The 72,089-nt window shown below is 39.7% G+C and overlaps 2 protein-coding genes across 2 annotated transcripts; both read right to left on the bottom strand.

Annotated features, from left to right (window-relative positions):
* Positions 1-932: 932 nt before the first annotated feature.
* Positions 933-9,470, bottom strand: MMP3 (matrix metallopeptidase 3). Its single transcript, NM_001082280.1, is given in 10 exon segments — positions 933-1,339; positions 2,314-2,417; positions 3,888-4,047; positions 4,796-4,929; positions 5,734-5,878; positions 6,066-6,230; positions 7,784-7,909; positions 8,050-8,198; positions 8,290-8,534; positions 9,312-9,470. Coding segments are annotated over 10 exon segments (1,437 nt in total). The 5' UTR covers positions 9,420-9,470; the 3' UTR covers positions 933-1,238.
* Positions 9,471-23,680: 14,210 nt separating this feature from the next.
* Positions 23,681-35,362, bottom strand: MMP12 (matrix metallopeptidase 12). The gene is given in 10 exon segments (NM_001082771.1): positions 23,681-24,133; positions 24,892-24,995; positions 26,795-26,954; positions 27,304-27,437; positions 28,601-28,724; positions 29,558-29,719; positions 32,725-32,850; positions 32,936-33,084; positions 34,023-34,270; positions 35,246-35,362. Coding segments are annotated over 10 exon segments (1,395 nt in total). The 5' UTR covers positions 35,333-35,362; the 3' UTR covers positions 23,681-24,032.
* Between the last annotated feature and the right edge of the window lie 36,727 nt (positions 35,363-72,089).

Consider the following 72,089-nt stretch of genomic DNA (forward strand, 5'->3'; position numbering starts at 1 on the left):
TCTCCCTAGTTCACTCTGCCTTTCAAATAAATAAATCTTAAGAAAACTCCTTCTCTGATATCATTCCCTCAAAATTTCTTCTAAAACCGTGTAGCTCAAAGTAGATCCTCCAATTAGTCCATCAAAGTATACTTTTTCAATTCTTATCATATTTACAATTGCATATTCATATTTGTGATTATTTGCATATATTATTTTTTGCTGGATTATAATCTCAATGAGGGCAGGAACTATTCCATTTTTTTTAAAGCAAACTCCTCTTCCTATAGCCTAGCAGAGGGCCTGGCAATAGAAGGTGATTAATAAGTTGCCTCAAATGAATGGTTGAGTTGAAGAGTGAGTGGACTCTTACCATGTACCAGGCATTGTGCAATAGAAGTGTTGCTTATGGACAACAGACCTGTTTTAGAACTGTCATTGGTAATGATCCTTTACAAGTGAGCATGGACAGGTACACAGTGCATACTAGAGGTATTTCTGTGGGGACAAGGGGACATTTGTTTGCTAAGGCATGGAAGAGGGTCCTACTGGAGGAATATGTAAGCAAAGGGGAAAGATGAAGAACAAGTTTTATTCCCCACTCTGTAAACTGAGCTGTAGGAGTTAGGTGCTTTTCTGATTGTAGGGTTCACTTCATGATTGTTCCTAGGGCCTGCCCATCAACAGGACAAGCCCCTCCCATCTTTGTCTTAGGTATGTCAGAACACACACGTCTGGGTGGTAGAAACAAGCAGCCTATCTGTGCACAGAGAGGGCAGGTGGCATTCTCTTTTTTTCTAGATGAGTCCAGTGTGAGGTCCCAGCCATGGAGATCATGACCCCGGGCCTCCACTGCCAAGCACCTCAGGCTTCCTATTGCTCAGTCCCTGGTGTGCCGAGCTTGTGAGAATGTCTTGTTCCTGAAACAACCACACCAAACACTAACATAAAATAATTGACAAATCCTCTTTATTAAATAATGGGCAAATAATCCACATAGACACAATCACTCGTCTGTCACACATGAGTACTTCCCCCGTCTCGTGGAAGCTCCCTCCATGTGATCAAGTGCAAGCTAAGCAGCAGCCTGTTTGAACACCCGTAACGATGTGCAAAGTCCAGTTAGATACACAGTTCATGCTCGAGATTCCCATCACAGCATATGCAGGAGAAAATGAGCCACTTCAACTCACAAAGTCCTAAGTGTTGAACAATTAGGTTCATTTAAAACATTCATGTGTGCCTTCTATACACCCCTCCTAACACTGAAACCAGCTGTTGCTCTTCAAAACATGTGTCACTTTCTTTGCATTTGGGTCAAACTCCGACTGTGAAGATCCACTGAAGAAATAGAAAAACCCTGCAAGGGTGTACAAAGGAAATAGTGAGTTTTATTTTTTTTTTTCAAATAAAGAAATCTGGCAACATACAAAGCTCAGAAAAATAGGTAACTAAAATTAAAAACAAAATGTTTATAGAGTTTTACATTGTGCTAAGGGACAATGCTTAGCATTTTGTAAGTTTTTTTCATTTATTTATATAACTACATTGTGAACTAAGTATATCTAGTTCCATTATAGAGATGAGCAAATTGAGATTTAGACAGATTCAGATACTTGCCCAAAGTTTCTCAACAAAAAAGGACAGAGACATCACTCTATCTCAGCACTACCTCACAGCAAAGGCAGGGTTATTAGGTTATTCTACTTCCAGTCAAAAAAAATTCTATGCTTGAAAACTATCATCTGTTAATTCCTTTCTCCCTAATTTCCCCCCTCCTCCTCCTCTTCTTTCTCCAGTGTAACCTGAGGCGCACTTCTGGCCCTGGAGAAGCACAACTGCCATTTAATAAATCAAGAGAAGTTTGAGTTGTTCTGCAAACACAGTGCCCGGTGCTCTTTCAGTAAAGATCACCACCTCCCATCACCTATCCTTGAGTAGAGGGCAAAATTATTGTTAAAACTTTAGGCAAGCACTGACTACTCAAGACAGACAGACAATCTTCTTGGGAATTCATAGTAGCGACAGAACGGGATAGAGGAGAAAGCCAGGCAGCCAGTACTAACCCTGGCCACACCACTGGATGGGATTTTTATGCTAACACAGTAATCTGAAAGGTCACCAGATGTGAGGGAGGGATACTTGAGTACTTTGGTTTTATACACGGGTATAAAATAGACATATTAATTATCTTGATGATGCAAAACAACTTATTATATGAAGTACCCATATAATTGGTACAAAAATAGATGAACTGAGATTTTGGGTAAGGAACTAGTGACATGATAGAATTTTTCAAGTGACCCATTTCCAACAAAATAAATATCATCTTACCAAATGCTTCAAAAACAGCATCGATCTTTGGATTAATTCCTGGAAAGTCTTCTGCTATATGTCTGGGAAAGCCTGGCTCCAGGGACTGTCTCTTCTCATCAAACCTGTACCAAGTGCAAGAAACACAGCTCAGCAGTACACAGAGGCCACCACGACCAAAATTCGTAAATCACAGTTAGATTCAGAGTGGGATTCTAGTAAATTTTCCAAGTACTGCAAATAAGTGTCAAGCATATTCAGCACTACAGAAATATGTTATTTTATTTGTATGGCATCCTTGGCTATTTAAAAACCTTTTCTCCATTAGGAACAGGGGTAACATCTTGAGGTGGCAGGATCAATTAATCAATTCTGTTTTTAAAACTAATTTTTTTTTTGAAAGCAAAGCTACAGAGAGGAGGAGACAGAGGGAGAGGAAGGAGGAGGGAGAGGGAGAGGGAAAGAGAGAGAATCTTCCCTCTGCTCGTTCACTCCCTAGATGGTCGCAACAGCCAGAACTAAGCCAGGAGCCAGGAGCCAGGAGCTTTGCTCAGGTCTCCCACATGGATAGCAGGGACCTAAACAGGCCATTAGCAGGGAGCTGGATTGAAGTGGAGCAGCTGGGACAAGAAACAGAGCCTATATATTATGACAGAATTATAGGTGGCGGCTTTTCCTGTTATGCCAGAAGTGCCAGCCCCTAATTAATTAACTCTTAAGCCTGACCAGGAAGAGTGTTAATCATCTTTCTGTCACAAAGGCATGAAGGTGTGAAAGCAACATACAGAAAGTGAATTGAATCATTCATCTGAAACACATTTTCAAGTTCTCTACCATAATTATCCCATCTATACCTCCCCTCCACAACTCACACAAATTTCTATGGCAACCTCCTAGGAAAAGGGATTGGAAAGAGAAGCAAAGCACAATAACTGTGTTTTGACCCATTGACCGATGGTCTACCCTGATATCTCAAAGCCTGGGCAGATGGCCTAGGAATCAGCCTGCCTGTCAATCCTGAATCATGTCCATAAAATTGAACATCTATTGTTTATCCCCTTTTAAATGGGCAGAGGTAATGAAAGAGTGACAGTAATGGGAATCTTTGAAAGTCCCATATAGCAATGTTAGGAAGACCAAACGCCATGAGATAATGAGCAGAGCTAGGAGAACTTGCATGAGACAGTGGGAAAGAAATACTAAAGTGTGACCTGGATTCTTGCAGTGTCTACCTTCAGAGGAAGAAAAGCTCAGTTGGGCTTGAAGTTCATTAAGAAAGATTTCATAGGACTTGAGCCAGGACTTGAAGGATGGGCAGGGTTTGAGCAGGTGGATGGGAAGAAGGGGGATCCAGGCAGGTGAGGCAACAATGCAGAAGGAAGAGCCAACCTGCATATGGGCCCCAGATCAGGAGAACTCATCAGGGAATGCCTGTTGTAATTAGCTGCAGTCTTTCACACTAAACTTCCCCACGGTTATCTCAAGCCCCACCTTTCCTACTGAGAGGCCAGAGGGGTAAGAGTAGAGGGTTTATTAGGTAAGGAACATAGTTTTCCTAATTAACTCCATACAAAGTCATTCCTATTGTATCTCACCTCCAGTATTTGTCTTCCACAAAGAAGTATGTTTTCTTCCTTTCCTTATCAGAAATGGCAGCATCAATTTTTCTTATGGTTGAAGGGAAACCCAGGGTGTGGATGCTTCTTGGGTAACCAGCTTGTACCTCATTTCCTCTAATGGCCCAGAACTGAGTTCCTGTATAAAAAATAATCTAGAGTCATATTGAATTTATAGCAATTAAAATTTAGCCTTTTGGCTTCAGAAATATATTTTTGGCACCTTTAATTTTTGGTAAAGAGAAAGCCCACGTTTTTGATTTACTTACCAGCTCATAGTGTGTAGGTAACAAAAGTTTGCAGATTGAATGAATTAACAAAGATCAAATGAGATTATTTAAAACTCCGGGCAGAGGTGGGTGTTTAGCACAGCAGTTAAAAAGTCACTTGGGAGGCTTGCATCCTATATCAGAGCGTGTGGGTTTGTGTCTCAGCTCCACTCTGGATTCTAGCTTCCTGCTATTGTGCACCCCGCTAGGTAGTATGTGATGGCTCAAATACTGGCGCCTGTGCCACCCGTGTGGGATACCCAGATATGTTCCCTGCTCCTGGCTTCAGCCTGACCTGGCCCCAGGTGTTGTGGGCATGTGGGGAGGCAACCAGTGGATGGAGCTGTCTTTCTCTTTGTCTCTCTGTCTTTTAAATAAGTATAAAATTAATATAGAATTTTCAAAATTAATAAAATTCTGGACAATGTATAGTCCTGTGGGGTTCTTCCCATATGTAAAATATGAATAAAACAATTAAGCCTGGCCTGGTTATCTTTTCACTATCTTTGTTTACAAAGGTAACTGAAATTTGACTTACTGGTTAAAAGCAAAGTCCTGTTCAATTTTCTTGCTAGAGGGTTTATTTCAGCAAAATGAAGAGATTTACATGATAATCACCTTTAAAAATGAAAACAGTATCCCTGCTAATAACTTCATATGCAGCATCCACTGCTGAAGGAAGAGATGGCCAGAATGAAGAGATCAAATGAAACTCAGGTTCGAGAATCCTGAGGGACTTGCGCCAGAAATACCTGAAATATGTACAAAAAAGGTGTGGGTTGAAAAACTCCTCCACTTTTAGTACATTTTCTTCACTGTCCCACTTCACCCATCTTCAACTTCCTCATCTTTCAGGCTGCATGACAACAGACATTGCACTTCAGAAAATATCGTTCCTTTCCTTCAGATGCCACAGTGGACCTCTTGTCTTAGAGTTCCAAAGTAATGTCTTCAGTGGAGGAAAGTTATCCTACCGTGCAAATTAATCCACCCATTGTAAGCTGCTTGCAATGCACAGAAACCATGCCATCATTTATATTTTCCAAAAAGATGTACATGCATGTGATGTGTTAGACAAATATTCCTAGGACAGTTTTGGAAAGCTATTTAAGATGCCTTGATGGTAGATGCATATAGGGATAATGGGAACCAAAATTGCTAACTTTTTTCCTATTTGTATAGTTTGAACGTTTATCATATAAACATTTATTCAGAAGCCAGTAAATTAATTGATTACCTATTACACTTGTCCTGGTGTAATTTTTAAGAGGTAAAGATACAATTCTGATTCTAAAGCTCTGCTTGTGTCTTTTGAACAGTAACCATGACTTAGGACATTTGGTGACAACCACGAGACCACAAGAATAAAAGCAAATCATCCTGAATCTTCAAAAATGAACATGACCATTTTAGGAAAATGTAGAAGGGCAGTAGCAGATCTGAATGACTTCAAGCTCAGAGGACATGTTTTTGTTTTAAATGCTTAATAATATCTGTCGAGTTTCCAAGCACTGTACATCAAAACAGACATGAAAAATATAATTTTCTGGTCTGACCTGTCTTTAAAGAACAGAATTTCTCCCCTCAGAGTGCTGATTGCATCGAAGGACAGATCTGGATCACACATGACTGGGGTCCCAGATCCTGGAGGGACAGGTTCCATAGGCACTCCAGAGTTATCAGGAGAGGCAGGGGCCGGTCCTAAAGAAGACAGGTTCAGGTGTGCAAATATTAAGAGATATGTGCCACATATGTCAATTTATAAACTTTTTTTAACTTTCTCAAGGTGTTTCTGAGCTAAATCACAAAAGATTCATGTATCATTTTAAAGTTCCCTGAAGACCAACTTTGCAAAGCCACAATGCCCAATTTTTGCAGCATCACCCACCATAGAGGGATTGGATGCCATCCACATCATCTTGAGAAAGGCGGAACCGGGCCAGGTCTGTGAAGGCGTTGTAGACTGGGTACATCAGCGCTTCAGGGTTGGCCGAGTGAAACAGACCCAGGGAGTGGCCAAGCTCATGAGCAGCAACAAGGAATAAATTGGTTCCTATTTAAGAAATTATAAGTAATAATTTATTATGTCTTAAACACATATACATTACATAGATCAGTATGCATTGTGTTTGTTGATGTCCTGGTACCACACAGGGCTTTTTTTATGTGTCTTATTTGTTGATTTATTGAGCAATTGGTTGATTACACAGTTAATGGGAAGCCAATTATATTCATGACTCAGCTTGAAATCTATGCTTGAGATAAAGTATCCAGTTACATCCAACTGCATCTCTCTCTAATCTGAGGAACTCTACTCCAAGAGAACTGACTCCCTTTTCTTGTACTTAAGAAGGAAATGAACCCACTTGTTTATTAATAATTTTTTTTGTTTTTCAATGAAAATCTAAACAATGTTTCAATGTACTAACATTTGCCAGTTGTAGTCTCAGTGAAGAATTACAGTATGTTCATTTCAGTTCTGAAATCAGTAAACAATCACATTCTGGTTATTTTCCATTGGAATATTACCTGCATAATTTTCCAGCCTCATCATCAATATTACATACATATTGAATCTAAAAAGATGACTAATGATAGATGTCATTGGATTTACAAAATTGATTGGTTACATACATGCCCATTCATGCCTAATATTGGTCACAAAAGATATTTTGTAAATATAAAAACACTGGCTATATTCAGTTTCCTTCAAATATATATTGAAAAACCCATACTGCTGAAATTTGACACCATTGGGAATTATGATTGATATAACAAATAAATCTACTTTACTTTTGGAAGCATTGCTTATGTTATTTGTGATCCTTGGAACATTCTCATTTGAGATTTTTAGAAGGGTCCCTTTGCAAGGAGCTGTTAAATCAATCAAGCCAACAATTTTAACCAGCAGTAAACCCACATTTGTACTTCCTCCAGAGATGGTGTTGACCTTTTCACTGCAAATCACGATTAAACCTCAAGAAGTAGTATTACTTGATTCAGGAAATTTTTGAGAATTTTGGAAATCATTCCCCAAAGTACACAGTGATGAACTGAAAAATATTCTTCTACATTAACAATTTGGACATTGTACTTGGAGGTCATTCCTTTCCTACAGAACAAGTCAACAAAATTTATTCTTAACCTATGGGTGATAAAATATTGTATTAGCCAGAAAATACAAGGGAATCTCAGTTTCTTTAATTCAATTCTGATTTCTGTTTTAAAAAGTTAAGTAGAGGGAGAAATTGTATAAGCAATATCCAGGGCACACTTTAGTGAATACACAATGCAAACACTACCCCTTTGTATCTGCATATGATATCAGATCCTTTATAATTATGGTCCTTAGATCACACAAGATCCACCATCATTAAAGCAATACTTACTGAAGTTTCTTCTGTTGTGTATACCAAGACAGAGGATAAACTTTTTAGACTTATAAAAATATTTTATGATGATTAAAACAAAAAATATATTATCCTGATTCCTGACTCATTGAAAAACCCAGAACATTGTATTTTTTAAACATTTTTGGTTATTAAGAACTTTCTAAATTTAAAAGGAGATTAACATCAGAATCATTCTGAGAGATAAATGACTAACCTGTTGTATCCTTTGTCCATTGTTCATCATCATCAAAGTGGGCATCTCCATTAATTCCTGGCCCAGGTGCATAAGCATGAGCCAAAACATTTCCAGGTCCATCAAAAGGAATAAAATCTCCATGTTCTAATAGAAAAACAAATTTTTATTGGAAATACAGGTAGTTAAGATTTCTTGAGACTTTCGCAATAAAGCAATGCTAAATAAATGAATGAATTTCAAGTGTTGTTTTTTGTTTGTTTGTTTGTTTGTTGTTTTGCTTTTACCTCGGACTCCAAAAGAGATCATTATGTCAGCCTCTCCTTCATACTTCCTGGAGAACGTGAGTGGAGTCACCTCCTCCCAGACCTTCAGAGCTTTCTCAATGGCAGCATCAACAGCATCTCTTGGCAGATCCGGTGTGTAATTCACAATCCTGCAGGAGAAAAATTGAAGGTACCATTTGCACCTGCCATTGTAATGCCCAAAGTTTCAGGATTATGTGAAAACCTCTTTGGACCCATTACCTGTAAGTTAGGTGAGTTTTTGTCCACTTTGGGGTGCCAGGGAAGGTACTGAAGTGACCAACATCAGGAACGCCACACCTGGGCTTGCGTATCACCTCCAGGGTGTTGGAGTCCAGCTTGCCTGTCACCTCCAAGCCAAGGAACTTCTGCATTTCTTGGATTTTTTTAACAACAGGACTACTGTCCTTTCTTTTAACAAACTGTTTCACATCTTTTTCAAGGTTGTAGTAGTTTTCCAGATATTGCTAATGAGATAGGTACAGCCTTTAGATCATTGTTAAGATTCTTAGCTATTGCTTATTCATAGTAAATTTTTTGCACTTTCTCAGTTTTCTTAATTTATTTCAAGTATTTCTCTAGTTTGCTGAAATAATTAATGACTTAAACATTTCATTTAATTCTTCAGTTACAATCTCTCCCTCACCTTCACTTTAGCTTTGTGACTAAATATCTCTCCTAGTAGTATGTTACCAAAGCTGGAAAAGTAAAGCAAAAAATTGAGATATTTATCCTGTGTACTTAAAGGAGAAAAACAAACAAACAAACCTCTTTGGACATAATTGTATATTTCAAGTAAAAATGTTTAAATTTTCTCAATTTTCTACTTTGTATTTTTTTGCAAGGACCTTGCTAAGAACAAGTTAGACAAATTCCTTGGTCTAAACATGACCGTAGCACTATAAATATGTAAATAAAATTACACTGGACTAACATACCTAAAGAAGTTCCAAAGCAAGAAATAGCTCCTAGATTCTTTGATTTGTTATTCATGGGCCTCAAGTCCCAGTACTGCTTCTGCAGTGAAGTTTTTTTTAATATGAAAAGACATTTAATATTGTTGGACTTTCACATACAAGACCAGGCAACACTTTATAATTCTCTGTCCTTGAAATATTCTTGTACAGTAAGCTCAACACTTTTTGTGTGTTTGTTTTAAGACACACAGAATAGTTTGACCTTAAGGTGAGATGGCTTCCCACTTGGCCCTGTCCATGGTTGCGATGGCTATTTCCATGAATTACCTGAAGAAGGTCCATGTTGGTGGTGTCTGCATCCCTTGAGGCTCCATCCAGTGGATAGGCTGAGCAAAGCGCCACGCACAGCAGTAGCAGGGTTGGAAGAGTTTTCATTTCCATTGGCTTTACTCAGCTCTATGCTGTCTTGATGCCTTGCTCTCGGTCTATCTCCGTCTACATCTACTCTCCAGAGCTCAACTTTTATAGGGTAGGAATGTTTGTTTAGATCATCTGCAGCTTGACTCATTGCCTTCATCCATACGACACCAGGACCATTTCCAAAGATTTTTAAACTCAAAGTAGGATGATACAATCTACTTTAGTAATTTCTCTCAACCTTCCCAATTTTGTAAGGCAACACAGTGATTAATCTCCAGGAAATGCTTCCTGTGTTGGCAAAAGAGAAAACTGGGGCTTTTTTTTTTTTTTTACCTCTGGAAAATTTGACTAGAATTTACTAGAAAACTTATGTTCATGTGTTTGGGAGAAGAAGGTTGACCTGGTAAAAAGTCAGAATTGTGCAGAACTTTTAAGAGTGGCTTTATTTTAGGAAGAACATGTTTAAGAATTAAATGCAGGAAAATATAAGCAAATGAAAAACTGCACTGAATAGCTAGAGCCTGCATTATTATACTCTAAAATACAGGAAATGGTATCTAAAGAAAATTTGGAAGGAGAGTTCGTTTTCTAAGTCTGTGATCTGATATATTTATTAGTGATTTCTGTGGGATTTGTTAGTCCTTGAGGAGGAACGTCTCATGGACAGAACAGATCGAGGGTCTGTAGAAAGGAGAAATCGTGTGTTCTTGGTTGCTTAATATTTTGTTGATAGACTCCAAATATCTTCTCCATAAGTACTTGTGGGATTGAAATGAAGCACATTGCTCCCTAGAAGGAAAGTCTCCTTTATCTCCTACACCTCTTTTACTCTCTTTCAATTATTTCCCCACTTCCTTAAGTCCAAATTAGTACCTGCTTTGACGTTGCGGGGAAAAGCTTTCTTAAGCACTTTTCTCATGCTCTTCATTTTCCCCTTCCTTTCCTTTCCTTCTTCTTCCCTTTCTTTGTTGAGTGTAGCTCACATCATTGGCTGAGAGTGAATGTGTGTAGGGAAGATGGTTAACATTCTCAGAGCATACGATTTTGTCAGACTTTTTAACGCATACCACCTGCCACCACGTGTCTGCCCTCCCCTTCCCAGATCACCATGCTCTGATTGATCTTTCCTTCTTTGCTTGCTTGTTTGATTATTTGTTGGCTAGAAGGCAGAGCACTATGAATGTGAGAATTAAGTAAAATGATAAATAAAAATGGTAGGCCCTTGGGTGCTTAATAAACCTAAATTTTGCTCCTCTTTCTTTGCATCTCTTTTGTGTTTCCCTTTTGGAGTTATTTCTTGTTTATTTCTTAATGAACACTGTAGTGATTTCATCCAGTATGTATAAAAGATGAAGCAGGACTCCTTAGTGGTAAGAAGAGTCCTATAATGGGAGGTACCTAGTAGATGCCTGATGGCCACTTGGCAGGTGGCTAAACACCAAAGGTAAGCACCTGTTTTAATGAATTTTCTCCAGTACAGTAACTTATAAAACATGTAAAATTTAGATGAAATCTTGACAGATATCATGGTTATTTTCCCTATTATTCAAATATAATTAGCAGAGTTGACTATGTTGTTCTTGAGATAAATATAAAAACTTGTGGAGTAGAACTTTGTTCTCTTTTAAAACAGTTTCAGAGACTTTCATGAGACATCTTTGCTAAATCTCAAGAGACATCATTGCTTATTCCTCAATGGTACCTTGTACCTGCCTCTGATACTGTATTTTCCCTCAGAACTGTACTCTAAGAGTCTACTTATTTTTCTACCCTATTTTACTATAAATTACTCAAGGGGACAGATCAGAAATCATTTAATTCTGTATTCCTACTACTTAGCATAGAAATTGGCATACAGTAGGTACCTTAAACTTGCTTAGAGAAGTAATTAATACATTAAATTATGAATGAAAGTTTCTAGCTCTTCACAAAATCAAACAGGTAAATTAAAACTCAGAAAATTCAGAAATCATGCACATGGGCAAAGATTCAATCTATTGTTTCTAGTTTTTCTAATAAAAATAATAAATTGAAGGCACATACTTAAAATGGTCATTCCTATGCCTTCAGAATACCCAAACTAGAATTGTAGAACCAAGGGGTTTTCTGACCGTGTAAGAGATAGTTAACTGCATTTTGCTGATTAAATTTTAAAAGACAATGCCTTAATGAAAAGGAATAGGTAACTCAAAGAGCAAGTGGGTAGAAGAAAGGGAAGAATGTAAGGAGGGATGGAGATAAGGAAGACAATAATACACATGTAGAGGGGAATATGAAATATTTATGAAAAATGGGCACAAAAATGAAAATTACTTTTCATGAAACAATCACTTGTTATATAGCTACATATATGCATGGGTGAGATATGGCTGGTTTTATATATCTGATTTTCCAGGGATCAGAAGCCTAAAATTAAGTTTCTGTTCAATCTGGTCCAAACTTACAATCAAATGCTGGCAGCTAGTCTAGGTAACATTCTACATGACAACTTCCCACATTTGTTTTCCTGTTTATTAAGCTTCTCCATGAGTAATAAGACATGATAATGTACAATTCTTACTCCATCCAGCTGATAGAATCACTCTTTAAGCAATTTTTCAAGTGTCTGATTCTTAAATGCTTCAGAATGTCCAAACTAAGAATGTAGATTTGGGGGTTGGCACTGTGGAATAGTGGGCTAAGCGTCCACTTGCAGCACCAGCATCCCATATGAGCACTGGTTCTAGTTCTGGTGCTCCTCTTCCTATCCAGCTCTCTCCTATGGCCTTGCAAAATGGCAGAAGATGATCCAAGCCCTTGGGCCCCTGCACCCCTGTAGGAGACCTGGAAGAAGCTCCTGGCTCCTGGCTCCTGGCTCCTGGCTCTGGATCAGCTCAGCTCCAGCCATTGTGGCCATTTGGGGAGTGAACCAACAGATGGAAGACCTGTAGAGTTGGAAATAAAATTTAAAAAGAGAAATTTAGAAAAATAAGTGACAAACTTAGCTATTTCAAAATAAAGAAGGAAGGGAGAAAAAAAAAGAATGATAGAAGGTTATAAGAAATTGCACAGGAATTAAACAGAAGGTGTTTACTTTGGAAAACCACAGATAAAGCAATGGATGAGGTGAGCTTTTGATAATTTTGACACAGAGGAAAATGCAAGGACAGAATGAAAAACTGAAAAGTTGAGAAAGTTAGGGTCTATATGGAAAATGCTAAAGAGTTACTTTTAAAAAAAAGTTTTATTTGTTTATTTTTATTTATTTGAACCACAATGATAAGGGGAAGGCAGGGAGACATATATAGATCTTCCATCCCCTAGTTCACTCCACAAATCCCCACAATAGCCAGGGCTAGGCCAGGAAGAAGCCAGGAGCCCAGAACTTCATTCAGGTCTCTCACATGAGTGGCAGTGACTTAACTATTTGAATCATCTTCTGCTGATGCCCGAACCACACATTAGCAGGAAGGTGGATCAGAAGTAGAGCAGTTACTCAAATCTAGGCACTCTGGGATGGAATGCAGTGTTCCAAGTGGCATCTTAACCACTGTACCAAACACCTGTCCCAAAGGCTTACTTTTTTATCAGAGTAAAAATTGTGCATGGATTAATAATGAAATAGAGTTGTGAGCAGATAGGTTAGAACCTGATTGTGGATGACTATTAATCTGCAGCTAAAATGTTCAGCGTTCATTCTACATTGGTGGAATGTCATGTTTCTATAGAACATAATAAATAAAGTATTAAATGATTATTATAGAAAATAAAGAATACAGGAGGGGAGAACTTCCACTTTGACTATGACCTTGTCTAAATAAGATCGGAGTTGGCGAACTCAAGAGGCAGCTGGCAGCTCATGACAAGAGCCTTGGGTGATTACTGACATCATAAATATGAGTGTCAATTTGTTAAGTCAACAACAGGAGTCACTGTGCACTTACTCCCCATGTAGGATCTCTATCCTTAATGTGTTGTACTATGAGAATTAACAGTATTACTAGTACTCAAACAGTACTTTACACTTTGTGTTTCTGTGTAGGTGCAAACTGTTGAAATCTTTACTTAGTATTATCTAAATTGATCTTCTGTATGTAAAGATAATTGAAAAGGAATCTTGATGTGAATGGGATGGGAGAGGGAGCAGAGATGTGATGGTTGCAGGTGGGAGGGAGGTTATGGGGGGAAAAAGCCGCTATAATCCAAATGTTGTACTTTGGAAATTTATATTTATTAAATAAAAGTTAAAAAAGAAAATAAAGAATACACAAAAAGAAAGAAGAAAATAAATCATTTACAATCATGTTACAAGAAAAATATCAATATGATTAACTATGCACTGTCTTCTAACCTATTCTATTTATATATTAGGTTCTATATCATGCTGATCATGGAAATTTATACCCTTATTCTTTTTTCCAAAATTGTCAATCACATTAGTCAGAAAGAAACCCTTGTTTATAATAAAGGCAATCTATTCTATCTGAAAGATAGGGTAAAACCATTGCTTACAGGTTTTTCACTAATTTTTTCATCTTTGAAGTCAGACCACAAGGGCTAATTTGTATGCCTATTTGCCACTTTCAAAAACTTTCAAACATTCTAATAGGAAGGTGAACTAGAAAAGAAAAGAGGATTAGAGACAGGTAAATCTGCACACAGATAAGCTGTCTTATTTTCATTTATACAAGAATAAGGATTCAGGTCACTCAACACGAGTGATAAGAATGTTGAAACTCATCATTCAAATTCCTTGGCCATGAGAATGGCTTTTATGTGGTTCCGGGCAATTGATTAGTTGAGTAAAGAGGAGCATTTTGTAATATTCTTAGCAAATTTTAGTTGTGCAAAGCGGAATAACATAAATTCTAATTTTCAGCAGTACTCCAAAAGACAGTGTATTTCGTCTGATTATAGGGTAAAAAATGTTGCTTCAGAAACACATTTTCTCACATGAGGATTAAAACAGAAGCAGAAGGAAAACAAATGTAGAAACAGGACGGAGCAACCTCAACTTCAGCTGCAAAACTCACATGACAAGCCATCTTTGATTCATAAAGCTGTCAAACTGAGTAAAGACAGCTCCAGTAAGCTTTCTATACCCTGATGTTCATATGCTGGAATTGTCCCTATTTACTCAGTTGGCATTGTGTCTTTATGAAATTTTTTCCCCAAGGGTGGTTTATGAATGAAACTTACTGATTCTAACATGTCTCTGTGTGTCTTTTGTTAATACGTCCTGTGGAAGATATCTTGGGTGGGTGTGAAATGAAACTCTAGGGTCACAATTTTCATCTCTCGTTTAGAATGAACATCCGTTCAGTAGAGACACACTTTCAAAGTTTTCTTGTTGCTAGAAAAATACTTTCTGGCTCCTGTGAAGAACAAAATGTCTTTCAGCTGATTGGTGTTTCCTGAGGCTTCATGACGAACGCGGACAAATTTCTGAAAATATTTTCTAATATATTTTCACCATTCCTATACAAAATGGAAAAACTCATTCTAAAACAAGCAACCTTATTTGTGTTCCTTTAACCTTTTTCCTCCTTTCATTCTTTGTGTTCTTGTGCAAGTTTGGGACAGGCTGTTTCAGTGAACACAGGAAGTTTCTGTTTTTGACTGAAAACTTTCCCACTTAGTGCTCTGGGTCAGACAAATGACAACACCAGCAGTGTGCCTCAGTGAGGTGGATAAGAATGTAAAGAAAGCCCAATGGGCTGTTTTCAGTGCTATTACAATCATTCAAGGGAGCTATCAAGGCGGAATGGAGGACGGCACGTAAAGAGAAAGGAGAAAGGGAAGAGTTGGTACAGTCATAATCAGCACAAGCAGGATGAAACAAGTGTGACAGGGGCCTGAGTCCTGCGCAGTTGGAAGAATTGAAATCATCGAGTCTGCAGTCAGGGTTGGGTTCCTTTCTTGTGACTTGGCAGAGCTTTGCCTGCTATGGAAATAAACAAAGGCTATTCAAACGAGAAAAAACAAAGGCTGCTTATTCAGAGCCCGTCATAGCAAAGGAGTCAACCGTTGTCACTGAAGCTCTGGCAGAAAGTCAAAGGCAAGCAGAGAAGTGGGAACACTCTACAGTGGGGAAAAATGTGAGGCTCCAGGGATGCCCCAGCCGGAGGCTGTTGGCAGAGGAACCATAGGCAAGTGGACTCAATGTGGGGCATCCCTGGGATTGGTCTGAGGTGCATATTTTGTTTTCTCCACTTGGTCCTAAGTTGGAAACAGGAACAAAAATTAAAAACACAATCAGTTTTAATCAAATCCCGGTCATTTGGAGCCAGTTGTGACAGAAGTTATTGTATAGCTCCCTGGATTGTCATTAGAGATAACGAAAGTGTTAACTTGTAAGCCCGACTTTCAGCAGACTAGCTTCCTGGGCTAATGTTGTTTTAATAGATAAGGACTGGTTTCCTGTAAGATTGCTGCAGATCTTGAGTCAAAGTTCAGCTTTTATATAACGTTGGCCATCTTCCATCAATACATTCAGTCTCACTGGAAATGCCTCTTCACTTCATGGCTTAGGTACCTCTGTAATGGATAAAGTCTTGGGTTTTCCCCTTGCTTGGATAACATCTATTTTTCTCCCTGCTAACCACATAGTTTTTGTTTAAACTTCATAATGTATAAGTGCTATATTTTAGTGGTTGTATTTCTTCATATTTTTCTCAAATACTGTAACCAGAAGTGCTCATTGCCCTGACAAATGTGTGGTGATGGTTCCAGGGCACCGTGTCGCCACTGCTCTGAGAGACCTCATCCTCTTTTGAGTCATGACTTTCTTCATGCTGACACATCCTCTGGATGGGTCACATTATGTAAGAAAGACAAAATGAAAGTTGGTGTCAGGCCAGCTCTCTGCTGTGGCCCGGGAAGGCAGTGGAGGATGGTCCAAGTGCTTGGGCCCTGCACCCCATGGGAGACCAGGAGAAGCACCTGGCTCCTGGCTCCTGCCATCGGATCAGCGCGGTGCGCCGGCCACAGCGCACCGGCCACGGCAGCCATTGGAGGGTGAACCAACGGCAAAGGAAGACCTTTCTCTCTGTCTCTCTCTCTCACTGTCCACTCTGTCTGTCAAAAAAAGAAAGAAAGAAAGAAAGAAAGAAAGAAAGAAAGAAAGAAAGAAAGAAAGAAAGAAAGAAAGAAAGAAAGTTGGTGTCGTAGTAACAGCTAACATCGGGATGGATGTACACCAAAGCAGACCTAAGTCACACAAGGCACAGAGCTGGAGCTGCTGGGCGAGCCCATTCTCCACTCAAGTCGCACGGCAGCAAGAGAGGAGCCAGGCTCCCAGGCTTTCATTTTTGTATAGTTTTAGGTAATTACTGATGCTGAATTCTCAGAGTGTATAATGTGTTAAAAACATGTATGTGTACATACACCCAAATAATATATAATATAATATGTAATCATATATAATACATAAGAGGGGAGAAAAATCACCCTGTATTATCTACTTTGTGCCCAATATGTCACAAACATTATCTATAATCTTTCAACATGTGGTAAAGAAGAGAAACTCCATTTCACAGATGAGGAAATTGAAGTTCAGGAAAAGTTAAAATGTTTGTTCAAATCCACAGAGACAGAGAATAACAGAGACAGTGCAAACAATGACCAATCAAAACCAGAATGAACAAAAATAAGGCTTTGTAGTAACTTTACAAAACCAGAATGAACAAAAATAAGGCTTTGTAGTAACTTTACATGAATCACAGTTCCTGCGTCTTATCTGTTTATAATATCCTCATAGCCTGGACTTCCCCCTCCCCACAAGTTCTATATGAGTCTTCACGTTCTTAAAACCTGCACCCTGCATGTTTCCCTGAACCCAGCATCAGTCTGACAGTTGGTGATCAGGCTCTTGGGCACCCTTCTTCCCCTGATCTTCTGATTTCCCAGTCTCTCCTGCCTGTCATCCTCCACTCAGCTGCCCAGATGTGACACTGTCAGGACACAAGTCTAGGAGCAGTCACTAAATGTCCCTGAGACTAGAAAACACGGAGCCTCCCTAACTCGCAGAAGCTCCTCCTATTCCAAATCCTATAAACACGTGCTGACACTTGCTGGCCACGAAGCCCTAAGCACTCGGGAACAAAATCCAACTCTAGGGAACAGAGTATACGCCCTCAGTCCAGTACTTAAGGGGACTGCTACACAGTGCACAATCCTTCTTTATTTTCAAAAGCCATAATTTATTAAATTAAAAGATGGGAACATGCTGTTCAAAGTCATGAACTTACAGTGTAAGTGGAAAAACATCTCCTCAAGCCTAATTTATGTACATAATCTCCCTTAAGGTATTTTTATGGTAACTCCACTGCTCCAAGAGATACCAATGATGAGCAGAACTTTTGATATTGATAGTTAATTAATAATTTTATTTTGTTCCTAACAATTGAGCCAAAAAGTATCAGATCCTACTTCTTGTAAGTTAAAAGACTATCAGCCAGGGGCCGGTGCTGTGGCCACAGGGGGTTAATGCCTTGGCCTGAAGCGCCAGCATCCCATATAGGCGCCAGTTCTATCTAGTCCTGGCTGCTCCACTTCTGATCCTGCTCTCTGCTATAGCGTGGGAAAGCAGTAGAATATGGCTCAAGTCCTTGGGCCCCTGCACCCATGGGGAGACCCAGAAGAAGCTCCTGGCTCCTGGCTTCAGATCGGCACAGCTCTGGCTGTTGCGGCTAATTGGGGAGTGAACCAGCGGATGGAATACCTCTCTCTCTGCATAACTCTGACTTTCAAATAAATAATAAATAAATCTTTTTTTTTTTAAGAAAAAGACTATCAGCCAAATGAATCAAGTGGTTAGTAGAAAAAGCATGCATTTTGGGCTTAAACCACCCTCAAAATCCTAATCTCTATGTTTTAGCTCTATGACACCAAACAAAATACCTATGTTCTCTACGTCCATAAACTTCTAGAAGCATGATAAGTATTGTTAATTATAACAATTAAATACCTATAATGATGGCAAAAACTAGATGACAGAATTTTGAACTTTAGATGGTCCTTATTAGTTGGGAACAAAAGAAAAATAGGAAAAACAGAAGAGGAATTCTTCTTACCTGCCCCACTATTTGGTGTAGTCATTGGGGTATAAATGTACCTGCTGAGGAGGCCAGCAGCAAAACCGGGGAATTCTGGGTCAAGAGGAAGTTTGAATAGGAAGAAAGCAAGCTTCAGTAGTGTGTATGCTAAGTGCCAGAAGCTTCACCTTTTTGGCTCAATTGTTAAGTACAAAATAAAGTTATTAATTAACTATCAATATCAAAAGTTCTGCTCATCCTCTGTGTCTTTTGGAGCAGTGGAGTTACCATGAAAATATCTTAAGGGAGATTATGTACATAAGATAGGCTTGAGAGATGTTTTTCCACTTACACTGTAAGGTCTGTGTTAATTCTCAGGCCAAATGTAAGAGGTAGATATTATCTCCCCTCACATTCAAAGAGGTCAACTAAATTGGCTACCATCACACAGTGAGTCACAGAGATTTTCTAACTCATCAGTATATAGACTTTGTAAAACAAATCACTACCCAGCACTCTGCCTTTCAGGATATTTGGAACAGGCCAAGAGCCAAGCCTCACCTTCACTTTCTGCAGTGTAGCAGGTGATATACTCTGAAGAGCCCTTCTACCATAAAACACCTGCAGCCTTAATAAATTTAGTTAATAAAACCTACTTTTCAATCCATTGCTGGGCTGGTAGGGAATAGGAGAAATTTCCAGACTTCTCCAGTTCCTTGAAGTGTGTGTGCACAGACACAGAATGAACTGAAACCAGATTAAGAACTAAGCAGCTAGGTAAGGACAAATGACGGAAAAGAAGAAATTCCCCAAGAGTAGCTACTTATATCAGAAGGAGCCTGGCATACAAAATCTTGATTCATCTTCAAGGTGGGAGAAATTGAGTCCAAGCCTCCTACCGCAAACCCTGGAAAGAGACAAAAGGGAGTCCTCGGTGAGAAAACTCCCTTGCTCCCTAACAGAAGAAATTATCTGTATTATTAAAGAAAAAGGAATGCCCCTGAGATTGCTGCTGCTTAAAATTTAACCCGAAACTCTGAGTTCACAATCAAAGCTTATCTAATGCACAAGGAAACAAAACTCCAAGAATGAAAGTCAATAGAAACAGCAAGTAACATATCTAGACTCACAAAGTCCTTGAATATTTAAATAATCCAGTCCAGACAATATCTATCCCCTATTCAAGATCACTTCTTTTTTTCTATTGAGTTTTTAAAAAATTTTTACTTATATAAGGTAAACAAATTTTGTGTATTTCTTTTTAACTTTTTATTTCTATAAAGTGAACAAATTTGATATATTTCATGTACACAAATTTAACAGCACAGTGATACTTCCCACCCTATCCTCTCTCCTGCCCATGCTCCCACCCTTCCTCCACCTTCCTTTCTTATTTTTTCTCTTAATTTTTACAATGACATCTTTTTAGTTTATTTTATAATGACAAGCTTAAGCCTGCACCAAATAAAGAAATCAATAAGTAGTAAGCAGAAAAAGCACTATTCCTCAAGAGTATAGATAAGGGTTATAAATAATAATCAAATCTCAAAATGTCAATTTTTCTCATATACATTAAATATTTTGTGCTCTGTATATTAGCTACCACAAATCAGGGAAAATATATATTTGTCATTTGGGGACTGGCTTATTTCACTAAGCATAACCAAATCAAGTATATCAAGTTGCATCCATTTTGTTGCAAAAGACATAATTTCAGTCTTTTTTATGGATGAGTAGTATTCCATAGTTATATATAGCACATTTTCTTTATCCAATCATCAGTTGATGGCCATCTGGGTTGATTCCATATCTTAACTATTTTGAAGGTCGCTTCTTAAGCTAGATGGTGAAAGGTCATCTCATACTTTTTATTTTCAGTTATCCTCCATATACAAAGCAGTCACCAACTTCTATTAATTCCTCCTTCCAGCTATTGTCACATTTCCACTCTGTGACTATAATTTAGCTTTTTAGTACTTCTTACATGAACTAATACAGTAATAAGTTATTCTCCCCTGCATATAGCCGTAAGTCCTTCTGAAATATCTAATCATATTTCCACCAAAAATATCTTCTAATATTCAATTTGGTCATTTCTCCCTATTGAAATCCCCTCAACACAGCCCTATCACTAGATAAAAGTCAAATGTGTGACACAAAAGTTTCCTCATGACTTCACATCTCATCTTCTGCTATTCCTTCCTTCATATCTTATGTTTTGATTTTTATAAAACTTTGTATTTAATGTATCTTTGAAGATGTTTCTTCTTCCATTTGGAATCTACATCTCAAATATTTACTACAGTAAGCAACTTAGGGTTCCCACATCCTTTTGCAGAGACTGAATGACTCTTCTGTCTTCAATGTGCTCTTACTAGTCTACCTGCCACATCACATGACAGTTTGTTGTTTACATATATTTCTTGTTTATATTCTTTCCATATTGTGTCTCTGCAGGCAGAGACTCTCAGTCTTATTTTTGTTTCCCAGAGTCTAGAGTCTAGTATATTATCAACAAGTATTTTGAGTGAATGATAAAAGCCCAAAAAGTAGACTTGGAAAATTCTATGTAACCCAGATGTGGCATATATTTTTCTTTATTTTATACAAGGACAGTGTCTCCACTGTATTATTATTGATAAGGAGATAGGCAGAATTAGCAAGCTAGATTTCAGTTCTGGAGGGTAAGGTCTTATCCACCAGGCAGTCCAAAAGATGGACAGGTGTGTTGTGTTCCCTGTTGCCTTATATCATAAAGTATAATTTTCAAAAGAGTAAATATGTATGACTACATGGATATAAAATGAATCTGTTAAAGACATTATTTAACCCACTAATTCATAAGGGAGTCAGCTCAGACAAGGATCTGAACAGATATAACAGTAAGGAATGCTGAAATAAATTTCTATTAATGTAAGTGGGGTAAAAAATGTAAGTGGGTTAATATAAGTCAATAAAATGTAATGTTGAGGTTATCTCTTGAAGGTACAAATCAATCATATCTCTAATAGATACGATTTACTTGTGTTACTATAGAAAAATATATTTATATTACTATCAGTTTTTTTAGCATTATTTTATAACTTAAAGAGGTATAAAATAGCCTGATAGAAATTCAAAGACCCTCATAACATCAGTTACTCTCCAGATGCTCCGTAGATAATTTCAAGCACTCCATTGTAAAGACACCCATAACTTCCAAGTGTTGGGCTTTACTTTTTCCAACACTAGCAAGGTAATACTGCTCCTTTTCCCAGGGAAAAAATTTTATTTCCCAGATTGGACACACATAGAATTCTTGAGACATTTTGAAGAACTTTAACTTAAAAGTCAAGTAAAAATGAAAAGTTTTAAAAAGGGAAGTGCCAGGACTTTTCACTTTGGTTGGTTTTTTCCACTTTATCAATGCCAGAGGTATAATTTTGTTGTAGTTAATAACAGATTCTAGGCTCAGACTGCCTTCTGTTGAATTGCAGCTCCAAGGTTAGGCAATTTTTGGCAAGTTAATTAAACTTTCAATGTCTTAATCTCCTCATCTAAAAAGTGAGACAGTTTTTACCTCATGTTTGCAATGAGCATTAAATGAGGTAGGTTTTTTTTTAATTTTATTTTTTAGGAGGTAGCACTTATAATAGTGCCTTTGATTAACATTTCCAGGATTTAATAAAATTTGAAAATATAGCAAAGATTGATATAAGTAAATGGAGGAAGGTTTACATTTTAAATCTTTGAAAGTGTTTCTGATGAGGACTCATGATAGTGAGAGAGATGTATTCAGGGATTTTTTCTAACATTTAAGAGAAAATGCAACCATTAGATTACCTAGAGGCAAATACAATTCAACCTGGATACCATTCCATTTGATTTAGATGCTGATCCTGTAGTGAAGATTCTTCTTCTGTAATAAAATTAGCATCTCGATTCATGTGGATTGACTAGCCTTCCTCTTGGGGTGACAACCCTACTCCATTACACTGAAGGGGTGCATACTTGAGTCGAGGGCAGATCTCAGACATAAAGAGGAAGAGCTCCTTCCCCAAGTAGATTCCTTCAGATCCTCATATTTTATCTGATTACAGTTTCCCCTACTGGTCAAAAACAATCATCTGACCTGAAATGGCTTAACCATTTCTTGGAATTTTTAAGTATATCAGCAATGGACTGCCAATACATTGAAAACTAGAAGCCTTCTACAAACCCTATGAGTGAGAGTTCTACAGCATGCACAATCCAGAAGATAGGAAGAATATGTGTCAGGTTAGAAAGGAAAATTAACATAAGACAGGCCAAGTTACCAGAGGCATAGGCTAGTATTTACTGACTGAGGATGGACTGAAGCCTGCCAGCAACACCTGCAGCCACTGCTTCACACTGCTCAAATCCCATTGCCTCCTTGCAGATGCAGCTGCCTGGGTTGTACCAGCTAGAAATACCAAGGATGGTCACAGGCTTGGCACAGCCATGGCCCATCATGCACCATACACAATCTGAGATTTCCAAAGCCGAGGCATGGAAATGAGTTGGGCTCAAGCCTTGTCCTAAACGCCACCTCCTTTGAATACACAATGAAGTGCTGCCTTGGGCAACTCCCCCTATCCTTTGAAAGGACGAACCTGAACTTTGTTCAATGCAGTTCATTTTATCCAGAGCTCCTCCACATTCCTGAGTGTCTAATTCCCCACTGTCTTGCTTTTCTGTTCATCTTTACCTACATCTCCACCTCTAATTCTTTCACATGTGGAGACAGGAACCTGGAGGAAGCCTAGCCAGGGACTTCCTCTCCCCCTCCCCCTTAACACTAGCCCCATATGCTCATCAAATATTATGGTTTTTTTTTTTCCCCACAATAAATCTATCAAGTGAGCACCACTAATATTTCCTTCTAAATGTATGGAGGCTTAGATTTATCATACGACAATTACATGTCTAACCTTACAATGTGAGACTTGAGCTAGAACTGCAAATTTTATCAGAATGGAGATTTCTCATTTCCTCCCTTCTCTCCAGCATAGTGGTCATACACGGAGGTACCCCTTGGGGTCATGTAAAGTCTAAAGAATGCTTTCGTATCTTGAGATCAAGGACACAGGTGATCTTACACAAACAGCCAAAAGAAGCCTAAGCTTTTAGTTTTCTTAGTTGCCCTATTCCTATTCACTCCTTTGTACAGTCACAGGGATGCTTATTTTATTTATGACTAGGTTCAGAATTATTTTCAGAATACACATTTTGTTTATCAGAAAAATATTAAAAACGAAAGAGTTTTCTTCAAAGTTTTTATTTGAATAATATATAATTTATTTGAATTTTTTATTTGAATAATATATAATTGTAACTTCTCAAACAATGGTAGAAACCAACTCACAAAGCATTCTACAAAAGATACTCTCTTGGCCTCTGAAAGCATCTATTTCCAAATTTAATAGTAGAGTTAAGCAAAAATGTACAATAAGGGTTTTCAAAATTGAAAAACTTATATATTTGGTACAATCACTTCTCTATGATCTATATATTTTACTTTATTTTATGATACACATCACCATGTAGTGTTACATTGATCACATAGTATGTATGCAATAAATACTTATTAAGTGGAAGTCAACTGGCACCATTACTAGCAATCAAACCAGCTATTGCTTTTCAGCTTCTTGGTGACACGACTGGAAAATGTGTCATATTCAAGTTGGTTAGGTCCCTGGAAGAAATAGTAGTATCCTGAAAATGAAAACAAATGAAATCATTTAGTGCTCTCTTGGCATGTTTGTTTTAAAAAAAATAAAACAGATTTATTTCTATAGATTATCTAGATGAGATGTGACTTGAGAATATAAATACTGGGAGCCTTTGGGTGTGTATTCTTCCCCCAGATATCCACCTAGACCCAGTCACACTCAGATCCAAAGAGAAATGATCTTAAGCCCTAGAAGGATAGTCAAGGGATCTGATGCCAAAAAAGACAGTGGGAGAAAAATGAAAAAACAGAACATCTTGGTCAAGTAGTAAACAATTTTGTTTAAACTGTCCTTACTTGAATATTTACAATACAAATGCAGGTTTCTCTTATCCTACTCTCAGCCCTAATCCTTAGGGCCATTGAGAGTAGAAGAGGCTGAATAAAGAATGTAAGATAGCAGAAAAGTAGGGCACTGCAGGCTTGCCTGACTCTTGCATGTACTGTGCAGCTGATGTGGTCAGATGAAATTCAAGAGAATCAAACACCTAGGAAGTATCAACAATCCTCTTGCCTGCAAGACCACCCTAGGAATTCACCATTGGTGGCACCAACCCCTACCACATTCTCGCAGTCTGCCTACTCTGAGCCAAGAACAGAGTGGGTTTTCCCTCTGTGACACTGTGGAGAACTGTAGGGCCCTGTCCTTTCCAACTTGGAACAGCAATACTGGATCCCTGAGACTTTTTAGTGTTTCTAAAAGGAGGTTTCCAATACCTTCACGCTTTCTTAATACACTTACTTTGGAAATAGAAGACTGCGTCAATTTTCGGCCCAATTCCTGGGAAGTGCTTGGTGATCAGCTTGGGATAACCAGCATCCATGACCTCTCTCCTTTCATCGTATCTGAGGAAAGAAGTAACCAGCAGGCACTCAATCAGAAAGTGGATTTCATGACATGAGCCATAAACTCATCGTCTATCCTGAGCTAAGAACAGTTCACTTGATTTGTTCTGTGTCCATGTGAGACTCCAAAGCCAGGCTTCCTGACTCTGGATCAGTGTTTGCCCACCACCCCATAGTTCCCCAGTGCTCACTTCTGCTTTACAGAACCTGGTGTTGAAGGTGACTTGGATACAGCATGGGTACCACTGACCAGTTATTTCACTGCCTTTCATTGCCTTTTCCCCCAAAGTTTTCCACTGAGGCAAAAATCAACAATTTCCTTCCAGGAAATAATAGAAGGGGCAAAGGTTTAGGAGCCACAGAATCACACACATTAGGCAGAGATGTAAAATAAACGCTTTTATCATGTCCAGGTTTTACATTCACAGCTTAGCTGCTGCCCAGATTCCCTTTTACCACCAAGGGAAGAGTTATGGTTCTCTTTAGACTTGCAGATGGCAGTTGAATCTACCTATTATTTTAATTCAGGTTCATTATTTAAGTATTTATTTCCTCTTCAGCATTGCCTGCTCAGCACTGTCACACTAACCTTTAAGGAAAAGAAAAGTTCTGGCCCAAGTATAAGCAGAAAAGTAAACTGAGGCCGGCGCCGTGGCTCAATAGGCTAATCCTCCACCTTGCGGCGCCGGCACACCGGGTTCTAGTCCCGGTCGGGGCGCCGGATTCTGTCCCGGTTGCCCCTCTTCCAGGCCAGCTCTCTGCTGTGGCCAGGGAGTGCAGTGGAGGATGGCCCAGGTGCTTGGGCCCTGCACCCCATGGGAGACCAGGAAAAGCACCTGGCTCCTGGCTCCTGCCATCGGATCAGCGCGGTGCGCCGGCTGCAGCGGCGGCCATTGGAGGGTGAACCAACGGCAAAGGAAGACCTTTCTCTCTCTGTCTCTCTCTTTCACTGTCCACTCTGCCTGTCAAAAAAAAAAAAAAAAAAAAAAAAAAAAGAAAAGTAAACTGAGTCACTAGCCAGAGTTGAAATGTGAATGTTCATAATGACTATGTCATTTTGTTAGCTCTTCAGGAAGTTTTATTTGCAAAAATACAAGGTTTTGTTTCTCAAACAAGACTGTGGGTTGGTGGACAAGCTTGAGTCATGAGCATGTGGTATTCAATCGGAATTTGTTTGAGAAAAAAATAGTGGTTATAATGCAACCTTCTTAACAATATTCTATTATGCCTCAGTTAAACCATGCAAGCAATCCTAGAAATGACTAGTTTCTGCAAAAGACTGTATAGAAGAAACTTTCCTCCAAAATTTAGTTACTCCAGAAAATAGACAGACACTCAGATGAGCTTCTATCCCCACCTGACTACCTGATTTCCTGTTGGGGAAGACCTTGCAGGGACTCCTGTCACTCGGAGGATGGCTCCCTCATTTTATCTTTTGTGTCCAGTGATTATGGAAAAGAAACTGGAAACCCATACAGCAGCAGTACTGACTATACACTAAATACCAGGTCTTAGACATCTATAACACTGGGTTCACCAGTGTTTCCATTATGATTATTCATATAACATTTTATTTAAACTGTTCCTTTTAAACAGCACATTACAAATGTATCATCTTCTATCAGAAACCCAAAGCATAGACAAAAATGTTAAGTTGACAATCACTGTTTCAGTTCCATGTTCTTTTGTTCCCTTCTCCTAGGAAGGTCAATGATCTTCTGGAAATTACCTTCTGGAAATCCCTTTCTGTGAATATTTCACAAACCTTAGGGGTCAAGTTACCAACCACTGAAGCTCACCTCCAGTACAGATTATCCACAAAGAAGTAGGTCTTCCGGAGACTGGGGTTAAAGACAGCTGCATCAATTTTTTTCACAAAGTCAGGGAAGCCCAGGGAATGTATGCTCTTGGGATAGTTTGGTTGTAGTCTTAGATGGCTAATTAACCAGAACTTGTCACCTGGGGAGACAGATAAAGTGTGTATAGTGGGATTATGCAGAAAGAGTAATAGAAACGCAAACTTACAACATGCAACATCGTTCTTTCCCTATAGTTCTAACATATATCGCATGTTGTTCTTAAGGATGATTTATCTGCTATGTAGCTGTGTGTATTGTCACAAGTATTACCATCTTCTATTTTTTACAAAGTTCTCTCCAAACTGTCCATGCTATCCATTTATTTAAGATACTTTAGCTTATAGTTCAAAGCAGCCATTAATAAAATATCATTTTTTTTGGTCTATATTTCCTTAATTTGTTATTTTCTTCAAGATAGACTTAAGGACAAAAGTAGGCACTGAAATTACCTTTAAAAAGGAATACTTGATGTCTGTCTCCAATTTCATAAGCAGCCTCAATGCCTGAAGGCAAGGTTGGCCATAAGGAAGAAATTAAACGGACACTGGTCGTTGAACTCTTAGGAATCTTCCACCAGAAAAAGCTGACATGGAAGACATTTAACACATGTTAAAGATGGTTGCAGAATTAAGAACCCCGAAACATGCATGGGAAGACTTCATGAAGCCCTGCAATGTTTCTTTCCATTATATTCACATTTGATTCCACAATGTCTGTGTAGGAGTACCACAAGGAGACAATATTCAAGAACTCTCTGATAATCACAACTTCAACAGATGGCCTGGAACATGGGAATATGCTGGATCTAGGGTTCTAGTCTGGCTTCCAATTCATTCACCAGTTTTGTAAGCTAAAAGATGTATCCTAGTCAGGTTTCTCAGTTTTACAACCTCAAAACTGGGGAATATTTGTTTTACCCACAAAGTACTCATCTTCTTCACTGCCCCTGCCCCATATCAGCTGTAATTTATATTTCAAGACAGAAACCATAAATCTCCCCACAAGTCTCTATGATCAGGAAATCAAGTCGTTTACACTGGTACTCTTTACCACCCTTGGTTCCAGATGGCACCATTGTTATCCATGATTAACATGGATTAACATGATTAACAGTCTGGCTTGGGGACCAACATTGTGATACAGTGGGTTAAGCCACTGCCTGCAATGCCAGCATCAAACATGGGAGCACCAGTTTGAGTCCCAGCTGCTTCACTTCTGATCCAGCTCCCTGCTGATGAACTTGGGAAAGCAGTGGGAGTTGATCCAATTGCTTGTGCCCAGCCACCTCTGTGGGAAACCCAGACGGAGTTCTAGGCTCTTGGCTTCAGCATTGCTCAGCCCTGGCCATTGTAGCCATTTGAGGAGTGAATCAGCAGATGGAAGATCTCTCTTTCTGTCCCTGACTCTCTCTCTCTCTGTAACTCTATCTTTCAAATAAATAAAATAAATATTTAAAAATAACTAATTAACTAACTAACTAAATCAAGTAGTCTGGCTTCTCTGCTTTCTGTCTTCTAATTCCCCAAGACATATTTCCAGAACTAATCTGTTTTTCACACACAAGCTTTCTAGTTAAAGCACAAATGAAATAACACTGCTGTCTTGTTTCAGTCTTGCAAAATCTTTCTTGCTTATGGAATCAAGTCAAATCCCTGCTTACAAATGTCATCTACATCATTTTCCACTATTTTCTGATAAAATGAGGACAGAGTACTTACTATGATTTAAATATGAAAATGATCCTACCTGTCTTTAAAGAAAAATATTTTATTTCCCACTGTAGTAACTGCATCAAATTTCAAATTGTGGTCACAGGCAGTTGGTTCCGGATTGTCAGGTTTTGGCATGGGTTGATGCTGCTCTGGGCCTCCTGAAAATACATCCCAAAGAGCATTGGGGGGAAAAAAGTCAGCATTTAATTATAAGGGGAAGAATCATTCTTTTGAAAACATTCAATTTTCTTGATAAAAATGCATAAAAATATATTTACATTCTATGAAATTTACAATAAGAGATTTTCCTCCCCCTTAAGTTTGCAATATCATGGAGAGGAAAAATCTGATAATTTTGTTTTTTCTTTTCCAATTAGATTTTTTTCTCTATATGCCTTCAGTAGAACAATGGCATGTTGGATAGAAAAAAATACCAGACTAGAGGTGGATGCCAGGGTACACTAAGTTAGACTGCTGCTTGTGATGCAGCATCCCACATCAGACCACAGATTTGAGTCCCATATACCTTGCTTCTGATCCAGCTACTGGCTAATGCACCTGGGAAAGCAGCAGATAATGGCTTCTGTCAGCCAAGTAGGAGACTCAGATCAAATTCCTGGCTGCAGGTTTGACCCTGGTCTAGGCCTGGCTGCTGTGGCCAATTGGAAAATGAGCTAGTAAGTGGAAAATTCCCCCATATGTCTTAATACTCCACCTTTCAAATCAATCAATCAATAAATATTAAGAAAGGGACAATGAAAGAGAACACCAGACTTGAAATCACAGATTCTGCCTCTGCTTTGACATCAACAGAAGGATCCCTTGTCCTCATCTGTGAAAGAGAAAAGCTATCTGTGCTACCTGCTTTCAGGAGCCTCACAGTGATCAAAAGAAAAGATGAGTAGTTTTTTAAGTCTTATCAAAATGTGGGTATTATTTGACTATTCATAAGGGTGAGTCTTCATATGGCAAAATAATAAACTCAACTCACCATAAAGGGACTGAATGCCACGTATGTCATCAGCAGAGAGGTGAAATGTGTTGAGATCAATATAACCATAGGTGGGAAACATTATGGCCTTTGGATCATTTGAATGATCAAGTCCCAAGGCATGGCCAAGCTCATGGACAGCAACAAGGAACAAGTTTGTGCCTGCAAGAAAGTCAACCAAAAGAGAGAAAGCCATGAAATACATAGTTACCTTGTTATTAATGCATCTGGTGTGTGAAAGGGAAACATGTGGGAATCCTTTACTTATTTCTCCACCCTGTTGAATAGGGTTTCCCAACCTTAGTACTTTTAACATTATAGGTCTCATGGTTCTTCATTGGCAGGGATGTCGGTTGCATTATAGATGTTCATAAATCTCTGGTTGTACCACTAAATGCAGGTAGAAAGTCCCTTTCCAATTTTGACAGTGAAAAAATGCCTCTAGATGTTGTCAATGTCCCCATGGAGGTTCACTAGCAGACGAATGAAACATACTCTGTTGTAAAAATTCTTAGAATAACTCCCAGGTGTTCAACAGTGCTCCTTCCTTCTAAATCATTCTCTGCTCCCATGACTCCCTTTTGCTTTTATGGTTGACCAGGCTTCAGCAGATATAGAAAAGTCTTTAGCAACCACATTTATTAAGCTCATATCTAAAGCTACCATTTAATCCCAGGCACTGTGAGTAGCAAAGAAATACAGCACATCATGTCCAATCCTTATACAAATTCAAGAAAGCCTTCAATGCTTTGATTATGGGATAAAACAACACTGCATTACTCTCTATTTATTTACAGATGAGGAAGCAGCATCAGTAAGGTTAACTGACCAATAAAATGGTTGATCCCAGGTTGAAATCACAATTTCTTAGCTCCAGAGTTTGTGTTTTTGCTACACAAATGATTCTATTACATTTATAATATAGACATATTTAGACTATTAAGCTGTAATCTTGCTTGTTCATTTTTATGCATGTTCTAGAGAATGTAACATTGTAGAGAAAAATGGTTCCTTCTCTCAAATTTCTTACTTCTTAGATTTGAATGACTCCTGACATTTTTGTTTTCTAGCTCAATATCTTCATTTTTTTCTATAGCAAAGATGTAGCTTAAGTAAATTACTTATCCAGAGTCACATGTCAGTTAGCTCCTGAACCTGACCTTAACATAGTCTCTGGTACCCTAGAATGAACAGAGTCTACATGTCTCTCTTGGGGAATGTCAAAGAACACAGACCCTCCCAGCATGCCCTGTAACAGGGATCCAGCAATCAACTCAGATCTGTTTCCATTTCTTCCCTCAAGTAGATAATTGAAATCAGGACTCTGCTGTTCTCTCCACTCAGCATAAGACTGGAAAGAGCAAACAAAACTTTCACAATTTGGCCTCAGCCTGAATTTGCCTTATTCCCAGTTCTCCTAAGTTTATACAAACCAGCACCATTAGTCCTATTCCAAAGTATTAAACTTACTTTTGCGTTCTCTTTCCTATTAGATTGTTTGCTCAAAGGTAGGATTGTGAGTCTTTTTTTTTATTTCTGTATTCAAACACTCTGTCAACCAACATTAATGGGAATTCAGTTAAGCATTGTATATTTCGTTTAGTGGCTCCAAAAATTGCTGAAAATGAGGATTCTCAGAATTTTCATAAATAAAGTAAATTTTTGCAAGCATAGGTCAAACTAACCAAAAAAAACAAGACAACATGGACTGGTGGAAACTAGATGTTGGGCAAAATGCCAAGAAATGTCCATTCTGGCCCCAGCTTTCCTCAAAACTAACTACTAACCCCTGGTTCTGTTTCCTGTATCTGTGGAGATTATTTGTTGAATTACTTTTCATGTTTCCCTAGAAGAATATAAAATTATCTAATCAGCATGCATTTACCCTTTCCGACGAAGAGATTACAATAATACAAAGTTACAGAGTAACTTTGTATTAAGTTTAGGCACATTTAACATGTCTGACCGGGGACTTGCAGTTCAGCAAGTGTCTAATCCTACATGACTAGTCTTCTGACAAAATAGAAGTCCTCTTCTCTTCAAAAGCTTGATAAGCCTTAGGCTATGTGTCATACCAAAATACATAGCCTTTTTTTTTTTTTTTGACAGAGTGGACAGTGAGAGAGAGAGACAGAGAGAAAGGTCTTCCTTTTGCCATTGGTTCACCCTCCAATGGCCGATCCCAAGGCAGGAGCCAGGTGCTTCTCCTGGTCTCCCATGGGTGCAGGGCCCAAGCACCTGGACCATCCTCCACTGCACTTCCTGGCCACAGCAGAGAGATAGCCTGGAAGAGGGGCAACCGGGACAGAATCCGGCACCCCGACTGGGACTAGAACCCGGTGTGCCGGCGCCACAAAGCGGAGGATTAGCCTATTGAGCTGCGGCACCGGCCAACACATAGCCTTTTTAGTAGACATGGTGTCTATTTTAATATTGCCATCAAACGTGCAAAGCACCCAGACAGAGGAAGAGGATGAGTAGAACATTCACTTGATGACTGTCTCCCTATTTGCTTTCCACATGTGTGAATCATAGACTCCAGAATTTCCAGTAGAGAAAGTAGGAAGGCTTCTGTTGCATTGGTTTACATTTTCCCATACCAGTATTTCCCCCAAATAACAGAGAACGTAGTTATTTCATCCACCAACTATCCAGAAATGATGGCGAGTTATAGTCTCTCTACAAATGCACACAAGGTGGTGTTAAATGAGCTGTTGGATATTCTGACATTTCCATTCCAGGACTGCAAAGACAGCATGACCATATAATCTCATGTTTCTCCATAGGGACTTCTAAGTTCTTTATGACTTTATCTTTCTGTGTCATCATGAGTTTTAAGAAACCGTCTGCATATTAAGAATCAAATAGCTGACCATGTTACCCATAGGTGGCACACACAGAATCAATATTAGCATTTGCTTTTGAATTGATAATTTTATCATCAAAAACTTATCACATCTAAGTAGCAGCTTTTACCTTTCCACCCTAAAAAATTCTTCTGAATTTATTCTAAAAAAAGTAACTCACAACTCAGAATCTTCATACACTCTGAGCTGACCCAAAACCCTCAATTTACAGAAGGTGAAACTGAGACCCAAGCAAGGTATAAAATTTGATTTAGAGGCAAGATTATTAATGCATGAGGAGGTGTTTCCTTTTTTGCCTACCTTTATAACTTTTACTCCAGATTTCATCCTCATCAAAATGTGTATCTCCTCCAATACCAGGTCCAGGCCCAAAAGCATGGGCTATGACACCACCTCTGCCATCAAAAGCACCATAGTCTCCATGAGCTTTGAAAAAAAAGGGGAAAAAGTTGTCTTTCTGTACATGTTATGCATCATGCCAGTTTACACAGATAAAGTCCAAGTTGCGTACCTCCACTAGCAAAAAGTATCATGATGTCAGCCTCGCCTGTCGTAATCTTTCTGAATTTCAGGGGGGTCACATCGCTCCATACTTGAAAAGCTTTCTGAATGGCATACTCAACATCCTCACGCTTCATGTCTGGAGTGTAATTTTTGATTCTTTATCAGAAAAAGAGAGGGTAAAACATATGGAAAGAATGTCAATTTTGTCTTATCACAATACTTCATTTTTTTGCTAGCAGCATTGAAGGATGAATCAAACCAAGAGTCCAAAGAGAAAAAGTTGCTTAGTTAAGTACAGAAATATTTTTTCTTGGAAATCTTCCTCCTTCATCAAAATATAGCTCAGTTTCTTCTTATGTGTGATGTACAGATCATTGTTGTGAAGGACTGACTCTCAAAGAGGTTTACACTTTTTGCTCTTGCTCTAAACTATTCTAAAAATTTTGTCTTATCTCTTTTTTTTAAAGATTTATCTATCTATGTATTTGAAAGTCAGAATTACACAGAGAGGAGAGGCAGAGAGAGAAAGAGAAAGAGACAGAGAAAAGAGAAGGAAGTCTTCCATCCGATGGTTCACTCCCCAATTGGCTGCAACAGCCGAAGCTGCACCGATCCGAGGCCAGGAGCCAGGAGCTTCTTTCCAGGTCTCCCACATGGGTGCAGGGGCCCAAGCACTTGGGTCATCTTCCACTGCTATCCCAAGCCACAGCAGAGAGCTGGATTGGAAGTGGAGCAGCTGGGTCTTGAAACGGCACCCATATGGAATGCCGGCACTGCAGGCCAGGGCATTAACCTGCTGTGCCACAACGCCGGCCCCTGTCTTATCTCTTACTTACGGTAGATACAACTTCATTCTCATTTTATTTGTAACTTTTCTACTCTGCTCTGGACTGATCAGCAAGCCAAATTCTCTTCCTTGGGTCAGCAATCTTCTTTTGTAGAGATAATAAATTGTTACATGGAGATAGCGTGAACTGTGGAGGGAAGCTACTTATCAGCTCCCAGATTTAGAGCTATAGTTAAATTGTGGATATTTCTAGAAGTCAGTCCTATGGGAGAGCAGAAAATTGCATGGCTACCTTCACCTCCATTACCTGTAGGTGATGTAATGTTTCCTCCATACTGGTCTCCCTGGCATGGTTTTGAAATGATAAACATCAGGCACTCCACATCGAGGCTTGTGCATCATTTCCAAAGTAGATGTGTCCAGTTGCCCAGTCACATTTAGCCCCAAGAATTGCTGCATTTCCTGGACTTTTTCCTCTATGAAGTTCCTGTTAGTTTTCATTTTTGTCATTGGAATTCTCTCCACCTTAAGGCCATAAAAGTTTTCCAAGTAGTTCTGCAAGAAATACATTCAGTAACACATTGAGTTTCTATTGGGAACTATGTGAATGCTTCAACTGCAAATTGATGTTTTTAAACCAAGTTTTTTGGATATCTTAATTACAGGGTAGAACACTGGATAAAATGAGAAAAAAAATCTTAATTTTCTGCGCTATTAAAGACATGTCACATTGTTAGCAAGATTTATTCCTGGAAGACCAGGGGAAACTTTTATGCTTCTATTTCTTCAAACTTGTTTCTACTCTTTAAAAGCTATTTCAGGTATTTGCATATAATGGTTTTCAGTAAGCAGCCATCTTTATTAATATGATACATAATTATTAATTTAAATTGTGATTTAAAAGTTTCTTGTATCACAGACAATGCTGTGATGTAATAGGTGGAGCTACCACCTGCCTGACACTGCTGAATTGATTAAGTAATTATTGAATTCTAAGATTATTAACTGAATGTAAATGATTGCTGTAAAGCACAAGGATACCTCAGAAAGATCAGGAAAAATAATTGAAGGTTAAATTTCTTTTAACATAAAAAAATTTTGAAATTCATATGTACTTTTGTCATAATATAACTTTTCCAAGAGCATTTTGAAGATCCCACAATTGCAGGGATTTCAAAAAATGTTTTACACCAAAATAAACCTATCTTTTAATTCCATCTTCCATGAACTTTTTGAGTACCTTCATCCCATAACAGAAGACAACTCTAATTGCATTGAACTGACATTCCTTGGTCAAAATGTTTGAGTAGAAGGAACACATTGACTCACCAATTTCGTAACAGTTCTTCAAAGCCAATATCTTTGTTTTGTATTACTCTTCGACAAAGAGTCATGCTCTTTGTCAATGTTGAAAGCATGCAATGCCCAAGACTAGTTTTCAACTAGCAACTTTCAAAAATAAAACTGACTAACGCAAAGAATCCTAAATATAATTATCAAACTACTCAAATACTAGAGTGTCATACTTACTTCAGCAAATAGCATATCGTTTTCCTTCAGAGGATCAGCTCCAGAAGAAGTGACCCACAGGGTCAGTATCAATAGAAGAAACTTCATTGCGAACTTCTCCTGAATGGTTCAATTCAGTTTGCGCTCTTCCCTTTTAATACTAGTTCCTTAAATGTCACTCTTTATATAGTCCTTAGGCCAGGATCTGTGAATGTGAAATCCTTCCAGTGACTCACAGTTGATATCATCCTTTGATTTATGTCAAAACCTGCAAGGAAACATGATTTTTTCAACCAACACTGGGTCAATTAGCATCTAACCTATCACATACTCAATCAACTCAATATGTTTCTTCAAAATGACAAATAAGCCCCTATTTCCACCCACCCTATAAAATAAGCCATTGTAAAAGAAATGTGAAGCACCTCAAATATAAAGACAACTTTAGATATGTTTTTAGAATTTTTCACTACAATAATTTCCTTATGTTTATCTTAGATAAAATTAGTTTTTAAAATGTTGAAGATTACATAAATAAAATCCTTTTGCCAGAATAGATGGGTTCTCTCAGAGCTGAATCTAATTCCATAAAGAACTGTGATACATAGGTTTCATATTTAGCAAAGAAAAGTTGATAGCATCTTGACACTATGATGCTTGGTCTATGTATTATAGTGGCTGAGATACTGATTCTATAATTTGAGACCTCCAGCCATCTAAACTGAAACTCAGTCCCAACTGTGCATCTGGAGATACAGCTTCCTAGTCTCTAAATTGTCTAGATTTGTCAGCACAAGGTTTAACACTTTTCAATTTTAAGAGGTAGGAACTCTCTGTCTTCTATCAATCCAGCTTCCTCTCCTCTAGACCAAACTGTCCTGTGTCACAGAATCTGCCTTTCCATCAGTAAGATACAAAGAAGTGAAAGAATGTCCTCAATGGAAATAAAATAGAATACTATACACAAATTCGAATTTTCTTTAGGTCTTGACTAACCAAGTCTCAGATGGGTCACATACAAGGGGATAAAGGCTACCTGGGCAATGATAGGATATTGCAATGGTTATAAACTGAGATCCCGGAGCTCAGACAGGCTGACCTGCGTTAGAATCTTAGGTGAATCATTTATCATCCCAGGCAATCACTTTGGTTTATTTAAAATTTAATTTCTCCATTTGTAAAATTGGAATAGTATTAGATATATCAAGTGTTGTTAAAAGTGATTGCATTTCATAACAGGGAAAATTTTTTAGCCCACAACACACATCTCAATTGTCCAATGACTGCTATCTTCCTTCCACTTCCTTCACTGCATTCTAATATAAGACATTTTCAAAAGGTTGGCAATGAGGACAAGAAAAATCAACTACAAACCTAGACCTCTTTCCTGTGGTAGAAGGAGTGACAACAAGATTCTAACTCAGTCCCTGAATGGAAACAGAAGTTCCCTTCAGAGACTTGGATTCCAGGGGATTTTGAGGGATGCAGGAATCAAGAGGTCAACAATGATGCTCTATGTAAAGAAGAGAATGTTTCTGAAAGTGCAGGAAGTAGCCAAGATCAGAGTTTCTCTTGAAAGCAGTGATTTGAGGTGATTAAGAGATACTTTATCAGAAAGTAGATTGTATGAGTATGGCCAAAACTTTTGGAAGCATCCCAAGCTCTGCGACATGGTTTCTTTCCTGCATCAGACACCAGGACATTCCAGGGTATATTCATGATACCTGATGCTATTTGCAGTGTCATCCCCTGGAATTCAGAGTCAAACTGAATGGAGACCACCACCAAGGATCAGGAAGGAGTCACGTTCCCATGTCACCCAAGGAACCTCCCCCCACTTGCTGACCCTTTCACACGCCAGTAACTGGTAAGCAGGAAGAGGACATCAATTAGTAAATCTTCTCCTTTTATGGATAAAAAAATGGAAGTCTGGAAAAGGGAAGTGAATTGCTTAAGGAGACATCTGGGAAGTCTCCTGACTCTGTCCTGACTTGTTACCACAACACACTTCATTTTGTCATCTTTATTTTTTCTTCAGATTTCTGGTTTCCTATGAATATTATCCTACTGCAAACATTGCAAAACAGTAGCATGGTACACTCAAGCTTCAGTTAAAGCCAGGATATTCCTTTGTTCTTGTGGGTGTCAGGAGAAAGTGACAGTTCCGGGAATGTTGTAGGTGAATCTAGATCCCTCAGAGAGGTGGCAGTAATATCCATTCTTTGGAGGATGGTTTGTGCACGCATGCACACATACACAGACACACACATACACACACCCCTCTGGATGGTACATTGGCCCCAACAGTGCTTTGGTGCTAAGGTGCCCAGAAATTGACCCAGAGCACTCAGAGAAGGATAAGGTTTGGATTCACCCAAGCCAGTTGTGTGAACTTAGACAACTTAGTTTTCTTTCATTTTCTCTGATTTTCTTTTGTTTATTTGAAAGTGCTGAGGTGGAGGGGGGGAGAAAGAGACAGAGAAAGAAAAATCTTCCATCTATTGGTTCACTCCCCAAATAGCCTCAGTTGCAGAGCTGGACCAAATCAAAGCCAGGAACATGGAACTCCATCCAGATCACCCATGTTGGTGCAGGGGCCCAAGCATTTGGGCCATCTTCCACTGCTTTCCCAGGTACACTAGCAGGGAGCTATATCAGAAATGGAACAGCCAGGATTTGAAGCAGCAACCAAGTGGGATGTCAGCATTGTAAGTGGCAGCTTAATCCGCTATGTCACAACACTGGCCGACAAGTTAATTTTCTATGCTTCATTTTCTCCATATATAAAATAGGGATAATATTAGAATCATAAAAAATAAACAACACAATGCATTAAAAGCATCTAGTGGAATGTCTTTGCATGATCAGGCCTCAGTGATGTTCATCCTTTGCCTTCTCCCTGTGCCTGTGCATGTTGGCCACACCCTGTTTAGGTTAGGCCAGCTAACTGCTTCTGAGTGGGAGGAAAATTAACTTAAACAACAAGTAAAACTTAATTGTTTAAAAATCTTCTCCAAAAAAGGAGATCTTGAGAATGTGTAGGAAACCAGAGCTTTTCATGGTTCCTCTGTGGTCTTAGTGTTTTCAGCCACAAGTTCACCTACACCCAACAAACAAACATCCTGGAAACAGCTGGCATTGATGATGGAGTTGACACCCAGAGATCCTCCCACTTTCTTAACCAGATAGCTGGGTGTCAATCCTACATGGAGTTGCTTGCTACTCAGCTCATCTTTGTAAGACAGAGAAGGTCGGAGTGACTGGTTAGAAACCTACTGCCTTCTGAAATAATGCTCAGACCAAAAACTGGGTGAGAGAGAGCTCCCAAATCCCAAGACATTCTTCTCAAAGTGGAAGTTGTAGAATGCAGGTGAAAACCCTGGCATGTGTAGGATTTGGAAGTAAGGACTGTGGCTGGGTGCAGCCCAGGGAACAGAAGTCAAAGGAGGAAAGAGGAAAGCAAAGCACATTCTTGACTTTTCTCCAGCCCTTCCCCATACATGGTTCCCTTTCAAACAACTGTAAACTAAGACATAAAATGTCACAGAAGCAGTGAGACCATATATTTCATCATAAATTAGAGACAATGTGATGACATCTACATATGTTGATACACACATATGGTTCTCTTTCTCTCTCTCTCTCTCTCTCTCTCTCTGTCATTGTTGTTCTTGTTCAAATATCTAAGGGTAGATTTAATGATTCAGAGCCTCTGAACTGCCTCTAACTTTGCAGGCTGATTTAATGGAAACAGCAAGATTTGGGGAACAGACTTGGCCTCAAACCTTGGCTGGGCTACCTATAAAGTGTGTTGTTTTGGACAAGTTATTGAAGTTCAGTTTCCTCATCCAAAAATGACTATTGAAAGAATTACATAAGATATGAAACTGCTCAGCACTGTGCCTGGCATGTAACATCCTTTCCATAATTGCTGGTTCTCTTTTCTTTGTAACATCCAGGCTTGTGTTTCTTAATATTTATTCTATTATTTCTCCCCAGAAAGAGGCATTTGAAACATTTTAGTCATTACCCCCTATAAAATTGAAGTTCCAGGGATACACTATCTTCTAATGTGCTGTGTGCATGTCTATCCTTTATACATACAAAAGTAAGTTGTATTTTTTTTACCCTGATGACCAATTTTCACCCACTTGGGTGAGAAGGACCTAAAGCGAATGTATGTGACAAGACAGCTTGTATCCTACATGACTGGGATAGTAAATGCCATCGTTTCCACCGGATCTGATGTGCATCTCATTGGGGCATTGATGAAAGATTTCTGGAAGACATCCATGAAGCCAAGAAATCTGGATTTGCATCATTAAAGGGAAGTAGAATAATCAAAAAGGGTTGGCCAGCTGTAACAGTCAGTTAGATAGACTCAGAAAGGAAACAAATCACTGGCTAGAGAAGAGAACAAATGAAAAAGAATCCAAACAGGTTTTTTTTTTTTTAAGTTTTTTTTTTTTTATTTGAAAGTCAGAGTTACACAGAGAAAGAGAAGCAAAGAGAGAGAAAGAGATCTTCCATTCACTCCCAATTGGCCGCAAAGGCTGGAGCTGTGCCGATCTAAAGCCAGGAGCCAGGAGCTCCTTCCAGGTCTCCCACATGGGTTCAGGGGCCCAAGGACTTGGGCCATCTTCCACTGCTTTCCCAGGCCACAGCAGAGAGCTGGATCAGAAGAGGAGCAACTGGGTCTCAAACCAGCACTTATATGGGATGCCAGCACTGCAGGCGGTGACTTTACCCACCATGCCACAGCACTGCCCCCTCCACCAACAGTTCTTTTGAAGAGAAAAGCAAGATAATTTTTGTTACTAATTTTTCTCTGTATTTCTCTTCTTTCCTTTAAATGTCACTCAAGCAGCCAGCAGAATCTGTTTCTTGCCTCAGCATTCGTGACATTGAGCACATTCTGACTTCTTTCCAAGAGCTTAAACCCACTAAACCAGGTATGGTTTAAGACAAAGGTGATTTCTCCTAAACTGAAACGATTCTGGGAGTGGCAGGAGAGTCTCTATGTTTTGGGTGCCGTGAAGATGTGGGTCACATTCCACAAGTGCACCACAGGATGCTGTAGCACTACAGAAGGAACTTTCCAGGGTGCAGCAGGCAGGTGAGATCCTGGTACTTACACTTCTAACTTTCTTGAAGCAAGCAGGCTGTAGAAGCAGCAGTGAACAGAACCAGGGAGATGTGCAGACTAGATGGGTTAATAAGGGGGGACATGGACCTAAATAGCACTCTGGCCTCAGAATCAGCCCTAAAGGCACTCGGATCTGGCTGAAAAGCCCATGAGAGTATTTCAGGCATGGAAAGCCAAGACACTCTGGCAAAAAGATCTCTGTGAGTGAGATCCCAGTGGAAAGAACAGGTCTTCAAAGAGGGAGGTGCCTTTCTCTGAAGGGAGGAGAGAACCTCCACTTTGACTATGACCGTGTCTAAACAAGATAAGAGTCGGAGAACTCAAGGGGCTTCCATAGCCTTGGAAACTCATAACTGGTGCATAGGGAGATTACTGATGCCATAAACAGGAGTGTCAATTGGTAAAGTCAACAACAGGAGTCACTGTGCACTTACTCCTCATGTAGGATCTCTGTCCTTAACGTGCTGTACACTGAGGCTTAATGCTATAACGAGTACTCAAACAGTATATTTCACTTTGTGTTTCTATGGGGGTGCAAACGACTGAAATCTTTACTTAATGTACACTAAACTGATCTTCTGTAAAAAAAAAAAAAAAAAAAAAAAGAAATTATCAATTCCCAACTTGACTCTCACTGGGATTAAACATGACAATAGGTCAGATCTGATTTCATCATCATTTAAAAAAAATCATCTATTATTTTTCACTTTATGTTTCTGTGTGGGAGCAAACTGTTGAAATACTTACTTAAGGTATACTAAGCTGATCTTCTGTATATTAAGATAATTGAAAATGAATCTTGATGTGAATGGAAGGGGAGAGGGAGTGGGAAAGGGGAGGGTTGTGGGTGGGAGGGACGGTATGGGGGGGGAAGCCATTGTAACACATGAGTCGTACTTTGGAAATTTATATTCATTAAATAAAAGATAAAAAAAAAAAAGGGGGGGGACATGGAACTCCCAAATGAGTGAGGTTGGATTTCCTGCCAGCCCAAGGGGTGCAGGCTTGGAAATAAAGGTAAATTTGAGCAAGGAAAATGCAATATACCTGGCACAGCTGAACTGAGGTTCAAACATGCTACATGTACAGGATATTTAACATGATACTTTCTGATTCCTGATGGTGATATATAACCATTATTATTATTATTATTGTCACTATTAATATAACTTAGGTATTGGTTTCCAAGTGTTTTAATTTTCAAGAAAGTAAATTTCATGATTAGCAATGTGCATATTTCATGAATTTTAATGGCTGTGGATCCTCTTTTAGCCTTCAAAGACTGCAAATAAATAGTATTACTAGACAACAGATAGGTGAAAGTAAATGAATTGAAATAAAAACATGCAGATGACATTGCTAGATCTAGCACAGGCATATGGTCGCATTTCTGTGGCAGGAAATCCCTTTCCAAACATGTACTCAAACTAGGGGTGATCCAAGGAAAAACTATAAAGTGTTTAAATGTACTCCTATCCCAAGTCCTTTCCAAACAAAGTGGGACTCTCAGAATTCCCTTTCCTTCACGGCTCCTGCTCAACAAATTTTCCTGCAATGTATGACTGCTTAAAGAGCCTTGGGCATTTGCATTTCCATAGAAAACTCTGAAAAATGCAAAGAACTTCAAAGTATTAAAATGAGACCCTATAATGGAAAAATATGGACAGTCATGGACTTTCTACTCAAAGACTCCAGGGACTGGCTAGTCTGTGAGGGAGATAGTTTTTTGAGCAGCTGATCTTCCTCTGGGAGCCCCATACTACCTGTGGATGCCTTTCTTTGCCAGTATCTTAACAAGAAGTAAACCATGTGGGTTTTGTGGGAGAATCATATAGGAAGAAGGAAGTTGTGGGGGATGATCCAGGGAAAGGATGGAGACAAGGACACACACACACACATGGAACAGAATGAAGCCATTTGGGTCCAGCTTTCCTAAATCATAAGTGGAATTCCCTCTACCCACAATGGTTATATAACGTACCTCAACAAACATGGATAACAAAGAGAGATCCTTCCTCAGAACTGTGGTGCTTCGTGGGCTCCAGTTTCACATCTTAGTTTCATTATGAACAATAATCTCTTAGGATTTTCCAACCCAAATTAGCCCTGGGAAGGTCCACCCTGTGAAAAGAGCAAGGAACTTCCTTCTAACACAAAACCCATTAGATGATTAATAAGCCTGGCAAAGGAGGGTGAATCATACTTAGAATTAATTGCATAAGTGCAAAATATCTCACAGTGAAAGACAGTAATATCTAAACTGTTGTGGGTTAGCTATAATTGAGGTTCAAGGAAGTCCTTCATGTCTTTTCTCATGTTCTTGTCTGCTTCTGGAAAATTCTGATTCTATTTTTTCTTAATCAAGTGCAGCCTGTGTTCCGGGACCTGGTTCTGGTAAGGTAACTCCCAGGAAGCCTTACCTCATGGTGCCCTCCTTTCCTTCAAGCCTATTCAAGCAGGTAGCAGACTCTGTACCAGCTGCCTTGGCGTTTGTGACCAGGACCAGAGTATTCACATTCTGACTTCTTCCCAGAGTCAGAGCCAACTTTAGTGGGTCTCTTTAACTTGTAAACCACTCCATGGGGGCCACTCACACTGGCAGCTACCCTCATGCTACATCCATGCCAAATCTGCCCAACGAGGGTGTGTGGTACAGAAATCATGACATCCAAAGGGATCACATAAACAAGACTAGTGTATGCAAATAATAACTGATAGAATAAAAAAGGGAGAGAATGATCCAACATGGGAAGCAGGGTACACAGCAGACTCATAGAATGGCAGATGTCCTAAATAGCACTCTGGCTTCAGAATCAGCCCTTAATGCATTCAGATCTAGCTGAAGAGCCCATGAGAGTATTTTAGGCATGGAAAGCCAAGACACCCTGGCAAAAAACAAACAAACAAAAAACAAAACAAAACAAAACAAAAAAACAACAAAAAAACCACAACCCTATATGAAAGATCTGTGCGAGTGAGATCCCAGTAGAAAGAACGGGGCCATCAAAGAAGGAGATACCTTTTTCTGAAGGGAGGAGAGAACTACCACTTTGACCATGGCCTTGTCTGAGTAAGTTCGAAGTCGGCGAACTCAAAAGGCTTCCATAGCCTTGGCAACTCTTGACAAGAGCCTAGGGTGATTACTGATGCCATAAACAAGAGTGTCAATTTGTTAAGTCAACAACAGGAGTCACTGTGCACTTACTCCTCATGTAGGATCTCTGCCCTAAATGTGCTGTACATTGTGATTTAATGCTATAATTAGTACTCAAACAGTATTTTACACTTTGTGTTTCTGTGTGGGTGCAAATTGTTGAAATCTTAATATATACTAAATTGATCTTCTGTATATAAAGATAATTGAAAATGAATCTTGATGTGAATGGAAGGGGAGAGAGAGCAGAAGAGGGGAGGGTTGCGGGTGAGAGAGAAGTTATGGGAGGGGAAAGCCATTGTAATCCATAAGCTGTACTTTGGAAATTTATATTCATTAAATAAAAGTTTAAAAAAATGAAATCATGACATCTCTTTCTGAGCCTCATTTCTGAGGATAAATAATTTAATAACTATGAGAACTACACATGGAGAATGGGAGATGCCACCTGAAATAAAAGTAACAGGTGCTTTTCTTTCTAATAACAGTAACATTTTGAATTTTCTCTAACTACATAAATAACACGCCAGGCATAAAATATTTCAGCTCCAAAAAGTGATATATATATAACATATATATATGTTAAAAAAGTGATATATATATAACATATGAGGGATAGAAAAAACTATCAGTTGATACTGTTCATGAAACACCCACCATCACAGTCACCATCTTTCATGCTGCGCTTTCCACATTGTGCACACACAGTTACTTTTATATAAATGATCATAGCAGATACGCAGTTCTTGTTATGGACACCTTCCTTTTGAATAGAATGGGTCTTTTGTAACTGTTTGCTTGTTAATTGTTTTCCATATGCTCCCTTCTCCTCTCTCTCTTCAATGAATAACTCACCCCATCCTGCTCTCTGGTTCCTCTTCATTAACAACCTGATGCCATCTTGTTCTTCGTGCTCACCTTGTATGTATGCTCACACATGTGCATGTACATGTATACACATAGACCAATATGTGGTGGGAAAGATTTGTTGACTTGTTCTATAAAAATAGAATTATATTACATATATTTCTTTTACTTGGTTTTTTCATCTTATGATCAACTCCAAATCAATTGGAAATGATTTTTTTCAAACTAATAAAATGCCTCTATTATATTCCACACTTTGAATGTGCTGCAATTTTCAAGGCTTTCTTTATTGATGTGTATATAGCCTGTTTTCAATTTTTTCTCAATAATACAGCAGTCAAAAGGGAATCTTGAGTCTTCTCTCACCCTTGCAGATTTGTTAGAGTAATTTTCTGTTAATTCTTCTCTAGCAGTGTTCATGTTTCTGCAATCACTTCAATGGGGAAGAAACAGCAGTTGTATCAAGTGCTCAACATGATGGATACAAGAGTGGCAGCCTCTGTTTCTGTAATAACTAGAAGGACTGGAGTACAAAAAGAAAAAATAAGTAAGTGGAATGTAAATTCTGAGGTTAAGGAATCTAACTCAATGTCATTTCTCCTGCATCTGTCTCCCAGTTCCCAGGGTCCCCTAAAAGTTAGAGGCCAGTCCAAGATCATGAAACGTCAGAGACAAAGATCAGGTGTATACTGATTCAAGGCTGGAAACTTAGTACCCAGTGACACTTATGTTGTATACCATTTGAAGGAAGAATATTTTGAGTTTAAGCAATATATATTTTACACAATAAATGTCCTCTTATTTAAGTCACAGGTGGATAGGATTGCTATTTTGCACATAAGATTTCCAAAAAGAAGAAAATACAACCTTCGAGAGTACATGGTGGTAATGGAAACCTCAGCCTCCCCATTCCCAAAAGATGAGGCTTCTGTTTGTTTTGTTTTTGTTTTTTCTTTTGATGACAAATATTTAATCACCTCTTAAAATCAAAACTAAAAATATTAAAAAAGGGGTAACTATAAATAACCAAGCTGACATAGAGTACACAAAAGCAATGGAAAAATTGAAGTATCAAAGAACAATGAATTTGACTGCATAAAATTTTAAAACTTGTACATGTTAATCTATATATAAAGTGAAAATTAGAAAAATTTATGTTTGATTTGAATTCAATCCACTTAGTAAATAAAGAGGAGGTAAAAACTGATAATACTCTTACATTCCAATGAAAAGTTAGGCCGATAAAAACAAACAACTCTCAGGAGGAATTAAAAGAATCAGCAGGGGCTGGCGCCATGGCACAGTAGGTTAATCCTCTGCCTGCGGCACCAGCATCATGTGGGTGCTGGTTCTAGTCCTGGCTGCTCCTCTTCCGATCTCTGCCATGGCCTGGGAAAGCAGTAGAAGATGGCCCGAGTCCTTGGGCCGCTGCACCCAAGTGAGAGACCTGGAAGAAGCTCCTGGCTCCTGGCTTCGGATCAGATCAGCTCAGCTCCAACTGTTGCAGCCATTTGGGGGGTGAAACAGCGGATGGAAGACCTCTCTCTCTCTGTCCCTCTCACTGTCTGTAACTCTACCTCTCAAAAAAAAAAAAAAAAAATCAAGCAGTGTACTTATCAAAGGAATTAAAAAGAATATTGAAATACCTTTTCCCACATATCAAATTGTCATGACTTATAGAAGTAGTAATAATACCCATAGACTCAGAGTAGGGCTTTAAATTAGTAAGATGTTTCTTGCATTAAGAGCATAAAGAAGAAAAGCTGAGGAACTGCAGGGGGAACACTGAACCAATTAAGCGTGACTAGGATGGGAATCCTAAGGTTGCCAAGGAGCCATCCCGGAGGGCAACCCCAGGCTAGGGCTGTGAGTGAAACAAAGAAGGCATCAGAGGAAAGATGGGCAAAGCCCAGACTCCTCCGGAATCAAAGAGGGAGTAACCGAGCGGAAGCTTTAGCGCTAACAACCATGCAAATTCTCCTTCTGGATGAACACTGGCCAGATCACCTTAGGCACCGAACTAGGGAGAATGAAACAAGTGGAGAAAATGATTTTAATACGAATAAGTTAGTGGCACATTCTGCTGACAGAAGAATATTTCAGTTTCCCGAAATCCTGTGTCAGAAGATGGCGCACGGGAAAATAGCCCCTGATCGAATTTTAATGAGTCAACCAATTTCCTGGAAGGTGGGTACCAAAAAATACATACAAATCCCCTGCTATGCTCATGGTGTGGGGAATCCCATTTCCCACTGTTTTGATAGTTCGTATTTCTGCCAGTTTGACTTAACCCTCTATTTTTCTGTGGGAAAAAACTGTGCAGTGAGCAAATACCATAATTTCTGCTGCAAGTCCTTTTATTATTGTTGGCACCTCTGCAGCAGTGTTTGGCTGTGTCAGTTATGACCAGGTTCCCTTCACATTTTCCATGTTACCCAAGAGCACCAGGGCCTGGCTGGCTTGGATTCTTCCTGGAAGCAAAAGTGTCCTCAGGGGCCAGCGCTGTGACACAGTGGGTTAACACCCAGGCCTGAAGCGCTGGCATCCCATATGGGCGCCAGTTCGAGACCCAGCTGCTCCACTTTCAATACAGCTCTCTGTTATAGCCTGGAAAGCAGGGGAGGATGGCCCAAGTGCTTGGGCCCCTGCACCCACGTGGGAGACCTGGAATAAGCTCCTGGCTCCAGGCTTCAGATCAGCGCAGCTCCTGCCATTGTGGCATATGGGCGAGTGAACCATCAGATGGAAGATCTCTCTCTCTCTCTCTCTCTCTCTCTCTCTCCCTCTCTCTCTGCCTCTCCTCTCTCTGTGAAACTCTGACTTTCAAATAAATAAATAAATCTTTTTAAAAAAAAGTGTCCTCTGAGTCCCTTCTGCCCTTTAGCCATTGGCATGTCTGACCCTTTGGGAAAGTCTGACCTAGAGAAGTTTATGAAGGTGTAAAATAGAGAAGTCGGAGAAGATGAGATCTAGCATGAGTAAGGATGCTCTGTGGCAAGTGCAAGATCACACACTTCATATGCTTCATCTCCTCTGGACTCGTAATGACCCTCACATGGTGGTGGTATTTCCATTTTGCAGATAGTGAGGACGAAGCTCTGTGAGTTTTAATATCTTATTGTGGTCAACAGGCACTAAAGGAACTGGAAAATACTTTTCCAGTATTACATAAGATTTTTATTAATATACAGTATACATGCAGAAAAATATATAATCATAATGGCTGATCTCGATGTATTTTCTCAAAGTGACTATAAAATCACCATCCTCACGGGCTGCGTTATGGTTCTGTCACCTTGTGGAGACCGTATGAGAGAAAAGCAAAGACAACCTAGTCGAGCCATTTTATTGGGTTAGTGGTTTTCCTCAGAGTTTCTTACATTTTCTGTGGTTTTTCTAACTAATGACTATTAAAAGAATTTTTTATTAGGGGATGTCCCTTCAGACGGAAACAAATTCCCAGTTTTCATCAAGAAGGAATTCTTCCCATGTGTACATCTGGCACAGACATAACACTGGATGTGGTGTAATTAGGGTTTCTACACCTCTGTCTGGAGCAATTGTCTATCTCCTTCACTGCGGTCAGAAAGAACCCAGCTCACTCTGCTGTGACAGCCCTTAATAGGCTTTTCTCCCATCATACACATGCATATTCAGGGCCCTAAGATTGACATGTGCTCTTTAAAACTCTTTACCTGCTAATGTTCCTTGATTCATCTCCCAGTCTGCAGCCTCCTGTTGATCTCTTGGGGGCATAATTTCTACCACTGGAACCAAGGCTTCAGTATGGCCAGGACTGTTGCTGTCCCCTATGTAGACCAATGCTTGGCATAAAGCAGGTACCAAACACAACTTGATGAAGGAATGAATGAGGGAAGAATATTCCCACCCATCCAATCTCAAAAACATTCATATAGTTAACACATTTTATTGCCTTTTGGATCACCTGACTCTTTTCCTCACCTGTACTCCACATCCACCACCTTGAATCAGTTTTCAAGGCCTGTCATCATGTGTACTATGTTCATCTTTGTTCTAATTCCCATCTGGTCCAAAAGGTTACCGTCTCACACCTAGGGTCTTACACCCCCTTCTGGTTGGTCTTTTGATTCCATTCTCTCTCCGAAACACAATGCAGTTGTAGTTTTTCCTGTGTTCTAATTTTCACATAATATTCCCTTTCTCAAAAATCCATACATAAATTAAAATTGGTTACCTCATTCTGGAGTGGTAGAAGTGACTTTTACTTCCTTCTTTGTGTTTTTCTGCATTTTCTAAATTGTATAGCTTAATTGTCTAATACAAAATATGTACTAATTTTTTAAAAAAAAGATAGTGTCATAGTATCAACCATGAAATCCACAAATACCTACCAATGGTGTGCCAGGCGTGGTTTTAGGTTCTAGGGACATAGTTGTTGTTTAAAGAGCTCACAATGTAATAGAGGAGACAGAGAAGTCAAGAGATGATTACAGCAGCTCACTAGGCTAATCCTCCGCCTTGCGGCACTGGCACACCGGGTTCTAGTCCCGGTCGGGGCGCCAGATTCTGTCCTGGTTGCCCCTCTTCCAGGGCAGCTCTCTGCTGTGGCCAGGGAGTGCAGTGGAGGATGGCCCAAGTCCTTGGGCCCTGCACCCCATGGGAGACCAGGAGAAGCACCTGGCTCCTGCCATCGGATCAGCGTGGTGCGCCGGCCACAGCGCGCTGGCCGTGGCAGCCATTGGAGGGTGAACCAACGGCAAAGTAAGACCTTTCTCTCTGTCTCTCTCTCTCACTGTCCACAAAAAAAAAAAAAAAAAAAAAAGAGAGAGAGAGATGATTACAGTCCACTGATAAATATGTGTCCTGACTTAATTGACCCCAGGGCATTCCAGGAATCAAAAAGTGACAGGGGTAAGTCGTGGATCCTGGAAAACACTTGGGTTGGACACACCCGTTCCTCTGGATCAGGAATGACTTCCCAGGAGAAGGCTAAGTGCAGTCTTAACCAAGTTCGAGTGTAGAGGGGAAACAGAATGAGGACAGGGAAGCTGAGAGAGGTAAGAGGACATGCAAAGCCCAAGAGAAGTGTGGCACATTCTGAGGACCTGGTCAATGTGGCTGGAGTACAGGAGTGTATGAGGGTGTGTGTGTGTGTGTGTGTGTGAGTGTGCATGTGATGGTAACCTTGTGGAGACTGTATGAGCAAAACATGAACACAGCCTAGTGTATCAAGATTAAGTTTCTCTTCGCCAACAGTTCCCTTCAAACAGCACTGCCATCTTTCCTATCCTTGCCCTCTGACTCTGCTATTAGATTTTCCCAACAAAGAAGTCCCTCTTGCTCATTTCTTCCTGTCTCCAAATCTTATCCTTACTCTGCTGAATGGACACTCCCAGTCATTGTCCCATCTCTCCTCCTCTGGCTCCTAGGAGTTGTGTCTTTGCCTTCTGTCTCCTTGTGGTCCCACCCATCACCACAGAGCCACACAACCAAAAGCTCAAGATGTTTATTTCAGTTGATGCTGATCTAAAGTATGACACAGGCAGGGTTGTGATAGCTTAACACACTTAATTCTTGCCCTAAGAAGGAAGTATCCACCGATGAGGTTGTGCCTGGGATTGTGTCATTTCCTATGAGGAAAAGACTGCTCCTACCTCTGCAGTTCTTTGGGGAACTTCATCTACTGATTTTCTTTTTTTTTTATTTATTTTTATTTTTTGACAGGCAGAGTGGACAGTGTGAGAGAGAGACAGAGAGAAAGGTCTGCCTTTGCCATTGGTTCACCCTCCAATGGCCGCTACGGCCGGCGCGCTACGGCCGGCGCACCATGCTGATCCAAAGGCAGGAACCAGGTGCTTCTCCTGGTCTCCCATGGGGTGCAGGGCCCAAGGACTTGGGCCATCCTCCACTGCACTCCCTGGCCACAGCAGAGAGCTGGCCTGGAAGAGGGGCAACCGGGACAGAATCCGGCACCCCGACCAGGACTAGAACCCGGTGTGCTGGCGCCGCAAGGCGGAGGATTAGCCTAGTGAGCCATGGTGCTGGCCCATTCTACTGATTTCCAAAATTGTACTCCCTCCAAAAGACCAAATCCTTAACACGAAACAAAACATTATCACTCGTTTTTAGATTTTAATTAATTTTAACAGACTGAATATAATATATAGATATAATTCTAAGAATACAATGATATTCTCTTCCCCTCTCCCTCCCTCTCCCTTGCTTTCTCTTGTTTAGTTTTTGAGATAACACATTTTAAATTTTCATTGCAGTGAAAAGGCTTAATGCTCTACCAAGTAAGAAGTTTAACAAGTAAACAGTAAAATGACCCTGGTGTAGTGGGAACATAGGTAGTGGCTATAAACAACATTTAATTTCAGATGAAAACCATCTCAGGTCCCTTTTTGGTGCTTGGATAGCAAGCCAGCCAGAGGACAAGGATTATATGGGGCTAGGGGGAGAACTTAAAGAACTGGAGTTGGAGAGGGAAGGTTGGCTACAGGAATGGAAGCTACCACATTCTAAGACACGCTTCCCAAGGGTATTAGCAGTATGGGAGTGCTGCCCTAACAGACAGCACTTTACCCCTTAAAATAAAGTCAGTGTTGCAATAAGCTGAGCAAAAGAGGTCAGATTTTGAGACAAAGAAAGGGGACCAGCATTTTGACATAGTGTGTAAAGCGTCCTCCTGCCATCTCAGAATCCTGAATGGGCGCTGTTTCAAGTCCTGGCTGCTCCACTTTCAATCCAGCTCCCTGCTTATGGTCTGGGGAAAGCAGTGGGACAAGCAGTCAGGAAGGGATAAAGAACTAATGACTGCCAACACCACCTAAATCCCATTGTATTCAATGCCTATTCAACATGATTGAAGACTTAGCAGTTACATTTCACTTCCTATCACGCTGCGCATGTCACGACACCTTGGAGATTACAACGTGCACTGTAGCCTCACCACAAATTCTGTTTCCTTTGCATCTTCAATCAGGCACTGACCTAAGCACCATTCCTACACTATAAAAGACATGATACTGTCCTGAAGTTGCCCACACTCATACCTGAGAATGTATTATCATTGGCCTGGAAATTCTATCAAGGTTGCCTGAACTCACATCTGAGTGTGTACAATCTTTGCCTTTCAATAAATTCTGTTTTTCTGTTCAGCTCTGCCCATGTCTACCAGTTGTATTCTTACACAAGGGAAGACAAGAATTAGGACTAAATCTAGCTGGGGGTCTCTCTGAGCCAAGCCAGGGCTCTCAATCCCCGTAACATATTTTGGGGATCCTCATCCTCACAACATAATAAGATGTACTAGTCAAGGACAGAAGGCCTTAACATAAAAAAAATAATAGAGACTGCAAATGATTTGTTGATTTTGTGTGAACTTAAACTACTAGAGGACGGGGGTTCACAAATTCTGAACCAGAGGCCAAATCTAGCTTGCTGTATATTTTTGTATAGCCTACAAGCCAATCATTCTTAAATAGTTGAAAAATCAAAAGAAAGACAACATATGAGATACACAAAAATTACATGAAATTCAAATCTCAACATGTACACATAAAATTTATTTATGAAACCACACAAATTAAATATTGTTATAGTTGCTTTCTTGTTACAATGGCAGAGCTGAGTAGTCGTGACAAAGACAATTTAGCCTACATGTTGTAAAATCATTATTACCTTTTGGGATAAAATTTTCTGACCTGCACTGTTGGGCAGGAGTTTCAAATTAATTTTATTGGTGAAACATTTTTCCCAAGTGAACTTTTACAAGAAGATTCAATAGAAAATAGAAAAGCATATACTCCTTTTGTTCAACTATCACCACCTATCCCCTGCTTTCCATCTTTCTCCCTTCCCCAGCCTTCTGTGTGCCTTCAAGGAACCTTAGAACTTCAAGTTGAAAAATATTATTGGGGCCGCACAGTGGCTCACTTGGTTAATCCTCCGCCTGTGGCGCCAGCATCTCATGTGGGCGCCAGTTCTGTCCCGGTTGCTCCTCTCCCAGTTCAGCACGCTGCTGTGGCCCGGGAGGGCCATGGAGGATGGCCCAAGTTCTTGGGCCCTCCACCCACATGGGAGACTGGGAGGAAGCACCTGGCTCCTGGCTTCAGATCGGCGCAGTGCCAGCCATAGTAGCCATTTGGAGAGTGAACCAACGGAAGGAAGACCTTTCTCTCTGTCTCTCTCTCTCTCACTGTCTATAACTCTACCTGTCAAATAAATAAAAAAAAATTATTATGGGAGTTTAGAGCAGAAGGAGATTGGCTAGAATCTAGAATTGTTAAACAAAATTCCTTCAGGAAGTTGGGCATGGAGGGATATGAATTTGGCACAGTTGTTAAGATGCCTCTTGGGATTCCTGCATCCCATTACTGAGTGCTTGGTTCAAGTCTGCTCCTTCACTTGTGATCCAGCTTCCCGCTAATATGCACCCTTGGAAGCAGCAGATCATGGCTCATGTAATGGGTCCCTGCCACCCATGTGGGAGACCAGGTTTGAGTTCCAAGCTCCTTACTGGTCCAGCCCATCTTTGGCTGTTGTGAGCATGTGTGGAGTGAACCAGCAGTTGGAAGAGTTTTCTGTGTTTCCTTCCTTTTATATTTCTCTGCCTTTCAAATAAAGTAATTTTAGAAAATGAAAGTGAACATTGAGCTAGGCTTTGAAAACTATGTAAAATTAAGAAAGGAGAAGGTCAAAGAATAGTTTTCAAAAAATGAAAAAGATGACTCATGAAAATTAATTCAGTTTATTAATGAGAGAAGCAATAGAACGGTAAAGTCGAACCAAAGAATATTTAAGAAGTTGAGTATTATAAGAATTTGAAAAAAGAATACTTAAATAAGCTTAAGCAACAAAATTAGCAAATATTCTATAAGCCAATAAATCCGTAACTCCTGGGGTCATCTTTTTTCACCAGACAGAAATCATTTATGTTGCTAATAAGTAAAATCTTACAAATTACCACATAACTTTTCAAAGTCTAAACCTTTAGTCAATAGTGAATAGCAAGTCAAATAAAAATACATCTCCCTACATGATTAATCTTCGGGTGTACTAACTATACAATGTTCTGACAGGACATTGAAAGAACATACTGTCTTCTCTCTGCCTAGTTCAAAGTTTTGCCCACTTTTTCTTAACAGGAAATAAAGTAGAATACTCTTTTTTAAAATTTCATTTCCAGACAATATGTTGAATTATTTGTCTAAGAGACAGAGAAGGAGAGAAAGAGAGAGAGACAGAGACACAGAGAGAGAGAGAGACCCCATTTCCCAGTTCACTCCCCAAACATCTGTGACAACCCCCAGCTAAGGCCCAAGGCCCAGAGCCAAGAACAAAATCCAGGTGGGTGTCAGGAAGCCAATTTCTTGAGCCATCACAGATGACCCCCGTGTTTGCATTAGCAGGAAGCTGGAGTCAGGAGCTGGAACCCAGTATCAAACCCAGCTTGTCTGATAAGGGACACCAGTGTCTTAACCACTAACTCATGTTATACTTGAATTGCTGGAGTTGACTCTTGGAATAAAGGCATTAAAAAGCAGAAGCCAAAAATGTCTGGGCTCTATCCTATAAGCTAAGAATGGCAGTAAGAGTGAGGGATTGCTGTCACATTTTTAAGTGGCTGCCCATCCTCTTGCTCAAGTTTCTAACTTAAATTTGAAAATCTCAACCAACAGTTCTCCAATTCCTAAAAGAAATATTAAGTCTGTCTACTCTTCCAAAGACATTTAAAAATAATGTCATAAAACTCTACAAGAACCAAAGAAATCAAAAAGTGAATTAATTTTTGCCAATTCTATGGATAAAATAATAGCATCTGATTATTATTTTGATTTGCATTTTCCTAACTACTACAGAGAATCAACGCCTTTATATGTTTTGCTTTTGAATTTCCTTTTCATGTTTTTAGCCCATTTTTCTAATCAGTTATCTTTTTCATCTTATCAGTCTGTAACACTCTTTTGGATTTATAATGGAAATTAACTCTTTGTCTATTATACTCATAAGAAACATAAACATATATGTACATTATATATCTTCACCTTTTCTCTTCTGGCTTTCAGATTTCCTATGGTGCTTATAAATGTCAAACATATTCTTAAAATTATATATATATATATTCTTCTAATTTTTTTCTGATATCTTTAACATTTTCTTTCCTACATTTGGATATTTAATCCATCCAGAACTTAATTTTATAAAGGGTGTGTATACGGAGTTTGCTTTTTTCTTCTGCATAGCCAGTTACTTCAGTACTGCTTTTCAAACTACCCGTCAAGTTCCCACAGGACAAAAATGCCATCTTCATCTTCTAACAAGTTCTTAACTTTCATTCTTTTTCAAAGATTAATTTCTAAACCCTTGCTAACATTCCCGTTTTGATTACAAACCAAAAGTTCTTCAAGTTCCTGTGATTGTGTATATGATTCAGCTACTCACAGCTGCCCAGACATGTCCCCTGGAAATTTGCTGGGATGTTGCCTGAGGCCCTGGGAACTCACGTAGCCATGTGGTTGCCACTTGGGAGAATGCTCTTGTGGTTTTACTTCTCACATAAATCTTTAAGTAAGCTCTTTTTTATACATTAATCCTTTCTTTTTTAAAAACAATATTTATTTGAAAGGTATAGTTACAGAAATACAGGAAGACACACACACACACACACACACACACACAGACTCTTCCATCTACTGGTTCATTTCCCAAATGGCCACAATGGCTGGAACTGGGCCAGGCAGAAACCAGGAACCATGATCTTCATCGGGTCTCCCATGTGGATGCAGGAGCCCAAGTACTTGGGCCAAATTCTGCTGCTTTCTAAGGTGCATTAGCAGAAAGCTGGATCAGAACTGGAGCAGCCAGGACTCAAACCAGTGCCCTTATGGGATGCCAGCATTGAAGCGGCAGCTTTCCCTGCTATGTGACAGTGCTGGCCCTCATTAATTCCTTCTAAATATGAATTAATCTACCAGCAAGATGTTAGAAGGAAAGTAGATGAAATATAAAAGCCTGGTTTGTGGCACCATAGCGTGTTGTTTCAGCATGGAAATTGATCAGGCACACACTCAATAGCATGTTTCTTCATTCAACACTGAGCACTTACTGTGTGATAGATACTATTCTAGACACAGTCAACAAAACAAATACAATTCCTTATCCTCAGGAGCCAAGCTGAGGGAGACTGACAACAAATACATTTTTAAAAATTTATTTATTTATTTATTTATTACTTTTATTTAATGAATATAAATTTCCAAAGTACAGCTTATGGATTACGATGGCTTCACCCCCATAACGTCCCTCCCACCCACAACCCTCACTTTTCCCACTCCCTCTCCCCTACCATTCACATCAAGATTAATTTTCAATTCTCTTTATATACAGAAGATCAGTTTAGCATATATTAAGTAAAGATTTCAATAGTTTGCAACCACACAGAAACACAAAGTGAAAAATACTGTTTGAGTACTAGGTATAGCATTAAATCACAATGTACAGCACATGACTTAACAAATTGACACTCTTGTGTATGGCATCAGTAATCACCCTAGGCTCTTGTCATGAGCTGCCAAGGCTATGCAAGCCCTTTGAGTTCACCAACTCTGATCATATTTAGAAAAGGTCATAGTCAAAGTGGAAGTTCTCTCCTCCCTTCAGAGAAGGGTACCTCCTTCTTTGATGACCTGTTCTTTCCATTGGGATCTCACCCGCGGAGATCTTTCATTTAGGTTTTTGTTGTTGTTGTTGTTGTGTTTTTTTTTTTTGTTTTTTTTTTTTTTTTTTTTTTTTTTTTTTGCCAGAGTGTCTTGGCTTTCCATGCCTGAAATACTCTCATGGGCTTTTCAGCTGGATCCACATGCCTTAAGGGCTGATTCTGAGGCCAGAGTGCTGTTTAGGACATCTGCCATTCTATGGGTCTGCTGTGCATCTCGCTTCCCATGTTGGATCATTCTCTCCCTTTTTTATTCTATCAGTTAGTATTTGCAGACACTAGTCTTGTTTATGTGCTCCCTTTGGCTCTTAGTCCTATCATTATGATCAATTGTGAACAGAAATTGATCACCGGGACTAGTGAGATGGCATTGGTACATGCCACCTCGATGGGATTGAATTCGAATCCCCTGGTATGTTTCTAACTCTACCGTTTGAGGTAAGTCAGCTTGAGCATGTCCCGAATTGCACATCTCTTCCCTCTCTTATTCCCACTCTTATATTTAACAGCAATCACTTTTCAGTTCAGTTTCAACACTTGAGAATAACTGTGTATTGATTACAGTACTCAACCAAAAGTTTTAAGTAGAACAAAAAAAATATTAAGAGGGATAAAGTATTAAGTTGTTCATCAATAGTCAGGGCAAGGGCTGATCAAGTCACCATTTCTCATAGTGTTCATTTCACTTTAACAGGTTTCCTTTTTGGTGCTCGGTTAGTTGTCACCGATCAGGGAGAACATATGGTATTTGGCTCTTTGGGACTGGCTTATTTCACTCAGCATAATGTTCTCCAAATTCCTAACAGGGATCACTTTTCAGTTAAAATTTAAACACCTAAGAATAATTGTGTGTTAATTAAAGAGTTCAACCAATAGTACTAGAACAAAACAAAATACTAAAATGGATAAAGTATTACATTGTACATCAACAGTCAGGACAATGCTGATCAGGTCACTGTTTCTCATAGTGTCCATTTCACTTCAACAAGTTTCCCCTTTGGTGTTCAGTTAGTTGTCACCGATCAGGGAGAACATATGATATTTGTCCCTTTGGGACTGGCTTAATTCACTCAGCATGATGTGTTCCAAATTCCTCCATCTTGTTGCAAATGACCGGGTTTCGTTGTTTTTGACTGCTGTATAGTATTCTATAGAGTACATGTCCCATAATTTCTTTATCCAGTCTACTGTTGATGGGCATTTGGGTTGGTTCCAGGTCTTAGCTATTGTGAATTGAGCTGCAATAAACATTAATGTGCAGACAGCTTGTTTGTTTGCCAATTTCATTTCCTTTGGGTAAATTCCAAGGAGTGGGATGGCTGGGTTGAATGGTAGGGTTATATTCAGGTTTCTGAGGAATCTCCAGACTGACTTCCATAGTGGCTTAACCAGTTTGCATTCCCACCAACAGTGGGTTAGTGTCCCTTTTTCTCCACATCCTCTCCAGCATCTGTTGTTGGTAAATTTCTGAATGTGAGCCATTCTAACGGGGTGAGGTGAAACCTCATTGTGGTTTTGATTTGCATTTCCCTGATTGCTAGTGATCTTGAACATTTTTTCATGTGTCTGTTGGCCATTTGGATTTCCTCTTTTGAAAAATGTCTATTGAGGTCCTTGGCCCATCTCTTAAGTGGGTTGTTTGTTTTGATGTTGTGGAGTTTCTTGATTTCTTTGTAGATTCTGGTTATCAACCCTTTATCTGTTGCATAGTTTGCAAATATTTTTTCCCATTCTGTTGGTTGCCTCTTCACTCTCCTGACTGTTTCTTTTGAAGTACAGAAACTTCTCAATTTGATGCAATCCCAAATGTTAATTTTGGTTTTGACTACCTGTGCTTTTGGGGTATTTTCTAAGAAGTCTTTGCTAGTACCTATATCTTTTAATTCCATTCTCCATGTATACAGTGAAATATACGAATCTTCAGCATCCAGCTAAAATTCAACATCATACCTGTGCAACCACTCTCAAATCAAAATACGGTATTTCAAGCCTCCCAAAAGCCTTTCTTGTTTTCCCTCCACAGGTGATAATCCTCAAAAGGTCAAGATTATTCTGATATCGATCTATCTATACTATTTTTCCAGATTTGCAACTTTATATGAAGGAATCATAGAATGTACAGTTCTGTGCCATTTTTCAATCAAATGGTTTAAATTAGATTTCAACAGCCTAGGTATTTGAGCACAGATTAAAGGATTTTAAGGGAAGGATAAAGACTTTATTGCAATGTGTAACCCCTGAGTTATGACAATAGTATCTCGGTGTTCACAGAGGTTCAGTTGACCATCCAAAAGAATGTCTTCTATTAGGCATTCATGGCTACTCATTTTTTAAAGGAAGATTAGCATAAAACAGGGGTTCTCATAGTATGGTCTGTAGATCAGCAGCAATTAACATCACCTAAAAATGTGTTGGAAATGTCAATTCTCCAGTGACTCTACACAGAAGGCTGCAGATCCAGCAATCTGTGTTTTGTGGTACAAGTTAAAGTTTAAGAACCACTGGCTTAAAATATTCCTTCTATCCAGTCACCTTTCTGTGTGATTGAAACTTCCTTCAGAAGCAAAAGCATCATCAGATCCCTCCCAGCATCCAGGCACTTTTCTCCTCATGCCCTCTGTGTTGCTCCATGAATCCCTGGTGGGACCTAATGCTACTGGAAATGAAGTGTCAGGTTCTCCTAACATCAGGTCACTCTTCAGATGCAGAATACACAAAATGAAGACAACTTTTGCTAATTTTGACTATTTCAAGGTAGAACTTATATAATACTACACTAAAAAACCAACAAATCAAGAAACCATTGTCTTGGTTCATGTTCTGTTGCTATCACAGGATACCTAGGGCTGTATACTTTTAAACAGGTCTACTAAGCTTACAGTCCTGGGGGTTCGAGAGCATAGTGCCAGCATTCACTTAGTTCTGGTGAGGGCCTTGGTACAGATGGCATCACAATGGCAGGAGCATTGCAGAAGCAATCACATGAAAGACTGGAAGAAAAAGACATTCAGGGGACATGTCAGATTCAGCTACAATCACCAGTCTCAAGGGACTTTGCAAGCGATTAAGAATTCCCTAAGAAAATTAAGAATTCATTAAGAAAAGCATTAATTCCTCTTAAAGACCTAATCACCTCCCATTAGACCTCACCTCTTTTTTTTTTTTTTTTAGAAAACATTTTTTTTTTTTAGTCACTGTGTACTTACTCCTCATGTGGGATCTCTGTCCTTAATGTGTTGTCCAATGTGAATTAATGCTATAACTAGTACTCAAACAGTATTTTACACTTTGTGTTTCTGTGTGGGTGCAAACTGATGAAATCTTTACTTAATATATACTAAATCAATCTTCTGTATATAAAGATAATTGAAAATGAATCTTGATGTGAATGGAATGGGAGAGGGAGTGGGAGATGGGAGGGTTGCGAGTGGGAGGGAAGTTATGGGGGGGGAGCCACTGTAATCCATAAACTGTACTTTGGAAATTTATATTTACTAAATAAAAGTTAAAAAAAGAAAAAAAAATTATTTTTATTTATTTGAAAGAGTTACAAAGAGAGGCAGAGGCATAGAGAGAGTAAGAGGTCTTCCATCTGCTGGTTCACTCCCCAGATGGCCACAAGGGCCGGAGCTGTGCTGATCTGAAGCCAGGAGCCAGGAGCCAGGGGCTTCTTACAAGTCTCCCATGTGGGTGCAGGAGCCCAAGGACTTGGGGCATCTTCTACTGTTTCCCAGGCCATAGCAGAGAGCTGGATCGGAAGTGAAGCAGCCAAGACTAGAACCGGCTAGGCCTCACCTCTTAAGTGGTCCACTGCCTCTGAACATTTCTACTGGAGACCAAGCTTCCAGCACATGTACCCTCGAGGACACTCTGAAATTATATCTGAACTACAGCACCTACCTTCTCACCCAAGAGGAGCAAGAATGAAAAAGAAGGAAATCAATTCTGTCAAAAAGTCTATGGCTCAATGAATCTAAGTCATCTTCTGGGTTTTATAATTTAGAAGAGACCGTCTCTAAGTCTTGTTGTAAAGCAGTAAAAAGGAATCCTGGAGCTTTGCTAACTTAAGCACAATTTGAATTGCATAAGACCTTCCAGAAGTTAGTGAGAGGGACCAGTGCTATGACTCAACAAGTTAAGCTACCACTTGTGATGCCGGCATCCATTTTGCATGCCAGTTCAAGTCTCAGCTGCTCCGCTACCTATCTATCTCCCTGCTAATGCACCTGGGAAAGCAGCAGAAGATGGCCCAAGTCCTTGGGTCCCTGCCACCCATATGGGAGACCCAGATAGAGTTCCAGGCTCCTGGTTTTGACCTGGCCCAGGCCAGAACAAATGTGGCCATTTGGGGAGGGAACCAGCAGATGGAAGCTCTCTATCTCTCTCTCTGTAACTCTGCCTTTCAAATAAAGTAAGATAAATCTTAAAAAAGAAGTAGTAGTAGTAGTAGTAGTAGTAGTAGTAGTAGTAGTAGTTAGTGGGAGAGGAGCCAGGCTGTAGGGAAAAAAAAAAGACAAGAGGTTCTCACAGTGCAGTCCTATACCCAGAGGCATACTTCAAAGAAAAAGAGAAGAGAAGGACTCTTAAGCTTGTGTCACAGCCATGCTGTTTAGGAACTGCTTAAATTTTATCAAGTAATTTTCAGTCACACAATGCATTACCTGGAGGAATGATCAATTTTTTTAAAAATCATTTTGTTTAATTTTTAAGATTTACTAATTTATTTGAAAGGCAGATTGATAGAGAAAGGGAGGGACAGAATGAGAGAGATCTTCCATCTGCTGATTCACTCTCTAAATGCCCACAACAACCAGGGCTGGGATACAGTTAAACCAGGAACCAGGAACTCCATCTGGGTCGCCAATGGTAGTGGAAGGAACTCAAGCTCTTGGGCCATTATTCACTGCCTCTCTGCTGTATTAACAGGAAACTGGATTGGAAGTGGAGGTAAGACTCAATCTCAGGCACTCTGATATGGGGTGTGGACATCCCAAATAGTTGTTTAAACCCCAGGCCACACTGCCTACCTCTATTTAAAATTTTTGATAGACCTCATTTGTGCCTGCGCAGTACTGATGCTCACATACTCAGCATCCTGTGTGATGTACCACATACCAATGAAGAGGACATGGGTAGGACAGCTGCTTCTGGCACTGCTCCACCCATTCAGATATATACAAATCAAACAACCATTATGGCAATGTCAAATAACTCCCAGAATGCTCCAGCTGCCCCAGTCCAACCAATGACACCAATGCCACCAACAAGGCAGATGGCAATGCCCCACAGTCAACAACAGCCAGTCTCCTCATGATCTCAGTTTCTCTTTTACATCTCTATGATTAAGAGAACCAGGCCAACAAACACCAATATTTGCCCATCTTGTAAACTCAATCCAAATGGTGACTGGAATTCTCATGTGGCAAGGAAGAAAGAGATCCTAATTGAATCTGCTAATTCCATGCCTTGTTTGGTAAATGCAGAAAGTGCTGGGAATCTTGCATTTGAAGAACATGTGAAGAGTTTGACCAGATGATGAATGCCAATATAAAATCTGTTGAAACTTTATGTTTAAGTTGAAACTTTATGTTTAAGTTGAAGAGAGACAACATTCAAAATTAAAGACATGATTTTCTTGAATGTGTTCTAGAAATTTATGAACACTTAAAACTCTATCTTGAAAATAAGAATAGATTTTTGTCTTACCTCAAGATAAAGCAGAGGATGGAGAATGGAGAATCAGTTTCATTCGGTTCATTAACTGTATAAGATTATGATTGGTTCTAAATTTTGACTATTATGAACAGTACTACTATAAACATGGTGGTGCAGGTATCTTCTTGACACATTGTGTTCAAGTCTTTTGGATATAAACCCAGTAGTAGGATTTCTGGATCATATGGAATGTCTATTTCTAGTTTTTTAAAGAAGAAATCTCTATACAATTTTCCACAGTGTCTGTACTAATTTACATTTCCACCAACAGTAATATGTCTTCCCCTTTCTCTACATCCTCCCCAGCATTTATAACTCTCTGTGTTTTTGGATTTTAACTGTTCTGACAGTGGTGAGGTGATATCTCATTGTGATTTTGATTTGCATTTTCTTGATTGCTAGTGAGGTTGAGCATTTTTTCATATACTTGTTGGTCATTTGTATTTCTTCTTTTGAGAACTGTCTGTAGAAGTCCTTTGCCCATTTTTCAACTGTACTAGTTTTTTGTTGTTGTTGTCATTGAGTTTTTTAAGTTGTTAATATACTTAGGTTATTAATCATTTGTCCAATAGTTAATTTGCAAATATATGTTCCCATTCTGTTGGCTGTTTGTTCACTCTTGATCATTTCCTTTGTTGTACAAAACCTTCTGAGTTTGATATAGTTCCCTTTGCTTAGTTTTGCTTTTGTTGCCTGTGCTTTGGGTGTCTTTTCCAAGAAGTTATCCTCTATACCAATGTCTTAAAGTGTTTCGCCTACATTTTCTTACAGCAACTTCATAATCTTAGGTCTTAAGTTTAGGTCTTTGATCCATTTTGAGTTGATTTTTGTATATGGTGAGAGACATAGGTCTATTTCATTCTTACGTATCCAGTTTTGCCAGCACTATTTTTTGAAGAGATTATCTTTACTCAACTGTACATCTGAGCACTGTCTGCCTTTCAAATGAATAGATGAATCTTTTTTTAAACAGAACTATAAAGGTGAATGACAGGGAACATTTAAAGAAAGGAAGGACAAACAGATGGATGAAAGAGAGAAGTGATTGAATGAGAAAAATAAAAATTGTAACTTATTGTACTTGTACATCTCTATTTGGTACTGTACAAGATTTCAACATATATACACAACATAAACCAATAAAGGCAGGCAACTAGCTTTTCCATGGCCTTACTTTTTCTTTGCATTTGGAAACTACCACCTCCTTTCTTCTTGTTCTTTGCATAGTGTATAATACCCCAGTGTGAACTATGTTCACCCTACTATACTGTGGAACACTAGAACTTGTTCCTTCTATACCATGTGCTTTCTCTGATATGTGGAAGTTTAGAAAAAAAATCCTATATTTGAACTTAGAATGATGATTACTAGAGGCTAGGAAAGTTAAGCTGAGGCATAGAAAGAGGCTGGATAAGTTCTAGTGTCCCTCAGTACAATGAGCCAAATTTGATTTCTTAAAGCAAACTCATAAGGAAGGGGGGATTATCAAAAGGATATATAGAATTTTCTTTGCATAAAAAATATGCTATTTTTTGTAGAAATGAATTACATTGGGTCCAGCATTGTAGCATAACAGGTTAAGCTGCCACCTGCAATGCTGGCATCCCATATGGGCACTGATTCAAGTCCTGGCTGGTTCCAGTGAATAACCACATTTGTAAAATCCAATATTTGAAACTCACACTGATTCTAACAACTTGAATCCTCCTGTATAGAAGAGAAACAAACTTTACTTTTTTTGTCTATTTCTTCTTCTTTTCTCAACATGAAATAAGGACTTTGAGACAGGTCATTTGTAGAGTAGCTTTTGACACCACATTCATAATTTGTAGGACTGGATGAAGGAAGCCAGGAACCATAATTATCCAAGGTCCTGGGGAAACCTTTTAGCCAATCCTGCTGCTTCTATTGGGAGAGAAGGTAGTAAGAAGCCAAAGTCAAGCACAGAGTAAAGACTGAGGCGAACTTATTGGCTTACTTCTAAGCATAGCACAATATTCAGAGTTATACATACTACTTAGCATTATAAGTAATAAATAGATCTATGTGACCAAACAGACTAAAACATTGTCATTCCAGTATATGGGTCAGTTTAATAACTATATTATAGAAGCATGAAAACTAAACTTCTATGCAGGTTATACAAAAATAGTCACTAAAATTGCCCCAAACTGTTGTGTAATGAAAAGGAGCTGATCTGTTGTCTATATATAGACACAGGTTTTTTTCGCACTGTCTTAATTTTTTGTGACTATTACTGATCATTGTAGAGGAAGTGAAACCATTCCCAGACACATGAGGTATTGCTGAAACCATAGTAATTTACAGCAAAATTAGCTGACCACATCTTTCTAAATACTGTAAGCTCTAAGTCATGCATTAAAGTTCAAAGGGTTCTTATTTTTCTTCCTCTTTTGCAGGAAATTTGGAATTAATTAACTTATAGTCTCATATTTTAGATATTTGAGGTAGGAATGAACATAGCTGATAGTGAGTTTTTTAAAAAAATTAGAGCAAAAGTACCATTCAGTGACCTGGATAGAAGTACAAGGAACAAGCATTACTGGACAGGGAGCTCTGAGTACCTCCTCTGCTTGCAGCTTCTTCAGAGACATTGCCCAGAGTGCCTTCCTCATCAGAATTCACCATGCTGACAGGCACAACATGAACTGCTACTGGGACCACAGATAATAAGTTCACAAAGCAATGTCTCACACATCACACGCAGGGACTGGCAAATGGTCTCTGGAACATGGACATAAATGGTCTGCCCAACAGAAACGCATTATATTCAAGTGTGGTTGTTCAACACATTGAATCCTCTCATACAAGCTGTGTTAATGTGAGTAGGAGGGAAAGCCAGTACAAGCACACTTTAAAAGTTGAGTTCTGAGGCCGGTGCTGTGACATAGCAGGTAAAGCCGCCGCCTGCAGTGCTGGCATCCCAAATGCATGCCAGTTAGAGTCCCGGCTGCTCCACTTCTGATCCAGCTCTCTGCTATGGCCTGGGAAAGCAGTAGAAGATGGCCCAAGTGCTTGGGCCCCTGCACCTGCAAAGAAGACACAGAAGAAGCTCCTGGCTCCTGGCTTCAGATTGACAAAGCTCCGGCCATTGCGGCCAATTTGGGGAGTAAACCAGTGGATGGAAGACCTCTCTCTCTCTCTCTGCCTCTCCTTCTCTCTGTGTGTGTGTGTAACTCTGACTTTCAAATAAATAAATAAACCTTAAAAAAATAAAAGTTGAGTTCTCCCTATGGATATATATCCAAAGGAAGTAATATCTGAATATTGAGAAAATGTCTACACTCCCATATTCATTGCAACATTATTCACAATTGTTGATGTATGGAATCAGCCTAAGAATCTGTTAAAGGACTAATGGATGTAGAAAATGTGGTACATATATGTATGGACACACTCCCAGTGGAAAAGCAGAAGGAAATCCTGCCATTTGTGACAATGTGAATGAACATGAAGGATATTATGCTACATGAAATAAGTCAGACACAGAAAGACAGGTACTATGTGATCTCACTTACATATGGTATCTTAAAAAGTCAAACTCATAAGAGCTGTGAGTTGAATGATGTTTTCCTGGGGTGAGGGAAGGGGAAATAAGGAAAGATTGGTCAAAGGTACCTAGTCTCTGTGATGCAAGATGCATGAGTTCCAGAGATGTAACCGACAGCATGCTGGTTACAATTAACCATTCTGAATTGTACACTTGAAATATTATAGACCTTAAGTGCTCTCAGCCCCAAAATAAGAAGAGGAGGAGGAAAGGAAAGGAGGGAGGGAGGGAGGAAGGGAGGGAGGGAGGGAAGGAGGGAGGGAGAGAGGGAAGGAGGGAGGGAGGAAGATTTCTGGAAGGAAGGAAATAGTAGCTATGTGAGGTGTGATAGACATGTTAATTAGTTAGATTGGAGTGATCAATTCTCAATATATAAGTATATCAAAACATTGAGTTATATGCTTTAAATATATATCATTCTTAGTAGTCAATTATTCCACTTTATGAAATAAAAAGTTAAGTTACTCCTTGAATAAAAAGTTAAAGTAGGGAGTAACCATGCCCATTTTTAAGGAGTCAATTAGCACAAGAACCTTTGACTATGAAGTAAGACTGGGTGCAAGGCTATGCTGAAAACTCGGGAGAAGAAGATGGTAAGGATCCAAGTGGAACTTCACTTGCTAGCTGTTTAAATATTTAGAAATTACATACTAAGTAATGCTCATAACTCAGCTCTTACTCTCTCTCAAAGTCCTGCTGCTTATGACCTAGATGTGGCCCTCGCAGATTGGAGGCCAATGTTGTGTAGATTCCTCCCTCCCTTCCCATTCACCACATCCCTCCACTACATCCCACCCATTCTCCAATTCCCAACCTCCAGGCCAAAAGCCAGTAAGGCTAAGCATGGATGTGGTAAGGCAGGCCGTCTGGAAGCTGGGCTGTGGTTAGGACATGATGGCACATCTGGCCCAGATCAAACCTAGAATGAGAACTTAAAAATTATAAGGACTTATAAGTCACCTCCTGCAATGCTTTGCTTTTCTGACTTCAGATTTCTATGTAGGTCTAAGAAACCCTTCAAATTATGTGATCCCAACAGAGAGGAGCAAGGGAACAAAGCTATTGCATCTGCACAGACACCCACTCTATGTGATGCTGCCACCAGAGACAATTTTAGGATGTGTCAGTATTGAATAGAACAAGCAAAGTTTCTTAAAGTGAAAGTACTCTCTCAGGAGGAGAGAGGACAGGCTGGGGTGGTGATGGTGGGGGAAGCATCTTCCCAGAATGTCTGAGGAAATTTATAATCTTGATAATCTTATAATGATGGGGTGGGCTATCCATGAGATAGGGAGTAGAGTTCTAGGAATAATGCAGGGTTCTTCTGGAGTTGGGTGCCTACTATTCCTTCCCTAACAAGGTTCTTTCAGAACTGTCATGGTGATTTTGGAAGTACAAGTCATAACCACATTCACAATGTTAATGATATTACGATGAGCCCTGGGTTAATTAAGGTAACAATATTTGTAATGTGGCTGCCTTATGTGGAATATTGTCCAACCTTGTAGCTATTGAGTTCTTATGAGATGGAAAGTACTTAGAACCTTACAAGACAATGGGGCTCCACTCACATGTAGCTGTTTGCCTACTCTAACAAGTTGACTCTCCCATAATCCACAGACCCACACTGCCACACTCAACGTTGTTTGCACTAACAGCCAGTTCAGCTTGTGCATTCTTACTTAATGCTCTTCACTCACCAAGGTGGTAAATTCTTTAAAAAATTCTTCTTGTGGTATTGAATAGAAAGAAAGTATGTTTTCAGGGACTGGTGCTATAGTACAGTGGGTTAAGCTGCCACCTGTAACGCCAGAATCCTATCTGAGTGCCAGTTAGAGTCGTGGCTGTCCCACTTCCTATTCAGCTCTTGGCTAATGCACCTGGAGAAAGCAGTGGAGGGAGGCCAGACTACCTGGGCCCCTGTCACCAATGAGGGGGATCTGGAAGGTGTTTCAGGCTCTTGATTTTGGACTGGCACAGCCCTGGCTGTTGCCACCATCTGGGGAGTGAACCAGACTGGCACAGCTCTGGCTGTTGCCACCATCTGGGGAGTGAACCAGTAGCTCGCTCTTGCTCTCTCTCTCTCTCTCTCTCTCTCCCCTCTCTCTCTTTCTCCCCTCTTAAATAAACATATCATTAAAAAAGATTACAGTTTCTATTGTCAAAGATCTTTGGGGAAAAAAATGAAGTATGCTTTCAGTGTTTTTGATATGTATGATATTCTTTTCTTTTCTTTTCTTTTCTTTTTTTTTTTTTTTTGACAGGCAGAGTGGACAGTGAGAGAGAGAGAGACAGAGAGAAAGGTCTTCCTTTGCCGTTGGTTCACCCTCCAGTGGCTGCCGCGGCCGGCGTGCTGCGGCCGGCGCACTGCGCTGATCCGAAGCCAGGAGCCAGGTGCTTCTCCTGGTCTCCCATGCGGGTGCAGGGCCCAAGCACTTGGGCCATCCTCCACCGCACTCCTGGGCCATAGCAGAGAGCTGGCCTGGAAGAGGGGCAACCAGGACAGAATCCAGCACCCCAACCGGGATTAGAACCCGGTGTGCTGGCGCCGCAAGGGGGAGGATTAGCCTATTGAGCCACGGCGCTGGCCGATATGTATGATATTCTAAAGTATAGAGCCTGACTGTCCTATTTGGAGGATGCTGTTGGCGGTGTATTTGCAGAGCTTCGACCTGTCCTCCTCATGCTGTAGGTGTCCTCACTGTGGACTTCCATTGACCAGGGTTTCCCTGTCACCACCACCAGAAAGCACCCAATTTCATGCACTAGATCGTAACAAAGGAGATATCTCTCCTACTCAGCTTGCTTATATCCATGTGTAAATAAGATTACACTCACACATAAATAAGGCTTTCATTTTCTGTTCTATACACTGAATTACAGTCTTGGTGAAATATAGAAAAGAGAATAGGCAATTATAACGCCAAAAGGAGAATGCTTGCACCTATCCTAAACCTGGGATCGTGGAAGTCTTCTCAGGTGGAGTTACACTTACAATGAGATTTGAAGTTTAAAGAAGGAGTGAATTGGCTTTCGAAGAATGATGTATACCATGGCCAAAAACAAAGAGGATGGCATCTTCAAGGAATTGAAAGAAAGCTGGATTGATGGAATGGGCTGGGGAGGCGGGAGAATGGAGGGCCAACTGAGAGAGGTGGGGCTAGGGGAGTAGGTGGATGCCTGTGTAAGATCTGGTGGATAATTGTAAGCAAAATTGAGGAATCTGAGGAAAACTCTAAGCATGAATAGGAATAATTGAGTTTTAAGCAAGAAAGTGACATGTTGTTGAATAAGGAGCAAGTTGCCACATTTGACTCTTTCCCAAACAAAAGTCCAAGACCACTGGGTGATTTTGATGTTTGATGTATGTTTGCATTTTTGACTAACTTAGAAATAATTTGTAATTTTTAGTAAATTATTAGTAAAAGAAAGTAATGGATTTGTCCAAAGTATAGAGCAGGGGCCGGCACTGTGGCACAGGTTGATTCTCTGCCTTCAGCTCCGGCATCCCATATGGGCACCAGTTCTAGTCCTGGCTGCTCCTCTTCTGATCCAGCTCTCTGCTGAGGCCTGGGAAAGCAGTGGAAGATGGCCCAAGTGCTTGGGCCCCTGCACCCACACAGGAGACCAGGAAGCAGCTCCTGGCTCCTGGCTTTGGATCAGCGCAGCTCTGGCTGTTGTGGCAATTTGGGGTGTGAACAAGCGATGGAAGACCTCTCTGTCTCTCCCTCTCACTGTCTGTAACTCTACCTCTCAAATAAATAAATAAAAATCTTTTAAAAAAACAAAGTATAGAGCAAGAGGAAGCAATATTTTGATCTGTTACAGTTAATGATCTAAGCAAAATGAACTGACTAAAAATATCTCCTGGAAAACAAAAAAGGATTTCAAATTCTATAGTCTTTTTTGCAGTGGTTTTTTGAATCATCTATATGAATTTGTACTGGAAGACTTTATGTATATCTTATCTGATCAGTTTTTTTCTTCCTGGAAGATAATTCTTTCCCATTCAAAATCACCCTGAAAATTCAGAAGCTAGATATGTGTGAAGGAATAGCTTCTGTTCACTTCTAGTTAACCAGCAACTCCCATGTATATTGTAAATAGATCCGCCAGATTATTATTTTAGGTGAAGCGTACCTTTAGGCTGTTGGAGAAAGAAAAGACGCATCCCCCAATCTCAAAGACTTATGATGTAGTCAGGGCGGCAGAGAAGATAAAAGGAGTGAAGTTCAAGAGGTCAACAAGGCAACATGCAAGCAGGTGTCTCTGTGTGGTCTGCCAGCACTCACTGGGTCAGAATCTCTAAGGATATAACCTGGAATCTGCATTTTAAAAAATAGTTATTTGTTTATTTGAAAGGAAGGATGATAGAGAAAGAGAGAGAGAGAGAGAGAGAGAGAGACCTTCCACCTGCTATTTCACTCCCCAAATGGCTGCAGGTTTGAGACAGGCCAAAGCCAGGAACCAGGAACTCCATCTGAGTTTCCCATATGAGTAGCAAGACTGAAGTGCTTGTGGCATCATCTGGGTTTCTCACATGGATGGCAAGGGCCCAAGAACTTGAGGGTCTCATCTGCTACTTCCCAGGCACTTTGGCAGAAAGCTGAATCAGATGTGAAACAGCTGGGAATAGAACTGGAACTCTGATATGAAATGCTGGTATTGCAAGCAGCAGCTTAGCCACTCTGTCAAAATGTCGGCCCCACGGAATCTGCACTTTTAATAAGGGCCCATTCAAGAAACACATTACAATTTGAAAGTTTATTAAAAATGTTGCACAGAATGAAAGGAGAGAAATGAAGATTTCATTTCCCTGTCGATAGAAGGAGAGCCCAAATGCTAATGACAGTTCAGCCAAGATGGCGAAACCACTGACTTTCATGGAAGCAACTCCCCTCCTTTGGAACGCCATGTTTTCTAATTGCGGGTAATCCTTCCATATGGGGCACCCTTTACTGTGGTCCCCTCAATGGGACCCATAATGAGGTGTGACCATGACTCTGTCAGTACACAGAACAGGGCCAAGTAGATACCCAACAGCATTCCATTCGTCTCGGCTCAGTTTTGCTCAGCATGTCCTCATGTTCCTCCCATGGATTGCATTCTAGGAACATGAATGACTCACTCGATGTCTTCACACACACTTGTCCTACCATGGCTGTGTCCAGAAGTAGCTTGAAAAGGCTGGCAGTTTCACTTCCTGGCAGGGTGGTGAGGGAGTCACATTCTTTTTTTTTTTTTTAACTTTTATTTAATGAATATAAATCTCCAAAGTACAGCTTATGGATTACAATGGCTTCACCCCCATAACGTCCCTCCCACCTGCAACCCTCCCCTCTCCCACTCCCTCTCCCCTTCCATTCACATCAAGATTCATTTTCGATTCTCTTTATATACAGAAGATCAGTTTAGCATACATTAAGTAAAGATTTCAACAGTTTGCTCCCACACAGAAACATAAAGTGAAAAATAATAGATGATTTTTTAAATGATGATGAAATCAGATCAGACCTATTGTCATGTTTAATCCCAGTAAGAGTCAAGTTGGGAATTGATCATTTCTTCTTCTTTTTTTTTTTTTTTTTACAGAAGATCAGTTTAGTATACATTAAGTAAAGCTTTCAACAGTTTGCACCCCCATAGAAACACAGAGTGAAATATACTGTTTGAGTACTCGTTATAGCATTAAGTCTCAATATACAGCACGCTAAGGACAGAGATCCTACATGAGGAGTAAGTGCACAGTGACTCCTGTTGTTGACTTTACAAATTGACACTCTTGTTTATGGTCTCAGTAATCTCCCCATGCTCCAGTCATGAGTTTCCAAGGCTATGGAAGCCCCTTGAGTTCTCCGACTCTTATCTTGTTTAGACAAGGTCATAGTCAAAGTGGAGGTTCTCTCCTCCCTTCAGAGAAAGGTACCTCCTTCTTTGAAGACCTGTTCTTTCCACTGGGATCTCACTCACAGAGATCTTTCATTTAGGTGTTTGTTTTTTTTTTTTTTTTTTTTTTTTTTTTTTTTTTTGCCAGAGTGTTTTGGCTTTCCATGCCTGAAATACTCTCATGGGCTTTTCAGCCAGATCGGGCTGATTCTGAGGCCAGAGTGCTGTTTAGGACATCCGCCATTCTATGAGTCTGCTGAGTATGAGGGAGTCACATTCTAAGAACATGAGGATGACAAAGTCAAGCAAGCTCATTACCTCCAGTCCAGTCAGCGGGGTTAGGTTATAGAGAGAACTCCATCGACCTCCAACTGCCAGAGAAGGTGGTGTGGCCTTAAAGTACCTTAACCCACATGTGAGTGGAACTTTACTTAACACTTGTTGGTTTTACTTACAGCTCAATCTATGTGTTAGAGTAAAAATTACCATGCCCTCTTTAACATGGCACCTTCCAGTCTACAAAAAGTTCTCATGTGCAGTTCAATTATTTTCCATAACCTGAGAAGCCCCTTAGTCCATGAACGTTCAGGTTGACTTGATCACATAATTCAAAAATTTTCACATTGAAGGGCATATTATTTTTCAGGCTTTCTTTCCACCGCCATTTTTCTGCTGTCTCAGTAGTTTTCCTCTAGTTCTTCTTCAGCTTTGTTAGGTTGTAGCTATGTCCAGGACTCCATGAAATAGTAAAAGATCTTTTGAATAAGCACGGAAACTATTTTTACTAGAAATAAGTGTCAATCATTTGCATACTGTGAAGTTTCT

Source organism: Oryctolagus cuniculus, chromosome 1 (genome assembly GCF_051225735.1).
Source record: "Oryctolagus cuniculus isolate XC-2025 breed Fujian yellow rabbit chromosome 1, ASM5122573v1, whole genome shotgun sequence".
Classification (NCBI taxonomy): Eukaryota; Metazoa; Chordata; class Mammalia; order Lagomorpha; family Leporidae; genus Oryctolagus; species Oryctolagus cuniculus.